Source organism: Danio rerio, chromosome 15, assembly GCF_052040795.2.
Source record: "Danio rerio strain M-AB ecotype USA chromosome 15, GRCz13ab, whole genome shotgun sequence".
Lineage (NCBI taxonomy): Eukaryota > Metazoa > Chordata > Actinopteri > Cypriniformes > Danionidae > Danio > Danio rerio.
Window position 1 is genome coordinate 9,959,091 of NC_141035.1, and position 72,089 is coordinate 10,031,179.

At 39.4% G+C, this 72,089-nt stretch overlaps 1 long non-coding RNA gene across 1 annotated transcript; it reads left to right on the plus strand.

The window, feature by feature from the left end:
* The first annotated feature begins 11,212 nt into the window (after nt 1-11,212).
* On the plus strand, nt 11,213-33,313 carry LOC147833590 (uncharacterized). Its single transcript, XR_015509050.1, has 3 exons — nt 11,213-11,532; nt 17,126-17,425; nt 32,122-33,313. It is a non-coding gene; the product is annotated as an uncharacterized LOC147833590 (long non-coding RNA).
* The last annotated feature ends 38,776 nt before the right edge of the window (nt 33,314-72,089 follow it).

A 72,089-nucleotide genomic window follows, 5' to 3' on the forward strand; every position in this document is an offset into this window, starting at 1 on the left:
TCCTGTTAATTTGTATTTAATTATACTTTTTTAGCCTGTTGTTTACTGTGACAGTGATGTTTCAAAGCAGCATAACACTGCTAGTTCACGACCTTAAGTTTTGAATATTCAGTGGAAAAATATATTTGTAAAACTTGTTTTCATAGTTGAAAAGTTAAATCACAATTTTTGCTGTGCAATGGTAAACCTTTATGTTGAAAGAGTGCAAATATATATATTTTTAATATATATTGCACTCTTACATTCTGTTTATCTTGAAAATACTTAAATAATATGTGCTATATGTTCTAAAATGGTCCTCTACTGTAAACTGACAAAACTGAGAAAAGTTTGTAAAAAAAAAGTCTTGGTTTTGCTTGGTTATTAAATATTCAAACTCATTCAGGCACAGCATCCTCTTTCACATCATCTCATAAACTTGATCTAATTAGTTAGTGCTGAATTATCGCATTGTATCGTGATATGGGTGTGAATCGTATCGTGTTGCATCGCAATATGTCACAAATGTATCGCTAATATATATCGGATCGTATTCTTTGTATCGAGATGCGTATCGGATCGGCATTATAGCTTAGATGCCCAACCCTAGTTCCCACGGCTCTCAGCCACGCCCCCTCGCCACAGTAGGCTTTGCTAAGCTAACTCTGTAAAAACCAAGGTCTCCCTTTGCATTGAACTTAGAACTTTTTACATTCAGAGATATTGTTTATGTTCACACAGCTACATTACACATCAACTAAAGTTTAAAATATGATATCGTAGTGGACCACCCTTTTAATATATTACTTCTTACCTCTAAAGCTTTAACTAATCAATTTCCTGTTTGTCTAACCAACCTCCTGTCTCGCTACAATCCAATCCAATTCTTTAAGATTTCAAAACTCAGGACTTCTGGTACTACCTAGAAAAGCAAAGTCGGAGTAAAAGGTCGAGCCTTCTCATTTATGGTAATGTCAGAGGTTCAGACACACTCTCGCAGTTCAAAATTAGATTAATGACCTATCTTTTTAGCAAAGCATACACATCACAAAGCAGTATGATGCATGAATGTGCCCCACGCAGGTTTTTGCATCTCGTTTATATACACTATGAACATCAGATATGCTGATAATTCTCTTTATTCTCTATTTTTACCTGGGGATACTCAACCCTAGGCCCCCAAAGATTATACAGTGCCACTGAACCAATCCAAGACCTGTGAAGAGATAATCCCAAGGTTTCCACATTCCCGGACCAGGCCATAGCAGCTGCTGTGGTGGTCATGGAGGAGTAAAGAGCCTGAGACTGCAGCTCTCCACAACACGTTTTAGAATATGAGAAATGTTTGTGCTAACTAAGACAGGTTTCTTCCGAGGTTTTTTTCACATTCACTTTTGCCCATTGGTGAAGTTTTTTTCCTCGCTGCTGTCGCCACTGGCTTGCGTAGTTCGGGACTTGTAGAGCTGCGCATCAATGGATTACTCTTCAGTGTTTGGACTCTCAGCAGTGAATATTAAAACACATTGAACTGAACTGAACTTAAACTCTGAAAACTGAACTGAGGCTGTTTCAATTCACTATAATCTTCTATGTAAAGCTGCTTTGACACAATCTAGATTGTAAAAGCGCTATAGAAATGAAGATGAATTGAATTTTAATGATATAAGGAAATGAATGGCGTTACCTATGAATTCACTTTTCAGGACAAATACGCTGTTGTTCTGTGGATGTCATTAAAACCTGCATAATGTGCCTGTTAAGGCTTAAGAACGAAGTGTTGTTACCCGCTCGCAGATTCACCTTTACAAGAAGCCAATTTGCTTCCAATGGAAAATAACATTGCTCCAGATGTCCGAAACGCCCCACGGCTAAGCTTTAGGCGTCCCATGCAGCTTCGACAAACTTAAGCAGGCTGATCAAACGTCAGTGCTGTGTGTATTGTTTATATGTGGAAAAGCCAACAAGGGTGAACTGAGCCCTGGAGGAGCTGGGATGACGGGTCAGGGATGAGGAACAAGCCACGTCATGTCCACTGGAAAGAGCACTTCGACCCCCTGCCACTCTCTGATCTTTATCTGACCTTCTGGGAGCAGCACTGTGCTTAAGGCTGGATTTGGAGCTTCAAACAATTTCCTACTGACAAAAAAGTCAATGGTTTAATGAATAAGCACTTTATTAAATCAGAATCGCTGGTGACTAACATAAAAAAAAAGTGTTCTGACATTTTCACAAAATAATCTTAACTCTTTATAGGGCATTGGCTGAACGCATTACTTGTGTTACTGAAGTTGTTACAAGACTTTTAACTTTTATGTCTTACAAAAGATATTGTAAACAATGTCAATTGCTATGTGTCCATCCAAAGATGCACATTTTATGCACAAAACTAAAATATTGCATAAATATCTGCAAATATAGCACTGTTTCTATCTAATGACTCATAGAAAACAAAATCATCATGCTGGAATTTATTCAATATCTGTGTTTCCTTCCATTGTTTATGCACATTTTTGTCTTATCTTTTTATAAGAAAAAATATTTATTATTTATTTTATTCATTTTTTTATGTGCATTTTAAACATTTATGTGCATCTTATGCATATTCCTCAACATAGGAAACTTTTGAAGCCACTATCTATACCTTATAAAGGGTTACAAGTCTAAAGACTACGCAAGCCACATGATTTTAAAGCGAAAAACAAATCAACACAATGGCGAATCAATGTTCACTGAAGCATAAATTTAGTTATAAAATACAGTAAATGATCTGCATCACCCAAATTTAGCTTAGAGTATAACTTTGATTTAATCTTGTTTAAAAACAGGCTAAATACATATTTTACAGGCCAATCTATCCAAACACAAGGAAAATAAATCATTCAAACATTTTTTTCACCACAAAGACAGGCCTGATATTACAACATTGCCTACTGGTAAGGATGAAAACAAGACGAAAGTGTTTGTAGTAAATCACACTTTTAAAGAGGTAGCCTTGTTTGAGTTCTATTAAACAAAATTGTATTTTTTTTACAATATAGACCATCGTCAGTTTATCTTCAGAATTGTGTTCAGCAGAAAAAGAAACCCATTTAGGGTTAAAACTAGGGATGGCCCGAACACCCGGGTCACGTGACTAAGGTGTTTCGAAACAAAAGACCGCATAACTTAAGCGATTCAAAACATCAGTCATTTCAGAAGAAATTCGAGACCTGGCAAATATGTGTTTAATTGACGGGGTCAGAAAAAAAAAAAATCTTATTTAGCCTTGTGGACCGTGCATGTTCTTAGAGTAACTGTGTTGCAAATGTCTTGAGTTCAAATCCCTAAATTCCGTCTTTTTTATTCATTTTATTAATGTGACCACAACAAGACATGTTTATTGACAAAGTGTTTATTCGGATGTCAGACCAATGTTAAAACAATACACTGCATCACCCTATTTTAAACTAATTATTTCTGCAAACTAGTCAGGAATTCTCACCGCTCCACTAAATAACCTCAATTCTACAACGTGGATTATAAATCCTCAATTTACGTAATTGTTTCTTTTTTAAAGCAGTTCCAAAGCAATTTATAAAAATGACCACTGGTTGTCACCGTAGAGATTTTTAGGGTTTTGAAGCGTTTCAAAGCTTCGACACATTTGCTTCAACTGTTTCAATATTTCATGAAGCCTCACTTTACCCACCACTAGTTGAAAACAGCTAAGGCTGTAATGAGTCTAGGAACAATAGAGTTGAGGATCCAAATACAGTTTTATTTGGGAAATTTCAGGCAGGAAAACATCAAAACAGGAACAGACAGATGCATTTAGGTAATCCAAAGCATAGTTGAAGTCAAGGGCGGTCAGGTCGAGTCACAAATGGTCAGGACAGGCAACAAAACGACATAAACAATGATACAAAGGTCAAAACTTGCAAGGCATGGAAAATGCTTAGAAATGCTCATGATCCAACTGATTAATAATTCATCATGAGCTTCCAGTTTTGTTTGTGTAATCAGGGGGGATCAGGAACTGGTGTGTGTATGTGGTGCATGATGTGAGTTGTAGTTCATTAAATTAGCAGATGTGAACTTCTACAGCGATCTGCACAGGCTAGATCACTGCTGATCATGATAGAGGTTGAGTAGTTTCCTTTCTGAATGAACTATCCCTATAGAAGTTAACTATACAAACAAGCAATTAACACTCAAATGTCACGACTGAAAATTTATGAAACTGTCGTTAACATTAAATACCCTGGAAAACCCATCCAACCTTGTACTTTGCCTGGTTGGCCTAAAGGTTGTAACCCACAAGAGCCCCAAACACACAAGCATTCACTGCGCTCTGCTGTCTGTCCACAGCTGGACGCGCTTCGCTGCATTGGAAAGCAGGAATTGGAGAGCGGATATGAAGAAGACATCCTGAGAGATGTTTGGGCTATTGCTTGGTACTTCTTTTCAAGTGCTTTGGAAACACGCGGCTGAGTCACAAGGAGTTACTCGGATTTCCCGATTTAGTAAACAAGAAAAAGCCAAGGGTAAAGAGAAGAAGAAAAGATATGAACATTAGATGAAGAGAGACAGATAAATGAGAGCAAATTAAGTCATATAAGGAATAAATAAAAAAAAATAAAACTTACATAAAAATAAAAAATAAAACTTCAGATCATGAAAATGTAAATAGTATTAAACAGGACAAACAGTATTCATTCGAACAATTTAAAGTAACATCGCAAATGTATTTATTGTCACTTTGTAACTATATGAATTATTCTTGTGTTAGTGCTTTAGTTTATTGGAGTTTTAAAACTAGTATTCTTTCCTTCAAAAAAGTAAATAAAAATAAAATATTGAGTAAATACTATGGAGCCCAGGAAGTCAAACGTAAGTGACTGTCTCCTCTGTTTATGAACCTAATTCACAAATTGTTCTTTTGGTTTTATTATTCATAATCTGTGCACACACTTTGCCGAATTGCACACCTAGCAAATTTCTGGATTCGCTATGTATAAATGTACAGAGCTCAGAAAGTCAGCAGTGGAGAGCAAAAAAAATAAATAAATAAAAATCCATGGCAATCTGTCTGTCCCCTTTGGTTTATAATAAATTATATTCACAAGTTCTTACATTCACATCTTTTTTATTTTTTAATTATGTAGTCTTAGTAGTCTTTTTTAATTATGTAGTCTTATTTATAAACTAATTGTGAGAGGATCACATGCTTATGATTGCAGCTCGTCCAGCATTGTCAAATTGACCCTTTGCTAAGCCCCGCCCTACTTAGTTAGTCTTGCTACGCTTGTCAAGCTTTCGTGCCTGGCACGTCTATTACAGTATGTATGCGCCGGTGTCAGACATTCCCAGGTATATAATTAGTCATTTTTGGCAACAGATGAGATATATGAGAAAGCCAGACAAAAAAGGACTGCAGTATGCGCTACAGGAGTACATTCACGACATAATAGGCAACCGGTTAGAGAATAATTTATTCAAAATTGAAGCTAGCTTAGTCTAGCCGCCTCATTTGCTGACCGTTCAACAGCTTAGTTCATGCTCAGCAGGAGAGGTGAAATTAAAAAATTAATCAAATAAAAACTAATTAAACCGTGATTTCTCTCTTTTTAGCCAAAAAGCCTGATAAACTATTATTGTGCAATGAAATATAGCATTACTAACCGACAAGAAAACACGCACAGACAGAGCCTCTACATAATTCATTCACAGAAAGAACAGCCAGAAAGGAGAAATTGATGGATTTGAGCCAAATATTAGCATCATCGACCGATAACAATGTACAGTACCAATAACTGTCAGTATGTTTGTGTGCTCTTTATACAGTTTCTATTCTAATTTGCAGTTAAGTGGAAGAAATACATAAATTGGAATGCAAATCAAAGTACAGAGAGCAGAAGTGAATAAATAGATTTTCCCTACCAGCAAATATTAATCCGACGCCAAATATAAAAGCCGACACTAACCCGCTATAGTCATCAACAATGACTAAATCTCTAAAAGACCAACGAAAACAGCGACTCTGACATGGACATGAGGGTTATAAATGACTGAAAAACAGCTGCGGGTGAAGTATATTGATCGCAAGTGCTCCGTTTGTGATCACATCCTGGTTTTGTTCTGTTGATATGTAATTTTAAATATTCGTAGCTTGAAACAGATCAAGGTATGACTGCTATTAGTATGACTACTGTGGCGAGGGCTTAAACGGAGCAGTGCTCAAAATATTGAGGGAAAAAATAAAAAGACACCTGGAAAACATAACATGCTTTGTATTTTGTAGGAAACACAGTTTAGATCTGTTTAGGGTAAGAGGTGTGTGTGTTATTGCCGTCTATCACTGAATATGTCAAGAGTATCGAAAACAAAACCAATTTATCTTCGCTCCTTTAGCGCCCCTCACACAGCTTGATCCACGCTGGCATTTCTCCCCTTGGCTTTTGAAAAGGGAAAAATTCCACCACCCCGTCCAAACTTTTAGGATACCGGGTATCAGATTTGCACAATCCATATGCACAACGCTTTAGCTTGTTTTCCTCCCTCGAAAGCTTGACAGGCCTCCTTAGCTAGGGTTGCTAAGCCACAATTGGTGTATGGCAGTTTTTGGGTGTGGCTTAGCGAAGGGTCAATTTATGATTCACCAATCAGACGATTCCTAAGCCACTATAATACCCTTTCATATAACAGCTATCTTCATTTTAAGGATTCCCCTCTTCCACTTCTACTCCTCCTCCTTTCCTAGATGGGTGGCATGATGGCCCTGTGCTTAGCACTGTTGCCTTACAGCAAGAACATCATTGGTTTTAGTCCTTATCAAGCCAGCCAACATTTCTGTGTGGAGTTTACACGTTCTCCCCATGTTCACTTGGGTTTCCCTTGGGTTCCTCGATTTCCTCCCAACGTTCAAAAACATGCAACTTAAGTTAATTGACTAATCCAAATCAGCACCATAGACATGTTCCTAATAAGTAGTTATCACTATATGTTCATTAGCTACTACAGCAGGGGAGTTCTCGAGATCTACCTGAGCTCAAACTCCCCTCTCGCCTTGCAAAACAGGAGGGAGCCCCGGGTTTGAGGATCTTATGAGCTTAGGGCTCTCTCCTGGGACAGCATGGCAAACAAGCTTTATAATCAATAATATGCTAAGTGTGAACTGTTGAAATAGAAATATATGAGAATGAATTGCAAGGTGTGCACGATAATTTTTAATTTGTGGTTATAGATTTAAAAATAATGTATGATATACAAATAAGATTATATCTTATTTTATATGGTTTAATAATCCATGGACACGGTCTTGGCCATGACTGTCCACAAACCAACAGCAGAGATCTTCGTTTTTTTAGCCTATGAGTTGATTCAAACAGTTGTTGCCAATTAGTTAAGCTAATTAGGACGCCTTAGAACAGCCTGGAATATTTGGAATGGTAAAGAACTTTGGATTTTCCCATATAACTTTAAGAGTTTGGAAAAGGAATAGTTTTAGACATTTCACGTTTTTAAACGTAAATAAAAGCTAAGAAATATTTTTTCTCCGCACATTTGTAAAACTTACTGGTTGAATAAAAGTTACATTAAGTAAGAATGGTTTCAAAATGACTAATTTTTCCAAACAAAATCACACAAAAGTGACCACATAAACCGTCCAAGCCATTTAATATTTGTGTTTAAAGGGTGAGCAAGTGATGATAGCAGATTTATTGTTAAAACACCCCGGATCAAAGTAAGGAAATGCGAGAAATTCCTTTTCTTCCATTGTCTTTTGTGCCAGAAGAGCTCTAAAAACAAACTATGCTTGACACAACACAAAAGAAGAGGAAGAGAGTGACTAAAGGAAGGTCTGTAAGACTGATGACAGTGCGTTTCTCTTATCACTCAGATCCTCTCCTCCTGCACTGTCAACAGCAAGTCAACAATACCCAGAGGAACGTGAGCAGCACGCCATAAAACTACAGCAGATTACCATATGAGGCAGCTGAGAGATTTATACCCAGCTGTTGTCATTTCCAAGTTTCAAATTTTCCAAAACATTAAAGACAGATACTGTCATCCATAGTGTCTGAAAACAACATGCATCTGTTATTTTACAGAGTTAGTACACTCCGAAATGAAAACCTGTGCTCATTCACCCTCATTTCTTTCATCTTCAGAACACAATAGAAGACATTTTTACACAAATCAGTTTTCTCCATTAAAAATCTGTTCACTCAAAGGGCAAATAAAAAAACATAGAGCAAGGAACTAACCTCATTGGTTCTATCAAATGTGCTCTTGTGACTCATGATGAGGATGAACTCATTGGTTTTCATTCGTCAAGCAAACATGCTTAAGCTGTGGCTGAATTTGCACTGCTGTAAACATTGTTTACCTCAAAGGACTTGGTTTGACTAATAAATTTAGATGTCTTTATTATTATAGTTTTTTTCTCTTCTTTGTCTTCTTCCTCATCTTCTTCTTCTTCTTTTTATTATTTTCTACTTCATACTTTGTGAATTGGAGTTCTGAGTCAATAGAATTTCAATGGCAGAACAGAAATTTTATAAAAAAAATATCTTAATACTTGTGCAGAAGATAAAGATACATTTTTGTAAACCTTTAGTATGTAGAATACTTTCACTATTAACTGACATAACTTACAGCTCATTATTACACTGCTGTCTGGAATACTTGATTCTGAATAGTCAATCGTGACATTCCAAGGTATGTTTTTCCCGAGATAACAACCTCTAAACGACACGGGCTCATCCGGGACTTCAGATCACCTTGACCATCAGGGAATACCTTCAAATCCACGTATCTGCTTGTCTATTATGTTGCAGCATGTTTGAGTGTTTGACACCATCTTGTGACTGAATAATGTGTAAATTAGTGTATACGTCAGCTGTTTTCATTTCTGTCGGTTGTTTGTTTAAGTAAAGAATTAATATAATATTACTATTCAGAACAATGTTTTGTGTCTAATTTGTGGCAAGTAGCCATGCAATAAGTGGGATGAAGTACATCCAGGATGGCTGTTTTCACAGAAATCAGGCTGTATTCTGCAATAACAACCTTCTTCTCATTAAGGGGTGTAGAATTAGCATGGATGTGTCCCCAACAATATCCACTGACTATTGAAATGTCCCCACTAGTGTTAGTTACTTTTGAAAGTAATGCATTACAATATTGAGTCACTCCCCCAAAAAGTAACTTGCTGTGTTACTTAATACTTTTTATTGTAAGTAATGCATTACATTACTTTTGTTTTACTTTTAATTATCTGGCTGAGGCTTGATGTCTTTCAAAACTTTTTTTTTCTTCTTTTTTTAAAATAGAGGAACTCTGCAATTAACAAGATACTGTATAACTTAAACTTACATTTACCTTTCAAAAACAGAAATAATATTTCAGGATAATGATCTCTGAGAACTTCCTGACCCCAGCGCTCTGCAAGCCTTCCTCTGCATACAGATTATTGAAAGTTTAAAGCGATATGTTTGCTGCTTTTGTACTATTTGTCTTTTGTAAAATGACTGTCCATTGAAACAATCCCCTTTTCCTTTTCTACGATTCAACTAAAAAGTAATTCACGTTACATTTTCAAAAAGTAACTGTAGATTATCCTTTAACAAAATGCGGCGAAAATTAAACTCGACGGTCGGTAATATTTTGCTTGCAGTGTTCATTTTACACTTGAAAAGCAGCATTTACAGCGGATCTTTCAGTCTATAATATTGTAGTGATATTAACGTAACCTAAGTAACTTAGAAATCATTTTGACTAGGGTCTGTCTTTAAACACTGAAAGAGTACTGCTGACGATACGAACTATAACTTTGCCATCTGAATGAACAAAGAAAGGGCACTGATCGCACACACTTACCGAATCTGCAGGGACAGGACAATCAATACATACTGGAGCTGCATCTTTTTTAAAAGGAGACAAGCAGCAAATCCAGATTTCACAATTTCCAGATGCAAAAAGCTCTCGAGTACAAAATGTTCCATACAAACATATTTCTGCCATTTGCCGCGTGCACTGATCCACACGTGAGTCCAGCTGCGCTCTCATAGCTGGAAAATGAAAACAAAACCTTTGTTGCAGCACATTATAAAAGCAACACTGACAACCCATATCCCCAAACAATTCTTATTCTTTTCCCACTTCTTTTGGCAACACAACATGTCGTCTTTCTGTTGTCTGAACACTGTTTCAGGTAAAAACAGTCTTTTAAGCTAGCATGCATATTAATGAAGTTGCACAGCAAACACAATAGAGTGCGCTGATTGGTTTGAACCAAGTCTTACTCATAAATGAATGCAGCATACTCAGAGACGTAATAAGGAACTCCCAGGTACAGACATCCAGTCTACACGCTGGAACACACGCTAAGATCTCATGGCCATGGTGCATCTTTAAAAATTTGTTTCAAACCGGAAGTACAAAATTGCTCGAAATAACGCAAAAACAACCAATTTTCACTTTTTTTGTGAAATATATGTGTCCTAATAGTGTTTTTAGCAGTGTGGGACACATATATGACTGTCAACAGCTCAAAAAATTGTTTTGGTGTTTCGTGACCCTAGCAAGATAGTTAGCAAGATAGTTGTTGCAGTGGTTCAGTTTAGGTACAGGAAGGCTTTAAGACATATAGAATATAATATATAATGCTAAACAAGACATTATTATGTGCTTTGCAAACTATGAATCCACCAATATGCAAGCTAATAAGCTAATAGTGACAATTCGTTTCATACTAAAGTGCTACCAAAAACACTAAAGTAAATGATGACAGAAAATTCATTTTAAGGTGAAATAATGCTTCAATTATCCTATCCATCAAAATGTGTCAAGTCTTCTGCAATATGAAGTTTTGGCGGCACATAAAGTCAACAAGATGCAACACGTCGAGGAATCCATAAATGATGTCATTGGGAAATGTTCGGAATTCATGCGAGCAGCAGATTGTGTTGCACGAAATCCAGATGACAGAATTAAAACTGCTGAGTGCTGACAGCAAACCGCACTAACACAGTTCACTTTAAAGTGCGTTTCTTTCATTTCAGACATTTATAATCTGCCAAATACGGGCAGTGATGGTTCAACCTAATGTTAGACATCTCTCAGCGCATTACTCAACCGCTCTGACAGCTACGTGCACAGCATGGTGTCCAAATGTTCAGCACGTACCCTTAAGGTTAACTGGGGAAGCGGAGAGGGTGTTTATGACACTCACACACACACACGCACACACACACACACACACACACACACACACACAATTCCACTCAAAATTGCTTCAAAATTTGTTCTAGACCACCATCGACTGTTTATGTTAACGCTTGCTGCAAAGACGGTTGGATGTACTACATGTAAGTTTATGTTTGTTAGTGTGCACCTGGGTCATTCCCGTTTGGGATTCAACTCAGATCTCCTTTGCGGCCTGTCCCGGCATGAATCAGGACAAATGGAAACTCTATAGCCTTCAGTGATGTCAGGATGATGTCATTGACTTTGAGGAATGATGCTGTCCATTAATCTACAGTGACTTCACACACCTGCACTGTAAAAACCGTGAGTAAACCAATTGCCTTAAAAGCAACACAAAATAAAATGTATAATTATGCACATAGTTTGTTTACGTATAGGTGCAGTAGGTGATCAGCCAAAATGCAAACCGCTTAGCATATTATCTTTGGACGGCAGGGAGGGACTGTGATTCAAAGCCACACCTCCTGAAATTGCGAACGTGTGGACCCCGCCACAACAGCAGACAACCCACTAGTTCATGTCATTGGCCAGTTATATAGTTAGTGTAGTAATTTATTACTAAGCCACACTTACATGCTATTGCAGAGCAAATATTCAGAGTAGCATGGTAAACAGTATAGGAAGTAGGAATGCAACGATTATAGATTTTGTTTGTACGATTATAGTCTGAAAAATAATCACGGTTTGACGGTTATTATGCATTTATTCATTTTAAACCCCACTAGTTTAGAAAATAAATATATAATAATATATAATAATAATGAAAACTCCTTTTATTTTACAGTGTTATTTATTGCTGCTCAGTAACTAATTAATAGAGCACAAAATAATATAAAAAACAAACAATAGTAAATTTCTCTCTTTGTGCTTAAAAATAAGTGAATGTTTTGGATACTTTAACAGACATAATTTTACACTGTAAATAAATGACAGAACAGTAAATAAATAAAAATAATAAAATAAAAAAAAAACAGTATTTGTCTAATGCAGGGCTTGAAATTGCTGGTGCTCCCAACTTCAAAAATTAAGGAGCGGCAGAAAGAAATTTAGGAGCAACCACTAAAAATTAATAAGCACCACTGCAACTTGTAACAGATTTATTGTATTTGAAAACAACATCAATTAGGACTAACAAATACCAGAAGCATCTATCTAACTAATGCTGAGAGGACGTATTGATATTTGTACAATAATTCCAAAATGAATGTCTAATAATTATAAAATATTAATGATGACGAAGATGACAATAATACTAACTATGAATAACATTTCTCATTATCATTCTGCCTTGAATGTGTGAGTTATCTGCTTTACAAAGTCCTACTGTTATTTTATGAAAAATAAATCTACGGTTTGCATAAAAATAAAGCATAAAGCATTAAGTGGTGCTCACTGCAGAGCCATTTGGGCAGAGCTTAGCTCCAGCGAGGGGGAGCATGAGCTCTCGCTCCTCCTTTCTTGCACTTCTTCTACGAGTGATGTCACTGGGGGTAGGGTTAGGGGTGGGGTTGGTGTACGCATTAAAACAGCTTATATGAGGAGGAGCGAGAGCTCATGCTCCCCCTCGCTGGAGCTCAGCTCTGCTCAAATGGCGCTGCAGTGAGCAATGTCTCTAAAGCATTGCAGTAAGAAATGTTTATTTTGCACTATTGTTTTATTTGCATGTCAATTTAATGAACAAAAACAATGGACAAAAGAAAGGAAGAAAAGTCTCACTTCTGCAACAAGTTTTGTTTTCGGTTTGGTCATTGTAAATGCTCAGTCTTGTTTTGCTCTGATTTTCATCTCTCTGTGTTTGTGAAAAAAAGCCGACGAGTCAGCCGGCCCATATAAGCAAGGCAGAGCGGGATTCTCGTGATGACCACTGGCGCAATACTGTTGTCAGGTTTTACAGGTTTTTGTTACCAAAACCAAAACACAGAGAGCCACCACTTTTTGTTGGAGACAAGCAGACATTAGCCCTTTTTCACATACACAGACCTTTCCCGGAAAATTACCGGCAGTTTTCTGGAAAGAGTTTATGTATGGACAGGCCCTTTTTAAAAAATTGCGATAAATTAGTTCGGGTAGTTTTCCAGAAAGAGATGCTAGAACATTACCGGTAATATGTTGGAATTCTGCGCTGTGTGAAAGCAGTAGCACACACACAAATTATGTACCATCAACCATCAACAAAAGCCCGACCTTCTTCTGTGTTTACAAGCTGTTTAGAAGTCATTTCTGGTTAGTGATGTCAGAATTGACTGGTATTTTGTAACGTCCTTGCCTATGTGAACATCGCTTTTTAGAATTTTATTTACTGGTATCACTGTGTGAAAGGGGCTATAATCACTGTTTGCACGGGTCCTGCTTGTCACCAAGGTAATTGATACACAGACATACACACGAATGTGTGTTCAATTTTTTGTACAGTTGGAGGTTCACTCCCATTGTTTGGTTACGATTGCATTAATGAATGAATCAGAAGTGACCGTCAAAGAGCTTGCACGAACCTCTTTCAGGGAGACACGGGTACGGTTCATGGGTGCACACCAAAGTTTCAAAAGACTTTGAAGTCAAACAAAGTTCTGAAGTACTTTGACGTCAAACGAACCCGGGTGTGGACCAAAAGTGCTAGTGTGAAAGCACCCAAAAAAAGTGGACACATCAGCCTCTGGTGGATTCACGAAAAAAATGTAGCTCCTAGGACGTATTTGGTGCTCTCCAGGAATGTATTTAGAGGTACGTTTTCAGAATGAGCCTGGGTTGCCATATAGGGGACTCACAAAAGCAACAACAATCTGACAGATCGACAAAACACTGAAAAATAAACAAAATACAGTAAAATTAAAAACTTGACAAAAATACTTATATTTGATTAATTACTTATATTACTTAATTACTTATATTAACTTATAGTTATCTAAATACATTCATGAAGTAATCCATGTCTTTTTGTATCATATATTTAATATCATAATTTAAAAAAACACAACACAGCTTTAATGAACAGAACACTAAAGGTTACAGACAGGAATATGTGGGGAGCAGAGAGAGGGGAAAAAAATCGGCAAAGGGCCTCAAGCTGGCAATCGAACTCGGGTCGCTGTGAACATCTCAGTATAATGCATTAACTCTCTAACCACTTGGCTACTGGCTCTTAAAATAAATGAAACATTTTAAAATCAAACCAAATCATTTAAAAAAAGTTCTTAATTAAATTATTAAGTATTTTATTATTACATATTCATAAGAAATTGTAGGACAATGCAGTCTGTATACATGCACACCTGTATCAGGCATTACTGACATTGACATCTCTCTCAATATCCTTCAGTTTCTGTTTGATGAAAGCAAGGTTTGTGTCACAAAGGTCTCAAACAGGTCCTGAGGCCCGAGTCCACACAATACTGATGACATAATACCAGGTGCAGCACACCTGCAGTACAGTTACTCTATTCTCAATTAGAGTGCTGTTCGAAGTTCCCCTTCCAAACCACTCTGATTGTACATTTATTCTTTCTCCATCCCCTCATTCATTCAAAGACACGTGAACATTGTGTACCTCGTGGCTCCTCCCCGTCCCACTTTCCTAATCTTCCCTTTTATCTTCTTTTCTCCTCTGGGCAATGACTAGTGTGTTTATGCCTGAGTTGTGTTGCTGTTATTAGACTTAATAGCGAGTGCGGATGTGTCATTGTGCTTACCCTATTATTTTCTCTATAAGGTTGTGTGCATTTGTGTGTGTGTGTGTGTTCTTCATGTTCTCCGTGTTTTAACAAACCCCTTGTTCTTTGTTATCTGCAATTCATTATACTTGTTCAAAAGCTTATTTAACAAGCACCAAGGCAGCATGTTAAGGCCTCTTTAAAGGAATAGTTGGCACAAGATTGAAAATTAGCCCAAAGTTACTTGACCTCAAACCATTCTTAACATGACATATGATGCATGATGAAGTACACATTTATAGCGGAAGCTCCAGAAAAAGACATGTCTTACGGTAATGTGGCATTTATTATCATTATACTGTTTATAACGAAAACATCTACTTTTCCTTTTCAATGTAGTTATTTAAAGTAAACAAACTGTATATAAAGTGTTGAGGTATGACACATGGCATAAGATTGCCGCCTTGTCGCATTTGTTTTAAAGATGAAATGCAGCCTTACGTACCTCTGGCTACATAATTCGCGATCTCCAGAAATGTATATAGGGGTACATTTTCAGAATGAGCCTATGTTGGCATTGTAAGAATAATATACTTTAAAAATGAAAAGACCTAGTATTTAATTTTCATCGTCTCTTCTGTTAAATAATCTGTGTAGAATGTGTATGACACTTGATGTAAGATCTATTCATAGTGAAAGTTTCTGGGGGTGTCTTTTTGGGGGACTTAACTAGATAACAACAATGTAAAGTGACAATACCCAGAGGACACTTGATGACACCAAAATGACATCAAGCAGATGTCAAAAATGCAATGATGTCAAAACCTTAGAGATTCATTAGACATCCACACACCAATGCCCTTTTGACCACCAAAATAAGCACACTTAAAAAAAAAAAAAGGTTAATTCTTCTAAAAGCTTCAATTACAAATGACAATTTGGGATTGTACCCCGCAGTGCACTATAAAAATATAAAATAGCCATAACACAAATGAATTTATGTTCTATAAACCTTGAAACCTTGACTTTGAACCACAAAACAGTCATACGTAAATTTTTTTGGACATTGAAATGTATTTATTAAATGAAAATAAATAAAGAAAGAAAAGTTTTCCATAAATGTATGGTTTGTTAGCATTGTATAAAATTCAACTGAAACCACTATCGGAATCATCTTTAAAACTATCTACAGTAAATGAGGTTCTTGGCAAATCATATTCCTAATAAAAATGTAGTTTATATATATTTACAGTAGAAAATTTACAATATATATTTATGGAAAGTGATTCAAATTCTGGCGAGGCAGTGGCGCAGTAGGTAGTGCTGTCGCCTCACAGCAAGAAGGTACCTTGTTCGAACCTCGGCTCAGTTGGCGTTTCTGTGTGGAGTTTGCATGTTCTCCCTGCCTTCGTGTGGGTTTCCTCCGGGTGCTCCGGTTTCCCCCACAGTCCAAAGACATGCGGTACAGGTGAATTGGGTAGGCTAAATTGTCCATAGTGTGTGAATGTGTGTGTGGATGTTTCCCAGAGAAACCGTCTGGAAGGGCATCCGCTGCGCAAAAACTTGCTGGATAAGTTGGCGGTTCATTCTGACCCTGGATTAATAAAGGGACTAAGCCGACAAGAAAATGAATGAATGAATGATTCAAATTCTAATATTGTTTGCCATGAAAATAAAAATCTATAATTCTGACCCATACATTGCATTTTTGGTTATTCCCAAAACTATATCGATGCGAAACAAGATTCTGTGGTCCAGGGTCACATGTTATCCCCTCAGTATGGAGTGCTTTTGAGTTTCTGGTCATTGTTGTCTTTTAAATTAAACTGAAAGACTAACTTCAGGCCTTGAAAACCAAGGCTGAGATTAGTTTTCTCACCCTGAGGGCTTTAGCGATGACAGATACACAATGGAAAGCAAAGGCCTATCATTAGCAACACGAGCTAGTTTGAGCTGCAGCCTGACCCTCCTTGCTTAAGCTAGGTGTGGATGCCCACACCCTCTAAACTGCGAACCCGACCCACTGCAGCATCTATTTTAGCGCTCATTCAAATGAAAGAGATGGCCTTGGTCACTCATTAGACTGCACTGTAATTATACAACTTCATTAACAGTGACTCAACACAAGCTAATGGAAGGAGGACAGCAGGACATTGGACTGACTTTGGGATGGAGCACACATGCTAATTCAGTTTTTCCTGTTTCACACATTTGGATATAGTATCTCCCATTGTGTCTTTTCTCACCAGACACAATAGCATCTAATAACCCCACGGAGAGCATGATGGACCCTCATGGCTACCCTAGAGGCACACCCACAGTATGATGCAAGGTAATGTGTAATGAATTACTCACTTTCTGACACACAAAGTGCCAACAGATGGCTTTCTGCTCTTCTTCATTAAATATTAAAAACTGTTGCTTGTTAAAAAGCAAAAAATGTTAACTTACTATTTACTCAGTGGTTCGAAACCTTTGTTCTTCTTCTGTTGAACACAAAAGTAGATGTTTTGAAGAATGTTTAAAACTGCTAACCACTGGCATCCACAGTAGGAAAAACATATTATGGAAGTCAATGGGGCGGTTCATTACGCTGTGGCGACCCCGGATTAATAAAGGGACTAAGCCGACAAGAAAATGAATGAATGAATAGAAGTCAATGGTTAGCGGTTTCAAACATTCTTCAAAATGTCTTCTTTCATGTTCATTATAAGAAAGAAAATCAAACAGGTTTGTGTAAAGTGTAAAGTTAAATATGTAGTTTTCAGTCTTGGGTGGACTTTATTTAGATAGGACCCTGAATCATATGCCTTGTTAATAGGATATACTATTACTATCTTCATCTGTTTGACTGCACATGTGCTGCAAATCCTCACAATGCAAACACATAAAAAATGTACTGCATTTTCAAGAGTTCACACTTAGCTGATGACTAATAATAAAGCTTGTTTGGCATGCTCTCCCGGGAGAGAACTCTGAGCTTGTAAGATCTTTGAGCCCTGGTCTCCCTCCTGTTGCAGGGTGAGAAGGGAGTTTGAGCTTAGGTAGACTCCCCCTCCTGCTTATTATAGCTAAGTGTCAGATATGGATGCTGACAAGGTGTACTCAGCTTGGCTAAAATATTTTGGATTAATTGTTTTGGGTGCTTGTTTTTGAACTGTGGGAGGAAACTGGAGGACCCGGGGAAAACTCACTGGGAGAATGAGCAAAACTCCGCACAGAAATGTTACCTGGTTTGGAAGGGAATTAAACCAGGGGCATTCTTGCTGTGAGGCAACAACGCTAATCACCGGCCACCGTGTCGCTCATTTGAAAATAGTGAAAGTAGGGTTGTGTGGGGGGGGTTTCTTCAAGATGAAGATATTGAGATGAGAAAACTCTAGTTATTTATAGTGAGTTAAGGATCGTCTGATAGGATAATTAGTCATTAGCTGAAGTTGGAATAGCTGTGAACAATCATTAGCATGTGATCCACTCGAAATTGGTTTATAAATAAACTTCACTTCTCACAACACAAACAAATTAATAAAAAAATGCATTGCTTTTTTCACAACGCAAACAATTTACGAAAACATGCTGTGTTAACACTTGTAAAAGGAATGGAACACAACAGAAATGTTTCAAGGGGACCCAAAAAACATAATGGACACTGCTGTGCCGTGACTAGGTCTGCGTCCGAAATTGCATTCTTTCATACTATATAGTACGCTAAAAACGAGCGAGCCAAGTAATATGTCCGAATTTATAGAATTCGAGAAGTATCTGGATGACCTACTACTTCTGGTAAGATTCTGAAGTGTGCATTAGGAGTGAGCGGATCAATCCTAATATCGATAGGATCGATACCAACGTTGGTATTGATATCGGATCAATAGTAACCTTCTGAGATTGATACTTTAAATTTCATCTTTGTTAAAGTACATTGCTCCTGTTTCATAAACGAGTGGACATGTCTCTAAATACTCCTCTCACTTTATATCTCGCATGAACAGTTGCTCCTCCTTGCTCTTCTGTTATATTAGTTATCATTTTATCATGTATCACCGACTCGGTCCCAGTCATTCCCCTCGCTGGCCAGCAGAGGCCACCATCACCGGACTTCTGAACATTACGTCATCCACTTACACTGACTGCCAGCACACCTGCTCCACATCCAGCTAATGACCCATGCTCACACATTTAAGCAGCACACACACCTCAGTTCAGTGCGCAGTATTGTTCTGCCACGGCTAACATCTCTGAGCGTTATTTCCTTGCCTGATCTCCCGTGTATTATCCTGGACTGTTTCTGACTGAGTTGCCTTCTGCCTGCCCCGAACCTTGCTTGTACTTAGACTCTGAACCACGCCGCCTGCCCTTGACCCACGCCTGATATCTGGACTCTGAACCACGCCGCCTGCCACTGATCCATGCCTGTTCTATAACTTTGTAACTACCTGCCGCCAGCCCTTAGACCCATACTGAATGCTGTTGATGTGAGTTCGTACGTAAGTGCGTATTGTATGATTGTGATTGAACTGTCTAATAAATATACTGCAAATGGATCCCTCCGTGTCAGGCTCCTCATTACATCATGTGACTCAGCACTGCCAAGAACTTTAGGTTTTTCTGAGATAACAGAAAGAGGAGCGCTGTTGGGAGTTAGTATATTGTAGTAAACGATTATATTGCAAGCTGCTATGCTTGTAGAAAGTCTATTTGATCCCATCATGCCCTGTGAAAGAATTCATGAATAGGAATGAAGCGACGTAATTCACGTGGGTAGATCGCGTGATCATGACAAAATGGCGGATGACATAAGTTCAAGTTTCATTCGTACTGCTCACATTCATACTGTATAGAATGTATTTTTGTTAACGGCCGAGTACGTTTATTTCATTTGCCGATATACAGAATGGCTCTTACAGGATGCAGGGTCTACTTTGTTTGCCACGAACCATGAAAATAAGTGCTTTTAAGAATTTATCGTCAAATTTATGAAAAAAATATAAGGTAAGAGTAAATTTAATGTTAATTTAATGTGAATTTAGTCAAATTATGTCTGACTTTACAATGGTATTGTAAGCATAATGTTACCAAAAGTTAATGCAGTTACTGATATGGCAAAAACAACCATGATATGACATTTTTTTGTGCAATGTGAATAAATGTATCACTGAAATTATACATTTAGCATCAGGTGCATTTGGCTGTGAGTTTGTGATGTATTTTTCATTGAATTTATATGTAGTTTACTAAGTTGATAGTAAAATAACACTGCTCCTCTTTGTTTAATTTTAATACAGAGAATATCCTTATCAATTAAAAACTACTCAAAATAAAAATATTGCCCCCGCTCTGAGACTGAGAGGTGAATCACATTAGTTAGCTTAGATTTTTTTACTAGTTTGTGCCTTTTTTAAACATTTGAGTTTGACCGAGATTTTTCGTCTATTTTTTAATCTGTTTTGCCATTTTGAAACATTGATGTGATACATTTAATACATTTAATGTCTTTATTAGGAAATAAAATCTGTCTTTAAGTCTACATTCAGAGTAAAATACTTAAGTTCTTTTAAAATTGGATACTTTAATACTTTCCACAAGTCTTATTGGAATTGGTGACTTGTAACTTGTAATGGAGTCATTTTTACAGTAAGGTATCTGCACTTTTACTTACTGTAAGTATGGTTTTCAGGTACTCTACACACCTCTGTTAAAAATGTACTAGTAACTAAAGTCTTATAGCAGTAACTCTTCTTTTTTAAACAATGTGACAATAAGCAAACAAAAAAATCCTGCTTAAAATGAAGGTTCCAAAATGTTGTTTTTTTCTTGTTTGTTTCTTTGTTGTCATAGTGATCAGTGAACAATTCTTGAAAGAACCACTTATTTATTAGTGTAAAGTACATTTTAACCCTTTAATTATAATATACAAGTACAGTCATTTTTGCAGATTTACAGAATTTTTAAAGAAAAATATCAGTTTTCTATTTTCTTGCCTACAAATTTAGCATAAACAAAATTGACCCAGGCCTGTTTATGTTGGATAGAACTGGTATCGTGTTGGTACTGAGCTGGTCTGTCTGGCTGACAAAGTAAACTGATGTCTGGTTGACAAACTAAACAAAGCACTTCCACTTCCCATAGTGAGAGCAGCAATACAGCAACCCAATCCACTGTGTTTCCAAATACCGCTACTTTCATACTATAAATGCAAAAAGTAGTGTGCCAGGTTTTTTGCCCAGATCAATAGTATTCTTAAAAGAGTAGCTGAAAATACCTAGATAACCAGCCTGATCTCACGAGAAAACGTAAGTATTTTACGTTTTGCCTGTTTAGTGGCTAATTCGTACGAATTCGTACGAGTTCAGTCGTACGAAATGGTACGATTTTAAAAAGGAGGCGTGGCACCTGACCCCACCCCTAACCCCAACCGTCATTGGGGGATAAGCAAATCGTACTAAATTGTAAGAATTAGATCGTACGAATTCATACGAATTAGCCACTAAATGAAAAAGTTACGAATTGCCGTGAGATTGTGTTGAGATAACTTGTTACTTCAGACAAGGTACTGTATGTGCGTTCAATTAAAACTTTACCCTCTTTGGGAGCAGATTTATGAATGGCAGTAGGCTGAAGAAATGCAGCTGACGTTTGTAGGTCATGTGAAATTCATTACATGGCATAAGTATGTATATTGATACTATCTACAACATACCTTTTTAATGGTTGCAAAGTTTAAATTCAAATGTAGTGCCTACTGTATAAATCATTTCTGACACAGTGATGCAGTTTGCTGGATTTTCCAGTTTTCAAGAGTATAAAGATATATAAAGCACAGCATGATGAGGTCCATTTAAAACCCCGTCACTTACCCAACTTAAATTGATCGTTCACCCAAATATTTTAATTTACTCACTGTTTTTCCTCATCATTAAGTGGTTTCAAACCTTTATTAGCTTCTTTACTCTGTTGAACACAAAAGACAATATTTTAAACAAAGCTGTAAACCTGTAAACATGTAAATGATTGACTAGGATAAACAAATACTATAATTTTTTTCCCCCCAGCATTTTTCAAAGCACACTTCTTTTGTGTTCAACAAAATAAAGAAAGTTCAAAAGGCTTAGAAGTAAAGGGCACAGATAGAATCTTTCAGTTTTGGTGAACTATTATTTTTTAATGTCTGTGTGACTTTTATTTGCAGACTTTTATTTTACTATGATAATGTATTTACAACTGAAACAGAATTTTGAGAAGGAGGTGGGGCTTTGTTTTTATGCTCCTCCTTTTATCTTTGACTTGCAGCAAACTAACGGTGGAGGGGTGTGGCTATGCATTTGTCAAACTGACATCAGAGAAGTATACTGCCATTCCAGAGCAGAATCTTCGGCAACACTTTATAATAACTACACACTATGAATCATTTACTAAGCATTAGCATCTAGGGAATTCATTATTTGTTAAGCTTTAACTCTACAATAATAAACGTTAGTAAGCAGTTTATAACTGCAGCTACAAATGCTGTATTCTTGACTTATAAGCACCTAAATAATGTGCTTAATAATTGTATTTTTATACTTAGTTACTTTATTTATTAGTGAAAAATAAATCATTATCACATTATTTACAAACCATTTGTATTTAAGAGTAGTTGAGGGTTTTTAGGATCATTCAGAATGAGTTAGTAAATGGTTAATAAACTATTGAAATCAACATTTATATATATTATTATTCAGGCATATACTAATAATTAACTAATATGTTTATAAATGCTTTATAAACTCAACTTCACACAGTTTTTTGACCTGATCTAAAGTGAGGACTATTCATGCTTTATAAATCCCTTATAAATTACAATTAAAGGCTCAGAATCAAATGAACTATAATCTTTGCAATCTTTTCTAAAAAGTAAAATAACTGTAAAGTTTAAACATTGCCACATAACAGGAGTGTCAAAATACGACATCAAACTGGATAAAACAACAACAATCTAGTAATTTAACAATATAATAGGATGCAATGTTTAAACTGCACAGTAATTTTATTTTAGATAAGGTTGCAAAGATTTATTTTTCATTTAAAGTACAGTTTCATTTGTGTATCTGTAAATGAATAGGAATGAATAATGTAATTTTTCCTGTTTAGAATTTTACTGAGCTTTTATTTGTCATTTATAAGGGATTTATAAAGCATAAATAGTCCTCACTTTAGATTAGCTCACAAAACTGGATGATGGTGAGTTTATAAAGCATTTATTAACATACATAGCAGCCATTAATATATGGCTAAAAAAAATAAGACATATAAATTGATAAATAGACATATTGATTTCAATAGTTTATCAATCATTTACTAACTCATTCTGAATGATCCTAAAAACCCTCAATTACTCTTAAATACAAATGGTTTGTAAATAATGTGATACTTAATTTAGTAATGAATTATAAATCCTTAACAAAGTATGAAAGTACAATTATTAAGCATATTTTAAACATGTTTTTAAGTCAAGAATAAAGCATTTGCAGTTGCAGTTATAAACTGCTGTCACCGACTCATTCCCCTCGCTGGCCAGCAGAGGCCACCATCTCCGGACTTTTAGCATTACATCATCCATCTACACTGATTCCGCATACACCTGATCTGAATCAGGCTAACGACCCACGTACCTTTTATAAGCCGCACTCAAACACTCAGTCAGTGCGAAGTCTTGTTCAGCCCCGGCCAGCATTACTGAGCGTTATTCCCAGCCTGATCTCTTGTGTACGACTCCAGCCTGTCTCTTACTTTGCTTCGCCTTCTGCCTGCCCACGACCCACGCCTGATATACGGACTCTGATACTCGCTGCCTGCCCTCGACCCAAGCCTGATACACGGACTCTGATTCTCGCTCATTACCCTCCACTCATGCCTGGTAACTCACTCTGTGTCTGTTCATCATCATTCTTGATACCCTTACTACTACTGTGGATGTGTGTGTGTGCACTCAGGTGAATATTGTGTGTTTGAGTGAAGTTGTGATTAATAAATACTGCATAATGGATCCTTCCGTGTCAGTCTCCTCGTTACAACTGCTTACTAATGCTTATTAATGTAGAGTTAAAGAGCCCATATTATGGGTTTTTGAAAATTCCCCTCCATGTAGCTTGTAACACAGCTCTAAGTGAAGTGAAGTATCCAGCTAAGGCTTAAATCTGTTAGTGTACAGTGTTTAAAACTGTTGATTCATCTATAAAAGAGTCGACTCATAGTGCTTCAAACGAGTCGCCTTGATACCGATTCATTAGGTGTTTCGCCATGACGTACGAACGAAACCATGTTATTCACGTGCACGCGCAAACCCGGGAGATTTCAAACCTGAGGCCCCGCCCTCTGACGCAGAAACCCAGACACACACACACACCCACAAACACACACACACACACACACACACACAAACATGCCGGTCGATTGAAGTCACACTGCAGATGGATATATTGAGTCTCTACCCAAAGATGAAACCTCAGCATTATAGCCAAGCAGTTGGAAACTACTGGAAACTACATGCTACAAAGAATACTTCATCAGCGTTTGTTAAAGGAAGGATCAGTAAAGAGTAACTTACTGCTGGACATGTCAGGATGGGTTTCTTCCTCCATTTCTCAAGTGTAAGTATGTGCGATAAAAGTTGCCTCGTTGACTCTAGCTTGCAAATGTATTTAGTTGTGATTTGTTACTTGTAACCGCGTGTACTGTCTCAGGTTAACTGGCTATATTCTCTTATCGCTTGCAAAGTCACGTTAAAAACGCGACGCGTGCTGCTTTGTTAACGGAGCTCCGTGGACGAGGAGTAGTGTGTGTGTCTCTGTGTGCGTGCGCTGTCGTCCGGAGGTGTGTGTGTTTGTGTGTGTGTGTGTGTGTGTGCGCGCGTTGTCGTCCGGAGCAGGGTTAAGTGCGTGTGTGTGTGTGTGTGTAATATGTGTGTGTGTGTCTGTGAAAAGAGCAGAGTGAGAAGCTAGGAGATCTCCTTAACTGTTTTTGGAGTTTTTGCTCAATAAAATAGTCAGTCGTCTGAATTTTCAAGTCCATAGTCTGTATTTACATTGACCCACTGGCAGCTAAAATCCACGCCTACACTATCGAGCGTGCATGGACTGTGATTACTTTTATATTGCTGATTAGCTGTTTTGCATTTCACTCTCTGACTGTAGGCAGTCGACCAATCGCAACAGGCTGTCATTGGTCCAATCAGCGCAGACTAGCTTCGCGCTAAGGAGGGGTTTGGGAACAAATGAATCACTGGACAATTCATACAGGAGTCGCTGGGATAATTAGGTAAAAATAAATGCAGATTATGAGACCATGAAAGTGTTTTTTTGACCTTGCATGCATATTAAACTGTTGTTGGAGACCCTTACAACCAAGATATGACCCTATTTCATGTATAATATGGGCTCTTTAATGCTTAACATATAATAAATTCACTATTTTCTAATGCCTTATAAATGCTTTATAGTGTGTATTTATTATAAAGTGTTTACCTAATCTTTATCTGCTTGACTGCACATTTTCTGCAAATCCTCACAACTCGGATAAATAAAAAAGTGTTGCATTTTCACACAACGCAAACAAATTAATAAAACGTGCTCCATTTTCTCACAACGCAAACAATTTATGAAAGCATGTTGCGTTTTCTCACAATGCAAACAATTTATGAAAGCATGTTGCGTTTTCTCACAATGCAAACAATTTACGAAAATGCGCTGCTTTTTCTCACATCGTAAACAATTTATAAAAGCATGTTGCGTTTTCTCACAACGCAAACAATTTACGAAAATGCACTGCTTTTTCCCACAATGCAAACAAGTTAATAGAACCCGCTGCATTTTCTCACAATACAAACAATTTACGAAAATTTGATGCATTTTATCACAACGCAAATAAATTCAAAAACATACTGCATTTTCTCACAATGAAAGCAATTTCTGAAAACGCACTGCATTTTCTCACAACACTTGCAATGGAAATGTTTCAAGGGGATCCAAAAACGTGACAGACACGTGACAGACACGTGACAGGATTTTAACATCCTGATTTCTGTATTTTTAGTATTTATTTGCCTAAAAAACCATAACCTAAATAGCCATCTAGAACTAAATGTCCATCACGTTTTAGAGAAACACTTTCAGCATCCACCCGGATGACGCATGCTGTCGGATGACGCAGCCATGTTGTACCAGACAGCACACCACACACCAGCTGATGGGTGGAGAGGAGACAGAGTGATGAAGCCAATTTTGAAATGGGGATGGTTAGGAGGCCATAATGGACAGAGGCAAGTGGGCAAATTAGGCCAGAATGCCAGGGTAAACACAATCTCACGGCAATTTGTAAGTTTTTGATTTTGATTCTAATTCGGATGAATTCATACGATCTAATTCGTACAATTTAGTACGATTTGCTCATCCACCAATGACGGTTGGGTTTAGGGGTGGGGTTAGGTGCCACGCCTCCTTTTTAAAATCGTACATTTTTGTATGATTGAACTCGTACGAATTCGTATGAGTTAGCCACTAAACTGGCAAAACGTAAAATACTTACGTTTTCTCGTGAGATCAGGCTATCTTTTTCATAGGACATTCTAGGATTTTTAATGACCACAGAGAGCCAGGACCTTGGTTTAATGTCTAATCTGAAAGTCGTCACTCACTGAGCACTATAGAGTCCCCAGCAATATACTGGGGCGTTAGGACCCACAAAGACCACAGGTTGAGCACCCCCTGCTGGCCTCTCTGACTACACTTCCGGCAGCTTTCCCATGTGGTCTCCCATCCAGGTACTAACCCAGTGCAGCCCTGCTTCGCTTCAGTGGGTGACCATGTGAAAGTTGCAAGCTATTAGCTAACATTAAAGGGATAGTTCACCCTAAGGAAAAATTCTGACATACCCTCCTCTTGTTCCAAACCTGTTTGACGTTCTTTCTTCTGTTGAACATTTTATTTCTGTTGAATATCAGTAAAAACATTGCATTTGTTTTTCCTAATATGGATGTTAATGGCTACAAGCAGAACAAAACTCAAACTGCTTTGGAAGAATGTAATAAATGTTTTTTTTTATTATTGTGCGTGAACTTTCCCTTTACGTCTAATGTTAGCCAACATTAGTTCTTCAAGAGTTTTCCTGTTTGCTAGAACTGAACTGAACATGTTGCATTCAGCACAAGAAGTCCTGTGTTGTTTATCATGCATATCCTCCACACTTAAATAGAGGTTCCATTAATTCTGACATCATGTGATATATGTTGTCTTTCCAGCATGTCTGAACCACAGCAGATTGAGTCTTACCAGTGGAATGTCTAAATGCATACATCTCAGATGGCGCTTATCCCCCAGGTCATAGAGGATTACATTAATTGGGAATAAAACAGACTCCTAGTTTAATTTCGAAGAAACTGAAGCACCTTGGATTTTTTTTTTTGTTTGAAATATTGAAAAGATGGACCACCAACGATGTCATAAATTTTACATTCCTGGCTGAGGTGAGCCTAGTTTTTAACCAGTGAAATTAGGCATTGAATTGAAGCAGCTGTCTGAAAAGTTGCTGAAAGCTACTATTGTTGGTGTTGTTTTGTTTACATGACATACTATCACATGCAAAGTTAAGCATGTTAATTCAATTTAATTAATGTTTATTCAGGGTGTCTGCATGATCTTAAAAAAGTATTAAAAGTTGATGAATTGTTTATGCCCTTAAAAGGTTTTTAAAAGTCTTAATTGTGTTTTTATGAGGTCCTAAATTTTGTTCAAGCGTTTTCCAAAGTGTTTGACTCCAAAAAAGCATAAATATATTTATTTTCCTTCTAATATTAACAATGGTGTGCTTAATCCATGCGATTGGTTCCGGCCAGGGTGAGTTCAGCCAAGCTCCTTTGTCCGGGTGATGTCACGTAATTTGCGACAAACATGGGAAGGTGAAGTGATGCTCTCCTTATGTAGCAAAACAATAGAGCAAAACAGACTGCAAAATGGGAAAATTTAAGCGTGTGTACCCCTGGTTGGGGAAAGACAAGTTTTAATAGTGTCGCTGAAAACAACCACATAATTTATTCTTTTAAGTTTTGTTTCTTCCTAGTTTATCTGAGTTCTGTTGCATGATTGTGCTCCATTGATTTATTTAAAGACAACAGTTTATTTAGTCAAAGGTTTGATACTGATTAGAACTTAAAGTGGCAATGAGGTCTTAAAATATTCTGAGGTCTTTTAAAAGTTTTAAAAAGGTATTGAAATTACGTTTAGGATTCCTGCATATACTTTTACGATGTAGATCAGGGGCTCCAGGACACTGGCCCTCCAGGACCAAGTGTGGACACCCCTGATGTAGATTGTGTCAAAGCAGGTTAACATAGAACACAGGTGTCAAACTCAGTTCCAAAAAGGCCGCAGCTCTGCACAGTTTAGTTCCAACTAGGGTTGTAACAATATACCGGTATGACGGTCTACCACGATTTGAACGTGCACGATTATCATACCATGAACAATTGCATATCAACGGTTTTAACCCTTAAAGACCGAGACAGCCGCCCGCGGCTAAAAATAAGTATTGCTCTTAAATGTTTTATAACTTTTGATATAATGTTATAATGTTTAACCAGTGCTGTATCACATAACATTCGCGGACTTTCAGAGGCTCCGGAATCAGTGCGGTTACGTCATCAAAATTTGACAACGCTGATTTGACAAAGAAACGCTTGTCACTGTGTCTCTCCAGACAAACCAGACATGATACATTGATGCATTGTCCCTCCTCCGTGCCCAGATTGGTTCAAACTCGCTATATCACAACCAATAAGCATAGGTTTCGCTTTTGTTTGTGGACCAACAATGAGCTTTTTGAACAACACGGAATGAGAGATAGGCATACATTGATGCGCGGCTAAATAAAACGCAAAAAAAAAAAAGTTTTGCATGAAATAATTCTCATACTAAGTACTTTTGCATGCACAGCAGCACAGAAACATGACAAAACAGTGACACAGCAAAGACGAACTGCTGCTCTTGCTGTTTTCAAAAGACGCAAATGAAGGTGCAGCTGTTTGTCTGCATTGCAGACAACCATATCCAAATCCATATCCACAGACAACCATATCCATGCTTGCACATAAACCTAAGGATGTTCCATATTGAATCTAGTTTCGTTATGTAACTATTTATAGTATAGTAAATATCTATATCTATTTTTTTATTGAGGATTTGCACCATGTTTGTTTGGACTTTGACACATTATTTATTATTTTCTTATTTTTTTATTTGTTCATTGTACAAGTGGACACATTCTCTCACTCTCTCACTCATTCTCTCACCACTAGACTGAAAAAAACAACGCTTTAAATACATGTTTACAGCCATAAACTTGGTATTGCACTTTTGGTCTCCCATTTATCCTGCTTATAAGGAAGGACAGTTTAAGTTTATTTTTGTCTAATCTTAAAAGACCTTGCTTGTTTATTCCTTCTAATTTAATTTATTAAAATGGGAAATTTTTCAGTTTATTTTTATAAAAGACTTCTATAGTTCTATTAAAATGGTTCTTTCAAAAGTTTGTTGAAATAAAACCTTTGTTCAGTCAGAAAACGTGTTCTTATTCTTTTCAGGGTCTTTGCTATGAGAATTACTATTTAATACCGTATACCGCGAAACCGTCAAACCGTGGTATTGTTTTAGACGATTATCATACCGTAAAAAATTCATACCGTTACAACCCTAGTTCCAACCCTAATTAAACACACCTGATCAAACTAATTGAGTCCTTCAGGCTTGTTTGAAACCTACAGGTAAGTGTGTTGGAGCAGGGTTGGAACTAAACTGTGCAGGGCTTCGGCCCTCCAGAAATTGAGTTTGACACCCTAACATAGAAGTTCCAGAAAATTGAAACTGTGTCAGTCTAATTTTCAGAGTTAAAGTTTAGTTTAGTTCAGTTCAGTGTGGTTTAATTTTCACAGCTGAAAGTCTAAACAATGAAAAACAAATCCATTGATGTGCACAGTGTTGCCAACTTAGCAATTCTGTTGCTAGATTTAGCAACTTTTCATACTACCCTAGCAACTTTTTTTTTCAAAAAGCACCTAGCAACAAATTTAGCAATTTTTAACATGCATTTGTCTGCTTTTAGCAATTTTTAAACAGTGACTCAAAAGGCTGCAGGCTTCACTCAGTAGAGTAAATTGCTAGCTCAGATTGTTTTTCATAACTGTTAATTTACCATTATTTATTTGTTAACGGATAAGTGTTGGTAATTTAGATAGCAATAAATTCCAATAGTGCTATAATTGTTAAAAAGATTAAGAACACAAGCTGTGATTGTTTAAAAGAATGTAGCTGTTCATTATCAGTGTTATATTTAATAATAAAAAAATTCTTATCAAAATGTGTATTACTTTTACAAATAGTCAACTCTATTTTACATCCAAATCTAAATGGACATATTTCAATTAATGTTTTTGCTGAGATGGCCAGTCAATTAGAGAAAACACTGATAATTTTGTATACTACATAAAGATGTAGTTTTGATTAGTATTTTTGTGATTAAGCAATGACATCATCACGCAAAGTAATATGTTAATAAGAACCTATTTAATGTGCTGAATGTAATGTTTTAATATAATCTAATACACGGCGCCCCAGATAGTAGGAACATTGCGGGCTTAAGGTACGGTCCCACTAGAGTTTGAGCATGCAAAATTCTGTCGTGCGGCGCTGCGAAAAGGGGCGGGATTAAACAAGATTATTAGACATTAAAAAAAGCAAGCGATTGCTCCATGTTTTAAATTTCTGTCCAGAGAGGTCATGTTTTGATCCTTGATTGGCCTTCGCAGGTCAAAGTTCACAAAGCTTAAACTTTGCACCGCAGCAACCTGCGATACTTGAAGAATGACCCTGCATTTCTGGTCTGACGCATTTGCGTGCGTATGAATGGAAGTCTATTGGAGGAAAAGCATAGTGTGACCGCAGCTTTCTGCTTGTAAGATAGTAAGTGATGATGTCACTGATATGCAAATTACTGTGTGACGTCATCTGGAAACATTTAGCTACTTTTCAGGCAGGCTTTAGCTACTTCTCATTGGAAATAGTTGGCAACACTGGATGCGCAGCTCCCAGTCTCAAAACCAAGCAAGCCAGTGGCGATAGCGGCGAGGAAAAAAACTTTACCAAGTACTCTCCAAGTACCACCATAAGCAGTATTGAAATAGACAAGTGTAGCAGGCCCAGTAAAGCAGCTCCAGCTCTGCACAGTTCAAAAACATGGCAGATTAATTCGTATTATTAAGAATATTATTGTCAGCCACTTTAAATATTATAACAATAACACTGTACTGTTCTTAAATGTAAAAAACAAACAAACAAAAAACTTAAAATGTCAACATTTAAATTTAAATGTGCTTTTAAAAGTTTAAAATGGTAGGTTACTGTTTTAAAAAATATATATAAATAATATAAATACTATATATATATATATATATATATATATATATATATATATATATATATATATATATATATATATATATATATATATATATATATATATATATGAACTCCTGTACTTAAATGTAAAGTATTAACACATAGTAGCCAATTCATCAACACCTGGAAATGTTGCCTGGACCTCTGAAATATAGGCTATATGTCATCATAATCATATATAAATAAATTTTGATAAATTTTGAAATACATGTAGCATGTACATATGACATATTTGATTCCTTGGCGTACTACTTGAAGAAGCCACAGTTTGACAACCACTGCTTTAGAGCATAGGTCTCAAACTCAATTCCTGGAGGGCTGCAGCTCTGCACAGTTTTGCTCTGACCCTGATCATACACAGCTGATCCAACAAATGAAGGTGTTCATGACTCTTTTGAACATGATTATTTGGATTTTTTTGTATTATTACAGCAATCAGTGTTTGATTAGGATTGGAGCAAAACTGTGCAGAGCTGTGGCTCTCCAGGAATTGAGTTTGAAATCTATGCTTTAGAGTGTTCGGATTTCAAAAGCATTAGTGTTTTATGTGTATGCTAATGCAGAGAGACATTGTCTTTAGTCTAGTTTTAAACACAGTGTGTCTGCTTCATGAATTGTGCTAGGAAGGCTATTACAGAGTTTAGCTGCCAGACATTAGAAAGATCTACCACCTACAGTTTATAATTATAATATCCTGGGAATATTCATTCATTCATTCATTTTCTTTTCGGCCAAGTCCCTTTATTAATCCGGGGTCGCCACAGTGGAATGAACCGCCAACTTTCCAGCACGTTTTTACGCAGAGGATGCCCTTTCAGCCGCACTCCATATCTGGGAAACATCCACACACACACACTCATTCACACTCATACACTACGGACAATTTAGCCTACCCAATTCACCTGTACCGCATGCTTTTGGACTGTGGGGGAAACTGGGGCACCCGGAGAAAACCCACACGAACGCAAGGTGAACATGCAAACTCCACAGAGAAACACCAACTGACCCAGCCGAGGTTTAAACCAGCGACCTTTTTGCTGTGAGGTAACAGGACTACCTACTGTGACACTGCGTCACCTGGGAATAATCAATCGCCTTGTAATTAATTGAGCGTAGTGGACGTGAGAGGCTGTCATGATAAACTAAACATGTTTTTTTTTTGTAGTTTTCTCTACATTTGGTTTGCTGATTCAGCCACCTCCATTCATAGAAACACACCCTTAAGGTGTGCGCAGGAGCCTATCCCAGCAATCATCTTCTTTTTAAACAATCCCTTCTTCCTCTTTGCCAGTTTAAGCAATCAACAATTGATCATATGTACACAATGTTCTCTTTTCCATGATGTGCCTTGGTGAATTTGATCCCCCTCCACCTGCTGAGCAACACAATCAATATCAGCACTGGAAAACTCAGTCCTGTGCCAAACTGCCTTTTTTCCATCATTGAGATCAAAGTGGGAGGTCATGGAAGTTTGTTTGCAGAGGGAGCAATAAATTTTCCTTGAAAACAAGGCAATAAAAACATGTTCCTGTGTCATCACGTGCCATGCATTTGCTCTCTTTTGTTGTTGCTCTGCGTGTGTGTTTCGGGATAATCTGTTTGTCTTTGGACTTAAGTGATTTGGAAATGAAGCAGATCGTTTCAGTCAAATGAGACACTCTTTCTTCTCCCCCCAACCTAAACTCAGCCATGTGTGCTCAAGTTCTAGCGCTGTTCATTTGTTTTATAATAAAAACTAGTTTTTTTTTTTTTTCCTAGTGGATTATTATGATAATTTGAACAATACAAGAATTTGATGAATGGTGATGGTGATGAATGACCCATTTTGTTTATTTTCATTGAAATAAGTTCTAATCATATGTGACATGTCCATTTTGCTTTTGCTTTTAGTTAGATGGTATGGATGTATAGGAAACCATAATCAGGATGTAAGGAACCAGCGGGCACCTTACTATTAAAACACAATCAGAAAACACAAAAATTGCAAGTTGATTTGATGCAACTTGACTACCTTAAAGTCGAAATGACATCAAATTGACATCTAACACTAGCGTAGAATGGATGTTAAGTTCTTGACATTGAATTGATTAGCTTTTTTGATGTGTTTTTTGACGTCATACTTGATGCAAATTTGATGTTTTTTTTTTACATCAAGATCTCTGTTGTGGAGGAAAAGAAAATATCCCAAGCCGATATTTGATCACCGAACACCACACAATTGTCCCGTTTCCACTGAGTGGTACAGTATGGTACAGTACAGGTCCCCTTTATCAGGCTTGCGTTTCTGTAACGGCGGGGGATGACACACATAACAGGGGTAAGATCCATAATGCAGGTTTAATCGTGGTCAGGGAAGCAGTGGTCAATACAGGTGCAAACAGGTATGTACAGGCAGTCCAGAATCGTAGTCAGTAAACAGGCTATTGGTCGTAAGGCAGGCGGCTAAACAGGAGAACAAGGATAAACAAGGCTGGGTCGAAACACGGAAAACAAGACAGGGAAAACGCATTGTAGTGTTATCAACAAACTAACTAGACTCGGCAAACTGAAAGGGTGAATGTGTGGCATATGTAGTGAATGCAATCAGTCTCTGATAGTCCTCAGGTGTTGCTAGTGTAATCAGTCTAGATAAGTGAGCATGGGTGTCTGGGCGAAGTGCATGTCTGAATATGTAGTCCAGGAAAAGGCGGAAATGTAGTCCATGGTTATTGTGTGGGAACCAGCGATCGTTCTCCAGAGATCGCTGGTTCCCACACAATAACCATAGACTACATTTCCGCCTTTTCCTGACAGTTTTCCTTATTGTGACAGTTTCCACTGCCAAAAGGGTACCAATGCATGATGTATGACAGAAAGTTTCAGTCGACATCATACTTACTCGAGGAAATGTCAAATTGTTGTCGTTCACATATCAAAACAGATGCTTTACACACAAATACTTGTGTATAAATGTTCATTACTAACCTTTCTATGAACATGATTTGATTTTAACTGCTGATCAATGCGAAATTGTCTACTGTAACGTTTGCGATTATATAAAATAAATAAATAAATGCAACATTTATGAGCACATACCGCCCCTTACAGTCTCTACACACAGCATACATTAAGTCCTTATTTGGGTTCAAAACTAACACGCAACATATAGCCCCGTCAGTGCAAACCTGTCATCTGTATCTTTACATTTCGCCAGCACATGTAACCTCTTCTTAGAAAGTTATTCCTTTATTCCGAGTTTATAATACTCCAAAAGGTGATGATGATAGTTAATCATGGCAGTTTGTTCATGTTTTAGGTTGCTGAAACAATCATTTGCTCCTTTGTCTTTTTGCGCTTTACTTTCGTATTTGTCCATTTCTGAAAGGATCGAGTGTCAGAAGCACTTTATCAATCACGCGCACATTATTATCATCAGCTCAAGAAGTTTGTTATTTCAAATATAGACGCGCAGCAAGTGCAAGCAAGAAAGCAAAACCACTCGCCACTTAGATGGCATTGTAAACAACTACGAGGCAAATGGTAAGTTCTGCTCTTCTTCTTGGCTTTGTGGCTGTTTATCAAGATGACGACAAGGTTTGTTTAACCATGGCTTGTTGTTATATGTATATATTATTACAGTGTAATGTCTCAGCTGTGTATTTAAAAATAGTGCTTCCTTTGTTTTCATTATCCTGCTTGTGTGCAAGCTAGTTATCTGAACATGCAGCTCAACTCCTTGTTCAAGCTCTTGTTCTCTCCAAACTGGATTACTGCAACTCTCTACTAGCTGGGCTTCCAGCTAACTCTGTCAAGCCGCTTCAACTGCTCCAGAACGCAGCAGCACGAGTGGTCTTCAATGAACCTAAACGAGCACATGTCACTCCGCTGCTAGTCCGTTTGCACTGGCTGCCAGTTGCTGCTCGCATCAAATTCAAAGCTCTGATGTTTGCCTACAAAGTGACTTCTGGCCTTGCTCCTTCTTATCTGCTCTCACTTCTGCAGATCCATGTGCCCTCCAGAAACTTGCGTTCTGTGAATGAACGTCGCCTCGTGGTTCCATCCCAAAGAGGGAAGAAATCACTTTCGCGAACGCTCACGCTCAATCTGTCCAGTTGGTGGAATGAACTCCCTAACTGCATCAGAGCAGCAGAGTCACTCGTTACTTTCAAGAAACGACTAAAAACTCAACTATTTACTCTCCACTTACTTCCTAATCTGCAATTGCCTCTCACTAACTGTACCAAAAAAAAAAAAAAAAAAAAAAAACCTAATACTACTAATACTTTCCTTCTTAGACCTTACAGACCTGAAACTGTTTTGGACAAGATAGGCAGGGAAAACTCATTCCCTGGTGCTTTAATCTTCCATTTTTTGATCCACTTTCCTAACTTTATTTCCTTACCACTAAAGGTGATGTGTAGTGGATAAGTGGATAAGCTCCTAATGTTTTAGATCGTGTTTACTGTAAACATGACCAATATATGCACAATGTTATTGACTTTTAGATGTCAAAAGCAAAACACATTAAATGTAATGCATTTAGAATACAAGGGAAGGCTTTGTGGAAAGGCATTCTGCTGGGTTCAAAAGCAGCACCCAGAGATATTCATTCATTAATTTTCCTTTGGCTTAGTCTTTAAATTCAGAGGTCGCCACAGTGGAATGAACCACCAACTATTCTGGCATATGTTTTACGCAGCAGATGCTCTTCCAGCTGAAACCCAGTACATGAGAAACATATACACATTCATTTACACATGCAATCATACACGACGGCCCATTTTTTTTTCTTCAATTCACCTATAGGTGAGTGTGGAGGAAACCGGAGCACCCTGAAGAAACCCACACCATTACGGGAAGAACATGCAAACTCCACACAGAAATGCCAACTGGCCCAGCCAAGACTTAAACCAGTGACATTTTTGCTGTGGACTGACAGTGCTAACCAATAAGCCACCATGCTGCTGATTCAGCAAAATAAATATATTCATAAAACAAGGCCGTGTCTATAGTTGAATTATGTTTTTCTCTCTCTTTAAAACCAAGTCTGAAATTTTATGTTACTTCAGTTTAAAAAAATATATATATGTGGATTTGTTTGATGTAAACATATTTAAACGATGTGCAAGACGGACCTGGAACATCTGCTGTGCCTTCATTTTCAGTTCATAAACTTGTTGCCCAAGGCAGAAGAGGAGTACTACAACATGTGTTGAAATTTTTAACAGCCCAAGAACAAAGAGCTTACTCACCTGTTCCTCTGGCTCCTCCAACCCAAAACAAAACAACATGGGTGGCTGCCAACACTTCAAGCACAGATATGTTTTGTCCTGAATTTTTTCCCCACACTGTAAGCATATGGAAACACCTTCGCCCAGCAGTCTTCTGACAAGAGCACAATGACGAAGCATTAACAAGAAAACTGGAACCACATTGGAGCATTAAAAGCTTACTTCTCCATTTTAAGCCATGGGTGACCTGAGACCTCAGTGTAGTTTTTGAGCTGTCCCAAATGTCACCTTTAACCCTTAAAGTCCACACTTAAGAACATATGACATAATGCTGCAAATAAACATGCTTTGAAACAAAGAATGACAAATGGGACACCCAACATCTTTTATACTTCACAGATACATGCAAATGACCGAAGGGCACTATAAATCCTCTTCAAATGTGTCATTCGGGATACAACCTTTGATTGTTCAAGCTTTAAACTAGGCCCTGTTGGCAACTGTAAGTATGTTACAACAGATGATTTGCAAGATTTGCTTAACTGTATACCTATTGTACATATACACAATGTGTTTCAAGCATAGTGATCAAATATTGCACCAGGTAAATACAGGTACTCCGTCATAGGAATTAGCAACCAAGACCAGAAACAATTTCTCCCAGACTATTTCCCAGCTAGCAAAATTCATGTGGCTCAAATCAGGCCCACACCAGACACTTATATCCGGCCCACATACCGCATGGAATGATGGCACTTGGGCGGTCCGCTCCTGTTTGCCAGATTTGGGCCACAATTAAGCGATAGCGATATCACATATCAGCCAAAATTCAACCAAAAGAGGCAGAACTGACCCTATTCTGGGCCACAGTTTGCTTTTATTCTGGCCCAGATCCGGCCCACACTGGACACTTACATCTGGACCACATACTGAATGGCATGTAGGGCGCTAGGGCGGTCCACTCCTGTTTGTCAAACCTGGAACACAAATAAGCCAAGGCAATACAACATATCAGCCAGAATTCAACCAAATGAGCCAGAATTGACCCTATTCTGGGCCAAACTTATCTTATATTCTGGCCCAGATCTGGCCTACACCTTGCACATGCTGGGTGTGGCAAAGTACAAAAATCCCAGCATGCATTGCAATATGAATACCTTATATAGCTTATTGATGCTCCAGTTTTCATTATTTGCTGTTGATTCAGCTGTTAATGTTGACGTTGTTGGTTTTGTTACTTCCTAAAAGCGAGTTCTTAAAAGTTACAGCAGCCCAAAAGAAAATTTATATTAAGGGGTTCAGTGTTATGAACCCAACTAAAGCAAACACTTTTCTCCATAATGGTGACTTTAGTCTATGTGGTTTACATATGTTTTAGGATAACCGGGCCACATTTGTCATAAATTCTCTGGGCTGCTTTAGGCTCACAGCCACATTAGCCAGAGCTAACTGTACCAAATATTTGCCAAAAGTGGCCCACATTTGTTTTAGGATAACTAGTCCACATTTGCCATGTCGTCTCTGGGCCACTATAGGCTCAAATTCACATTAGCCATAGCTTACAATGCCGAATATTTGCCAAAAGTGGGCTAAATATGTTTTAAAATAACTGGGCCAAATTTGCCATATTTTTTTCTGGGCCACATTAGGCTCACAGCCGCAAAAGCCAGAGCTTACTGTGCCAAATATTTGCTAAAAGTGGCCCACATGTGTCAAGATAACTGGGCCACATTTGCACTTACACATGTGAGCCACTTTAGGTTTAGACCCAGATTACCCTTAAATGACTATGCCACATTTTTGCCAAATGGGCCACATTAGGCTCACATTCAGATTACATTTTGCCATAAGGGCCAAATCTTTGCCTTAAATGGCTCATATATGAAGTTGAATCTTTGGCCCCCCTTTGCCATTGTACAGGTGGGCCACTTCATTCTCACATTCATTATGTCTGAAGGAATACATCAGTGCTGTATAACCGCCTAAAGTGGCCCACATTTGTATGCTATCTGGGTTACTTGTGTTTGCACCATCAATAGGAATTCTTAAGTGATGTAAACTGCCTTCAACAAAATCTATAGTTGATGGTGGAAGGCCCCATAATGGTCTGAAGGTGTGTTTTCACTGTGTGTCTTGTGTTTTATGATAGTAAAGATGGAGCATAAAGATATAAGAAATGGAATTTATTGAACAGGAAAAAGAGAGACTAAGGCCCCGTTTACACTAGTGCGTTTTAGTTTTAAAACTGCATTTTAGAATGAAAACGATCAGCGTCCACACTAGCGTTTTACCCAGCGTTTCTAAACAGCTCTCCGTCCACACCAAAATGCTGAAAACGCACATCACGTGACCACACACACACTCTCGGGCAAGCGCTGCAGCCCAACTACCAAGATGAGAGCTGTGCTGGTCGGACTTCTCATCAAGCATCTCCCACTGGATCTAATCTCACTATATTTATTAAAAGGGATATTTCATTCATCTTGTTGTCTTTATCTAATGACATATTCCCTGACTTTGGTCATTGGAATCTATTACTTGTTCTCAGGTAACGTGTTTTGGCTGAGCGCAAAGATAAGTTAATGATTAATCCATGTACATTCCTGTATATTGACTGATCGCTTGCCTTTATTTCCTATAATGTATAAACTTATTGTATGTTATACTTTTATAATGGCCATTATCGATTATTAAAACTGATATTCAGCAAAAGAGAGGGTATGTTTCGTATTTTCACTGAAATTGAAAGGAGGCAGTTGTTATAGGCTCCGTTTTGTTATAAATATCCACACAGTAAAGTTGACGCACGACACCTCAACATTTCTGCTGTCTGTTAAGTTGCTAATATTAAAATAAAAATAGGCAGTTCCTTAAATCATGTTTACATTTTATTGTTGAGAAAGTGAAACAACGTAGCCAGGGTGTGAATGAAGTTATAAAATACACTGTTCCCTTTGAAGATTTACCCGTGTCCTCGGTATAGTCTGTTTTCCATATCAAACTGAGAAGAAGAGACTGCAGCCTTGATCAAACTTGCGAAGTCTGAACTTACAAGGAGAGGATGCAGGACTGAACTGTGTGTGTTAGGCTACTTAATATTGAGGAAAAGCCCCAATCAGAGAGGCGAATGTCTGCAGCCCCGCCTCCGTTTTCAGATCATTTTCCATCAGATCATTTCTCCATTTTCCATCATCCACACTGAGACGGAGCAGCAGCGTTTTAGAATGAAAACGACCTCTCCAGCGTTTTCGAAACGCTCCGTTTTCGGAGCTCGAGAACTCCGGCGTAGTGTGGACGGTTGGCGTAACCGTAGCAAAACTTATGCGTTTTCAAACTAAAACGCATTAGTGTAAACGGGGCCTAAATCATCTATGACCGCTTGCTACATATCTTCTAGCCCAGGCATGGGCAACTTTGGTTTTAGAGGGCCATTATCCTGCAAAGTTTAACTCAGGGGTGTCCACACTCAGGCCTGGAGGGTGACTGTCCTGCAGAGTTTAGCTCAGGGGTGTTCACAGTCCATCCTGGAGGGTCACTGTCCTGCAGAGTTTAAGGGCCTCCACACTTTGACCTTGAGGGCCACTGTCCAGCAGAGTGATGAATTCAGATTTCTGCCTTCCAATCCATGCCGGCATGGATCAACATTTATCCTCTTCTATTTCTAAATGTAAGCATGTTCAGTGTCCTTGTTCCTCTCTTTATCTGTCTATTTTAACTTTATTTTTCAGGAGCCACAAAACCAGGTCATGGGTCATGGAGACCTTTTGGGGGGAACTAGTGAGCCTGATGACTGGAAACAACTGTTTCTATTGTTATTTAAATTAGTTAATACAGTCTAAAGTGTCTAAAGTGATTTTTTATGGTTAATTATTTTAAAGTGATTTTCTTTTTATGCAAAATAGACTTTGTGTGTAGTAAGAATATGGCAGCCTGAATGCTGTTTATACTAGTTTTGAACTAGTTTGATAAGACGGTTGAGAGTACGAGGAAACAAACTTTGGTTTTAAAAACAGATTGTCTCTTGCCTGTGTATATGCATCCGATGGGTCAGTTCTACAGGTCTGAGACCAGCTCCTAATTGTCTATGGGCGACCTGAACCAAGCCTCTTGTCGCCATTCCCATCTGGACTCAGATATTACCCCGCATTGACGTACATATTTAGAATTGTCTATCTTTGCCATGACCAATAATGACAGTTTACTGGAATCACACCCTTTCCGGTCTTGTGTAGAGAGTATAATTGTTGTTGATTTTGTGATTGTAAGCCGAGTGGTAGTGATGGGAAGTTCGGATCATTTTACTGACTCGGATCTTTGAGTCTTGTTCATCAAGATGAACAAATCTTTTTTCGAGTCATTTCACTCATTTGGTTCAATTTGCCAAAAAATTATTAAAATGTTACAAATTGCTTCCAAACACATCTACAACTAGCCCAAAAGGTTGATCACGTGACAAATGAGTCATAAATAGAATACTATAAGAAGGAGAAAATAATCATTCAATGTTTACCTGCTCTTTTGTCTATGAAGGTAATGTTTTCTCTTTGCTCCGCTCACCTCTTCATGTCTTCAAATGTCAGGGGTTCATTCACGTTACACTGACAGTCACATATAATCTTAATCAATGCACAGTCTAAGCCGATAGGAGCCATGATCGTTCGTTCATCCCTTGACAGAATGACTCAAACCCGAGGACTCGAGAGGTGAACGGATCAATTCTTTTTCCGGCTCTAAACGCGTATGATTGGCTCGTGAGGAACGAATGACTCAGACCCGATAGAGGACTCGAGAGGTGAATGGTTCAATTCTTTTTTCGGCTCTAAACGCGTATGATTGGCTTCTGCCAATGTGATGAAGACTTGAAATTAACGATACTACCTGCACAAATGTGCGCACGCGCGGATGAACGAATCACTCCATGAGAGGACTCGTAGTTCCCGAGTCATATTGAAGATTCGTTCAAAATGTACAAATCGTTCATGAACGACCCATCACTACCGAGTGGCCTAGGATTGAGTGTTGAAGCTGGCTTCTGCTGATGAAACTGCAAACTATCTTCAGTAAACTTTATTTATTTGAATCTCTCACTCCGGCTCTTCTCCATCTGATCATTCTTTTGGTTCAAATTGTAAATTACCCTTACAAGAGTTTAACTCTGGAGTCTCCAAACTCCTGGAAGGGCACTGTCCTGTAAAGTTCAGCTCACGGTCATACACATTGGGTCCTGGAAGGCCACTGTCCTGCAAAATTGAACTAAGGGGTGTCCACACTATCTAGCAGATTTTAGCTCCAGCTCACCTAAAAACACCTACCTGGAATCTTCTAATATGACTAGTAAACCTTAATTAGCCATTTTAGATGTGTCTAGAGTTGGAAATAAACCCTTAAAACAGTGGCCCTCCAAGACTTTGCACCAAACATAATCAAACTCACCTATTCTTTACTTTCTAGTGAACTTGAAGGCATTTAAAAGCTTGTTAATGTGTGTTTGATTAGGGTTGGATCAAAACTCTGCAGGACAGTGGCTCTTCAGGACAGGAGATGTCTATCCCTCATCTAGACTAAAGCCCTGTCCATATAAACATGGGCATTTTTCTAAAACTCAGGTTTTTTCTGTGTGGTTAGGCCATTCATCCACATGAAAAAGTATCAGATGAGCAAAACTTTCTAAAAACTCTGGCCAGGGTGATGACTTTTAGAAACTTCAGTTACATGTGGGTTGTGCTGCCACTAAAACAGTTTTTGCCACATGACATAAGTGTGCATGCTGTGTTCTCCTTTCAATTGGCCAACATGGCTGGGTTCACACAGTTGTATTGTGCTTGATTAGACATTGTTTTGGAATAGCCAGAGATAATTTAGTTTCATAAATGGGATACCAGTTGTTGTGGTGCGAACACACCAAAAAATAAAACAGACAACAAAAACAAAAGGGTTCTTCTGAAAAAAGTTCTAGGAACAGTAAAAGAGTTCCTTCAGTCAGAAATCCGGTAACTTTATAATAACTACGCACTATAAATCATTTATTAAGCATTAGCAAATAGTGAATTCATTATCCGTTAAGCATTAACTCTACATTAATAAACGTTAGTAAGCAGTTTATAACTGCAGCTACAATTGCTCTATTCTTGACTTATAACCATATTTATAATGTGCTTAATAATTGTATTTTCATACTTAGAAAATTATTTATTTATCATTATTAAATTAAGTATCGCATTATTTACAAACAATTTGTATTTAAGAATAGTTGAGGGTTTTTAGGATCATTCAGAATGAGTTAGTAAATGATAAAAAACTGTTGAAATCAACATTTATATGTCTTATTATTCAGGCATATATTAATAGTTAACTAATATGTTAATAAATGCTTTATTAACTCAAATTCATGCAGTTTTTTGACCTAATCTAAAGTGAGGACTATTCATGCTTTATAAATCCCTTATAAATGACAATTAAAGGCTCAGAATCAAATGAACTATAATCTTTGCAATCTTTTCTAAAATGTAAAATTACAGTAAATTTTAAACATTGCTGAATAACAGGAGTGTCAAAATACAACAAAATTGGATAAAACAACATTATAATAATTAAACAATGTAATGAAATGCAATGTTTAAACTCTACAGTGATTTTATTTTAGATCAGGTTGCAAAGATTTATTTTTTATTTGAAGTACAGTTTCATTTGTGTATCTTTTATTGAATAGGAATGAATAATGTTGTTTTTCCTGTTTAGAATTTAACTGAGTCTTTATTTGTCATTTATAAAGGATTTATAAAGCACGAATAGTCCTCACTTTAGATTAGGTCACAAAACCAGGTGAAGTTGACTTAATAAAGCATTTATTAACATACATAGTAACCATTAATATATGCCTGAATAATAGGACATATAAACGTTAATTTCAATGGTTTATTAATCATTTACTAACTCATTCTGAATGATCCTAGAAACCCTCAACTACTCTTAAATACAACTGGTTTGTAAATAATGCGCTACTTAATTTAGTAATGAAAAATAAATAATTTACTAAGTATGAAAATACAATTATTAAGCACATTATAAATATGGTTATAAGTCAAGAATAAAGCATTCGTAGCTGCAGTTATAAACTGCTTACTAACGTTTATTAATGTAGAGTTAATGCTTAACGGATAATGAATTCACTATTTGCTAATGCTTAATAAATGATTTATAGTGTTTAGTTTTTATAAAGTGTTACCAAAAATCCTAATTTTATTGGACTTTAGAATATACAGAGTTGCAGACCCTGGAAATCTAACCTATGGCCTTGGCATCTAGTATGCGTGGTCTTTTTGATTAAGGTGATCCATGTTAGGTACCTGCTCATTCAAAGTCTTGCTTTTAAACCAAGAAAAAAAGCTTGATTGGCAATACAACCTGTAAAACCTTTTCCATTTCACTTACCACCTTTTGTTGGCGAGTAGCATAAGCCCACAAGATAGACCATTACCAAACCACCGCACTAACCAAAGGATATCTCAGTCTGTCCATGTTATAAACTCCAGCAATCATTCAATCCAGCACACTAAGGAGCATGGAGGAAGCCAAGCGGTTGGCTCCCCTCCCACAACCACCGGCACTGCACGTTTCCCACACAGCACCGCCAGAACCTTTGACCTTAGAGCCCCAAAAAGGTTAGGCTAAACAGGACCACCCTGGCAGGCTTACGGGGGCGCCCCTGGGGAGATTCACCCCTCCTCCAGCCTCAGCAAGAGACTTGATCATCCGCACTGTGCTTAGGGCTGAATAGACCTATTTCAGGGGGTGGACTCTGTTGTGGGAGCAGTAGATGTGAGCAATGGTTTGGGGTTGACACAATGTCTGCTTGCTTTCACTGGGTAATTGATCTCACTGGCTTCATGAAGTGCTGTTGGAAGAACAGCCTGACTCTAAATGCTGACATCTGTCCTTATTTCCCTTATAGAGGGGCCCGTATACATGGCTATGGACAGATCAAGTTCAGTGTTTCAGAGTAGAGTGAACTAGTGGAACGAGTGGAAGCAGCTTAGTATTTTGGTAGTTTTTAGTGTGGCACAAACTACAGTTACCATGGTAGATTTATGTAAGTTGTAACTACAAAAGGACACAATAATAAACATTAGACTATATAACTTGAGGATTTATGTTTTCGTTCCTAACTGAACGTTTATACTGTGCATTTTGGAGTGAGATGTGTAAATCTCAGCTGTCCACCGCCAAATCTCTCTTTATCACCTGCAATGTAATGCTCTCAGGGGCTTCTCACCACAAGACAAGAGGCCTAATAAAGCTGCCGGATTTCACCCCATGCTTTTTGCCTGTTAATCTCAATCACCTGGGACTTCCACTTCAGCTGAAAGCAATAACTTCTGGGCCAATGTAGTTACAGGTGTACAAATTGGTTCCCATGGTAGGCTTACTGTTTATAAAAGGAAATTTACACATTCTTTAAGAGAGACAATGTTTAAACTATTGGGAATCTTGAGAGTCGCTTGCCGTAGTGATGTAGTAGGTTATAAAACACACAGGATCCCTGTTCTTAAACAGCAATGTATAAACAAAAAATATATAAATATAAAACAAATATTTACATAATTGTAACTAATATTACAATGTAGGCTAAATAAACCAACCCCCACAATAGTTTCGGTTTACTTTCTTACTAAAAAAAGCTAGTTTTCCCATTAATAACTCTTTTTGACCCTTGAAAATATCTTTGGAGGGATTTATTTTTACATGCACAAACAAGAGCAGCCTAATCAACAGAACACTGTCTAATTTTACCTGGAGTGCTTCTCTGAGAGGAATACATTCATTTATATAAAATCCACAACAACATTAGTTTCAATTATCAACAAAACAAATAACCATGTCATTTTTCTATTCGCTCTATAAGCCCAATGATGGCATTAAGGACAGCTTTATGCTTTTTTATTTTTCCTAGGGCTCTAGAATGTCATTGAATCTTACTTTTCAATTCAGTAAAACATAATTGCAAAATGGAAAAGGAATAAACCACCATTAACAGAGCTTCCATTTTGTCAAGTTTACCTGTTTTCAGCTTAATTGTCCAACATGTTTACAGCAATGTCACAGTCTTTAAAAAAAGAACACTGTAGTTACCTACTGTATTAAGGCATTTTTCGAGACCTTTTTCAGGATTCAAACCTAAGCGATTTTTCACTGGCATCGAGCAGAATCGGATGCAAAATCACTCATTAACGTTAGATAGCGCTACACAACTTTAAGCTTCTGACACCAGCTTGTAACACAGAAGTAGACAGAAAGTTGACACGCTTGTAGTTAAAGTTACTGACAATTTGAACAGGCATGGATGGTTCAAGTAGCAGCTCCAGCTCTAGCAATGAAGAAACGATTATTGTTCACCAGCGCAATAAGCAGCTCCAAGTTCAGATCGCCTCTGGGCGACTTCTTCAATGTGCGTTTGCATTGACAGTTTTGCGCTTGAGCGCCTCCAAGTGCTGTTTACTGTAACTTCAGCAGCTCTGTGCACGTGAACAAAAGTGCCAATCTGATTGGTGGAGAAGGTGTTATATATTAAAGCATCTTTGACATGACTGGACTTTGCTCTGCAGCGCCCCCACACTTTGATGCTCATGACAAACATAGCGTGTGTAGTTGACTCTTTTTTTTAAAGTGAAGTTTATTCATAAACTAATTTCAAGAGGATTACGTGCTTATGATTGACACGGCTGGCCCCGAGTCAAGCTAATGTACGAACTACCAATCAGGCTATTCTTAACCCAGTATAAATAACCAAACATCTTACCTTAAGTCATCTTCGTTTTGAAGAATCCCCCATTCCACCCCTTCTCCTCCTCTTTTCTACAGGGCAGCACGGCGGCCCAGTGGCTAGCACTGCGGCCTCACAGCAAAAAATGCCTCCGATATGGAGTTCATGTTCTCCCCGTGCTTGCGTGGGTTTTCCCTGGGTCCTCCGGTTTCCTCCCACACTCCCAAAAACATGAGACTAAGTAAATTGACTAAACCAAATTAGCACCAAATTCAATTCTGTCAGCAACACATCACCTTAGCAATCCTTACACAGCAGGGGGGTTATCGAGATTTACCAGAGTCAAACTCCCTGCTCGCCCTGCAACGAGAGGGAGTTCCGGGCTCGAGGATCTTTTGAGCTCGGGGCTCCCCCCCGGGACAGCATGCCAAACTAGCTTATTACCAATCATCAGCTAAGTGTGAACTCTTGAAAGTGGGGTGTAAATCACCGCCATGCTTAAATGAATGATATTTTTACATTTAAATGTAATAATCAATGATCACATTACACAATACTGAAACCGGATATCAAAATAACACATTGTCAATATTTTTGGAGACCCTCCAAAATTTCACAAATCATGTTTTCAGGGGAGCCAAGCTCCCCCTTACTCCCTCAGAGTTCGCACCCTGATTAAGATCATTCAAGAACAATTATCGATTATCAATTATCCGTTCAATCGAGGTTGTTTTTTTCAGTCGTTTTGTGGATCATTTACCTCCACACAGTTCTATTAATCACAGCTTCTTTGAGTTCACGCATGCTCATGTTGGTATCAGATTTGAAAGTATCGAGCCAACAAATTCTTAGGCAGCCTTTCCTCCTATTTCCACTGACCATTCCCAGCATGACTGACTTCTTGAGTGAATTGCCACGCATGACATGGCCAAAATATGATAATTTCTGTTCGGTAACCTTGGCTTCCAGTGAGGTCGTGATGCACCCTAGGACTTATTTGTTGGTGTTTCTCGCTGTCCATAGGATGCCGGCAACAGTCTTAGCACCACAATTTGAAGACGTCGATCCTTCTTCTGTCTTCTTGATCATCCAGGTCTCGCAGTCAAAGGTTGCTATGGGGAAGATGGTCACAATAGCCCTTTTCACACAGTGTTACCAGTAAATATGCAGAAATTTTCTGAAACAACTTTACTGGTAAATTTAAAAAAGGACTGTTCACACAGGCAAGTATGTTACGGAATTACTAAACATACAAGCTGTGCTTGTATTTTTAAACTTTTGACCACATTACAAACTCTGTGGATGCATAAGTATTGTGAACAACTTCAATAAAAACATAGAGAAATGCTTTCGCATGTTTTGATAAACATAATATGTGTGTGTGTTGGCACTCACCGGCTGCTTTACATGCACACGCAGCAACTGAAGGAAGCAGAGCTTAAAGGTAAACAAACAACGGCTTATTATAAGCATTTTATCGATAATTATTTACACAGTTGGCATTAAGAAGGAACATAGAAACGTTATCTGACTAACATCTAGCAGCTAAATGTGTCTGGAAAAATATTCAAAGGCTTTTATCTTCGTAAACCGCGCGCATGTGAATGCGTCTGAATGCTCTGATTGGCTGGAGTAGACTTCTCATGTCAGCACGTTCTAGACATGAACATGCTCTTTCCGGCAATCTTCCGTCTACATTCACACAGCACAGCATTCTGTCAAATCACTAGCCTTGCTGTAGTTGCAGTGCTGATATCCTTAGATACTGAGAACTGGTTCAGTTTATACCTTTTTATGTACTGCAGGACCTAAATTTTTCTATATCAAAACTGTATTTGCATGTCAAACTCTTATTGAATCAAGCATTGTGCTAGCAACACTGCTTCAGGGTTCAGGAATGCAAGAACTGGTTAAAATGTATGTACCTTCAATTCGATGCAAGATATTTTAGATCAGGGGTGCTCAGCTTTGTTCCTGGAGATGTTCCTTCTTGCAGATTTCAGTTGCAACCCATATCAAACACATCCACCTGTAATTATCAAGTGCTGTTCAGGTCCTAATTAATTGGTTTAGGTTTGTTTGATCAGGGTTAGAGCTGCTTTAGATAATATGATGTGCCATTTTTAGAATTTCTTGAAGCAAATCTCCCCAAACTTGTTTAAATAGGCATGTGAGCAACAGAGACAGTTCTATGATTGTTGTCTCATCAGATGGTTAGATCCCTGGGAGAGCTGACAGCAGGATGCAGGAATGTGCCGGCAGGTAGCGGAGGGGCCCAGGAAACAGTGGGACATAGACATCCGTGCTATTGAACAATGGAAGCCGTGTGTGGGTGCGGTAAAAAAAGCCCCTGGGAGAGAGGAGGGAAGATCAGGTTACACAGCCCCACTTACCTGCTCAGTTCAACACGCTCTTCAAAGAGAGAAGGAGAGACAGCAGGTTCAATGTGTACCATTCATAGAAACCAAAAAGGGGTTGGTGTGCATGCTTTTGTTTTGGGATGTGTATGTGTGTGCCTATGGCGAAAAGCTGTGGATCAATTGACATAAGAGAGAAGGGGGGAAGTCCACTCTATAGTGTGACACACTGGTGGCGTTTACACTAATATGTCACGTTTTGTTACGGTTATGCCTGGTATCCACACTACTCCAACATGTTCAAAACTTGAAAAATCCCAGTTTTATTTCTTAAATGCTGATGGTCTGTTTCAGAATAGACTAAGGGTGTAGACACACTATACTATCCGAACCGTGCCCAGGCCTGTTTCCCGGATCGTTTGAGTAGTGTGAGTGCTCTGAATCAGGCTCAAGCACGGTTCTCTTGGCTGGCCCTGGCCCAGTTAGAAGGGGTGTGCCAGGGCACGGTTCACAAAACTGAAAGCTAGACGTGACTTTTAAGGGAATGTTTAAGATGGATTAATTAATTATTTGTACTGTTCGATGAACACAAACTGTCGTAGTTTATTATTATTTTTATATTACTATTAAACAAATAATTGTTAGGTTTATGATTGTACCATTTTTGTTTGTGTACATGAAATTTCCATAATATAATCGCATAATTATTAAACAAATTGTGCTCAGGTATTATTAAAATTAATTTGTCATGAAAATATATATACAAGAAAACTTATTTTTAAAATTTTGTAAGTTTAAATGTAAGATATTCAACATCAAACCAAAACATTTGGATACATATGCTTTAAAAAAAACAACTGTTTAATCCAGGCTTGTTCAAACTCGGTCCCGGAGGGCCGATGCACAGCAAAGTCCAGCCCCAACCCCAATCAGACACACCTGGGCTAGCTAATCAAGCTCTAACTAGGCTTTCTAGAAACATCTTTGCAGGTGTGTTGAGGCAAGCTGGAGCCAAAATCCCTCTAGGACCGAGCCTGGACACCCCCGGAAAAAGCACAAGGACTTTCTGATTGTTTATGAGCGTCAAAAGTGGCTGATCTCTTCGGCAAAATATTTGACTGCTTGTCACCACATATCATACAACTAAACGATATAACTAAAATCTCCACTGTGTTGAGCAAAAGCGCTTACTGGACATCGCATCATCAATGACATAAGCGTGCCCAGGCCTGACTGTAATGTGAGTGCGGGCCGTCAGGGAAGATGGGAGGAGAGACAAGCATGCTTTGGCCCGGTTTAAGGCAACTGTCCATAGTGTAAGCAATCAATAAGCACTTTCTGACTGGTTTTCTGAACTATTACATAGCATTCTCTGATCTGTCAAGGACCTCTCATGTGACCCTTTCACAACAGAAGACTGCAAGTATGAATACTGGCAAAATATGTCCATGCACAGTGAGCGTAAAGGGTCACATATCAAACATTTTAGGCTGTATATTGTGACCACAGCTTGCTTTTCTGAAATGCAACAGAAACATTCTAGACGAGGAGTGCTTTCACTCTAAACACTGGTTTAAAAATGAAAAAGACCAGCGTGATCAGCTTTACCCAAGCATAGTATTTACTAAGTAAAGGTGGACAAACACCATTAATCAATGTGCCCCCAGTTATATAGTGAACTGATAAACTGTATTAAATAGTGTAGTGTGCTTTATATTTTTCTACAGTAGACTGTTGTGTATTATATTATAATACATATAGCCTATCGGCACCATGTTGGCTCAGTGGTGAGAACTGTCACCTCAAAACAAGAAGGTTATTGGTTCAAATACTGGCTGGGCCAGTTGGCATTTCTGTGTGGAGTTTGCATGTTCTCCCAATGTTTGCGTGGGTTATGGAATAAACTAAATTGGTTGTAGTGTATGAGTGTGAATGAGTGTGTATGGGTATTTGCCAATTCTGGGTTGCAGCTGAAAGGGCATCCGCTGCATAAAACATATGCTGTAATAGTTGGTAGTGGTGACCTCTAAAATTAGAGACTAAGCTGAAGGAAAATTATTAACACTATAGTTGTAGAAAACTACAGTATTGGGCAATTTGTTTACTTTAGTTGCTTTGTTACTATAGCAACAATAGAATTTATATAACAGATTTATTCATGGATATATACATTAGATGTCGCCTACCCTGTTGTTGTCTATTGGAAGGAATGCGTTAATAGAACCGCCATTTTAGTACAGGGTAGCGCTATTAAATAAATGCGGGACCAAGCTGCAGCGGAGAACTGTGGCCATCCAGAGCCAGAAAAATACACATATACACATATATCTATGATCTGGAGTTTTCCCGGAGGTCAGTATGCAATTTTTTTAATTACGAAACTTATAATTTTACATCACTTTTCTACATGTGCTCCACGGTGGAGCACAGGAGAAATCAGAACAGCAAATTGCGAAGGAGATCCATCCGACTATGATTTCAACCGGTGAGTAAATGACAGAGGTGTCCCAACACAAATGAATTTGACTTAACACTTTTTATGTGGATTGAATTTATGTGACACAAATTTATGTGGATTGAACATTAAAAAAATTAAGTTGTCCCAATGAAATCTTAAGAATTGTGTGGATTCAGCTCATTTTAATTAAGTAGTTTGAGCAAGTAATAAAAATTGTGTGCATGTGTATGTGTTTAAGCTCAAACACATCCAAACACATTAACATTTACATTATAAAAGCAAATAGATTAAATGCGTTGTCTACTATCTCTGAAAGTGATGCATCAAATAAACCTCATTCAAGACTTGACACTTAGCTGATGATTGATTATAATGCTTGTTTGGCATGCTGTCTCGGCTCATAAGCTCATAAGATCCTCGAGCTCGAGGCTCCCTCCCGTTTGAGCTCAGGGAAGTTTGAGTTCAGGTAGATCTCAAGAACTCTCCTGCTGTAGCAGCGAATGAACAGATATCGATTGCTCTTAAGAGATGACTACTTACTAGGAGCATGTCTATGGTGCCGATTTGGATTAGTCAATTAACTTAAATTGCATGTTTTTGAACGGTGGGAGAAAACCGGGGAACCTGGGGAAAACCCATGTGAGCACAGGGAGAATGTATAAACTCCACACAGAAACGTTAGCTGGGTTGGTAAGGACTAGAACCAGTGACGTTCTTGCTGTGAGGCAACAGTGCTAACCACTGGGCCACCAATCTAGCAAAGGAGGTGGAGTAGGGGTGGAAGGGGGACGATTCTCTAAAATGAAGATGGCTGTTATGTGGAACTGTGGGTATTTTTAGTGGCTTAGGAATCATCTGATTGGTGAATCATGAATTGAATAATGCGGTACCAGCTGCGAGCAATCATAAGCATGTGATCCTCTCGAAATTAGTTTATAAATAAACTTCACTACAAGGTGTACGCTCAACCTAAGCAAATGGCACTTCTCCTCAATAAGCCTTTTTAACAGGTTATCTTATGCTCTGAAGTATAAAACATATAATCACCAATAAAGATATCCTCTTTTTATATCATGGAGTTCACATAAAGACGTTTTTTTTTTTCCAAAGCAACTAACAATGCCTGCAGTGTACATTGTGTTAGGACAGGAGAAAAGGAGGACCTCAAGTCAGGTCTTGAACTCCAGTTGCCCAAAGCATTGTTTGTCAGATTGCATATCCATGGGGATGTGACTGACTAATTTTGACAAATTGAAACATTTCCTCAGAATCAGACCTATAACCTTTGTATTATATTAAGTATTCCCTACTGTTTGAGCTATACCAGTGACAAGACAACTGTTCTGTCACAATTTATGAAGAGCTGACAGCTCTTAAAAGAAAAGAAAAAAGTAGTCTCTATCATCAAACAATGGGAATTTTTGCTTCTATTATTTGCATTTATTCAGGGAAACACTATTATGCTTACAAGCAGAACAGTAGGTGCATTTCTATGCATTTTCATTTGCACAAATTGAAAATATGCCTAATTGAAATGTCATAATTTTTCAAAGGTTTTTTTAAAAGACAGCTAAAAAATATTGAAAACAATTTGTAATGAAAATGTGTCTTGTATGTGGTAATAAATAGCCCTTTTATTTTTACATTTGATGACAAACTCATAATCATCACCCAGCGTTCTTCACAATTATGAGGGGGTCTCTTCACACCATCACCATTGTGCAGCATCTACTCGAATGATGCGACAGCAGCCACAGCACAACAGTGTCAGTGTACTTACCACATTATATTAGAGTAAATTCGGTGGACGGGGATGATTGGGAGGTTATGATGGGTAATGGTTGATTGAGGGAATTTGGCCAGGCTACACCCCTACTCTTTACAAGAAGTGCCATGGTAGGGCACTTATATGATTACACAAGGGATTTGTAAAATTAATAAAGGGACTAAGCCGAAAATAAAATAAATGAAATGTAATGTAATGAAAACGTGTCTTGCATGTGTTAACAAATAGCCTTTTTATTTTTACATTTGATGACAAACTCATAATCATTTGGAACCGCTTAAGGCTGAGTATATGATGAATTTTTGGGTTGAAGTTGAACTATCTTTTAATAAGAGTTAACTGTCCCTCAAAATGTCTCCGCACGTCCCTGGTTATCAGAGATCACATTCAAGATAGTCTAGTTCTCTGATTAATTGTACGTATACAAAAGCAAAGTGTGAAACTGGTTCCAGTCTGGTCAAAGGGCAACTTTAGCTTGACGCAGAAAGTTAAGAGGCTTGGGGTTCAGGAGGGTTTACTGTACAGGAGGTCAGCGGGTCTCTAATGGTGTGTGCGGCAACAGATGTCCAACTGAAATCTGAGAGCTTCAGCGATCTGCCAAAAACAACGCTGACCTCAGATCTGAAAAGCTTGCTTGGTTATTATTGTTGTTGATGATCTTTTAGTGGTTGCAAAGTGGCCCTAAAGGACTCTACTGGACTAAAAGACCTAAAGGATTGTCCTGTAATAACACTTCTGAAGTGCTAGCTGGCAGAAGCTTATGTTCCTCTGTATGGAGTTTCTCCACTGATGTTAGGTTTTTTTAAATGCTACCTTAATATACGAGTAGCTGAAAGCGCCACAAAACCCCCGTTTCAGCAAAACCTCTAGTTTGGAAAAAGTCAGGAAAGTGGGCGTGTCCAGCTCTGTTTAGGGGGGAGTGTCGGAGAAGGGAAAGAGGGAAGATGCATTACAATTTGCATAAAAATGGGAGTGTTGGTTTGGGCACGCGCTGATTTTTATAGAGGCAAAACAAACACACATGCAGGGGAGAAAGACAGTGACTGTTTACTTGGACATCAGCAATCAAATTATTAAATAGTGGACTTTAACTGCAGTTTTTCTCTTTCATTCAGAAATTTCAATCATGCCCCTCGTGACAAACGAGATATTTGATTTGAGGAATTGCTGGAAGCGAGTATTTTTAAAGCATGTTTGTTACCACAGCGCAACAGTGTCAGTGTGCTCACCACATTATGTTAGAGTAAATTCGGTGGACGGGGATGATTGGGAGGTTATGATGGGGAATGGTTGATAGAGGAAATTTGGCCAGATTACACCCCTACTCTTTACAAGAAGTGCCATGGTAGGGCACTTATAAGATTATATAAGGGATTTGTAAGATTAATAAAGGGACTAAGCCGAAAAGAAAATGAACGAACGATTGAATGAATGAATGAATGAATGAATGTATATATTTTTAGTTCGTGCCCACCTTAAACAGCTGGGGGTGGATGATGCTATACGGTTTTAATTAATAATCCTCTGATGTTGTAAACGTCTGTCATTTATTTGCTGCATTTTTAATATGTCTTATTTTAAAGATCATTTCTTGAGCATTTCTCCTCTGTGATTATATCGTTCATAAAGGCTGTTCTTTTTTTACCTTCGATGAGGGACAATGTATTAAAAATTCCAAAGAAATCCTTAAAAAGGAAACAAGCCCGATGACAGAAGTTCTTATCCATGTCGTAACAAATGCCCTTAAATAATGCAGCCTGTAGTTTACAGCAAGCATCAAGTGTTCATTGAGATGTGTTTGAGACTGTGCTGTCTTTCATATCTTTCGTCTGTCTTTTCGGGTGTTTTTTTTCTTGTAATGCACGAAATGATGACATGAATATCTGCTGGGTAGTTGCACTGGTTTACCAACACTTGTTTGGGTCTGTAGTTTTATAAGCATCTTCATCTGTGGGGTATTGTTTTAAATGATGAAACAGGTTTGTGGTGTTGCCTGCTTTTGATGACATGAGTCGTCTGCGCAGTTTGCAGTGCACGTTGCTCTTTTGTGTCGGGTCGTAAAAAACGACTACTCCAGACTACTGATGTTTAGTGATGTTTCTTGTCAACAATGTCTGTGACTGACCTTTTTTACCAAATTTTTTTTCTTACCCCTTCAAGAGCAGCTAACACTGTGTGGCTGTACACTTGTACTGCATGCGGCGTTTGGATGGGCAGGCTGTGTAATGCCTGCACAGCATTACACAGTGTGTAAACATTATTGAACAATTATCGAACTGTCATTATCATTTTATTGAAATATATATATGTATATATATATATATATATATATATATATATAGTGAAAATTAAAGCCCTATGCCATGGGATTTTTACTGTACTGGGGAATTAGGACTCCTGCTAGCCTCACTAACACCACTTCTAACAGCAACCTAGTTTTTTTCCATGTGGTTTCTTTTCAGGTACTGACTAGGCTAAGCCCTACTTAGCTTCAGTGAGTAACCCTGACATGATATGTGTAAGATGTCTATTTGATGTCATTTTAAAATCAAGTCAACTGAAATAAAATTGATTAGCAATTTTTATGTGTATTTTTGTCGTTTTGACATTAAAGTGCCCGTTAAGATGTAAATGTACATCCGTACAAAATTTTAAACTGTAAAAAATCTTGGTTGCCTTAGATTTTTAAGCTGAATCAAATTAACCTTAAGTCCATTAAACTTATTTGATGTTAAACTGACCTAAAAAAGCTTGGGTAACATTAAATTAAATTAAAATATGAATAACTTAGTTACAATAAACTAAAAAAATATACTTTTATGGCTAATTGATCCTTTTTTTACAGTGTACAGTAGCATGCAGACATTTTACACATCAAGTTAGGAGCTTTTAAAATAGTATGAGTAAGACTGATGATTGCCTCAGCATGCATCACTAATAATAGTAGCAACTCTGCTGTGAAGCAAGGAACTATCTCGGTCTCCCACACACAGAGCAAGTGCTGAAGTGCAACGTTTATGCTCACACTAGTTTTGTGACACCTCTTTCCCACTATGACACCTTTACACTTCTCGTTCACACGCTCATCTTCTTTACGTTTATGAGCTTTGCCTGAGGTCAAATCTGAACCTGTTCAACTTGGTGGGCCTAAATCTGACAGCTCATCTGAAAGCTAAAGATTTTTCATGAACTATTTTGCATTGGAACTGCCCGCATAAGTCTTTGTTCATCTCTGTTTTAACGAATGAACCTTTAAAGGGACAGTTCACCCAAAAATGAAGAAAGATTTTGAAGAAAGCAGAAAACCTGTGAAGACTGACTTCCTATCCTAACAATACTACTGTTAGTCATTGGTTACAGGTTTCCCACTTCCTTTAGATTATCTTCTTTTGTGTTCAACAGAAGAAAGGGGCTCTTAAAGGTTTGGAACAAGTGAAGAGAACTGAACAGAATTTTAACTTTTGGGTAAACTCTCTCATTAACAGCACAATAAAACATGACCTCAGCGAGTTAAGTTACAAAGCACTTTCTATCTATGGCAGCAGAGATTATATGCAACCTCTTATCACTGGAACCCAAACAATACAATCGAAACCACACTACACTGCAAGCCCTTCCTGCAATCAGGGTGATGGAAGTCCAAGGCCTCCACTTCCACAACCGGCCATAAAGAACGGTGCTTCTGCTCTTTGAAGCCAAATGGTTGTCAAGCAGTTTAGGAGAAAAGTCAAGGCTATCAGCTGATGAAGAGCCTTCTGTCGAAACTAATCCCAAATCCCACGCTTTCGCCATCCTCTACCACCTTCCACTTTCCACAACAGCCAGTGCTTCAAAGTAGTGCGGTTAAATGATACTGGGACACGGATATTTATCATGAGGCCTGACAGATTGCCTTTATGGCATGTATCTGTTTCAGTAGACAAGATTTATGAATCTTGTCCTCTCCCCTGCCTAATCTTAGACACTGCAAAGAGTCTGAGGAAAAGGGGGTTTCCATCAACAGGGACTAGATCCCTAAATGATGTCACTCCTCAGTTGGCAGCCGATGGGGCCTATGAGTCAGGGGGTCATAAAGAAACATCTGCTCAATTCTGTACAGTGCTGTCCCATCTGGAAACATCTCAGCTTTTAGTAGAAGACAAGCTGTGGAGAAAAGTAAGACATCAGGTCACGGATGTGAGAGGAAAGTTTAAAGTCTGCATGAACCAAAAGATGTGACTGTTTTTGTTTTTTAATGGAATATTAAATTAGAAAACAGTGGGCGTGGCTTGTTTTTTCAACTGCGAGCTGATTGGAGGTAGTAAAGTAGGCATTTTATTCAGAGAGAGATCGAAAAAAAGGTTTCGGGAGAGTTATTGCAACCTAAACAGACACCTCCTCACTATTTCTGTTTGTTATCAAAACTGGCAGTTGGAGAGGTGTGGTTAAGTATGTTAACCACGCCCAATACCTCAGACAGACGTAATCTGAGGCTGCGTCTGAAATTGCAAAATGAGAGCTGAGCAGTGTGTCTGAATTCATAGAATTAAAAAAAACTGTATGCAAGAAGAACCCGGATGACTTACTACTTCCGGCGAGATTCTGAAGTGCACATTCGATGCATGCTACGCTATCCCATGATGCCCCACGAGAGAATTCATGAATAGGAGCGAAGTGACGCAACAGACGTGGGTAGATGACGTGATCATGACAAAATGGCGGATGTAGTAAATTCGAGTTCCATTTATACCACTTACATTCATACTGTATAAAACGTACTTTTCTAATGATCGAGTAGTACATTTATGTAGTAGGTGATTTCGGACAGAGAGATTAACTGAAAACAAACAGGGAGTGCATTTTCAGACGTTGTATTTAGATTACGAGATCAATTAAATCATATAGTTAGTTTTGATTTCATATGAACTTTTAAAGAGCACATACATGTAATGTGTGTATTTATATAGTGTATTTATCGTGTATGGCCATACACCCAAAGCATTTCACAATCATAAGAGTTCTCTTCACACCACCACCAGTGTACAGCATCCACTTGGATGATGCGACAACAGCAACAGGATGACAGCACCAGTGCGCTCACCACACACTAGCTAGGTAGAGTGGAGAGACTGTGATAGAACCAATTTAGTGGATGGGGATGATTGGGAGGTCATGATAGCTAAGGGTCGATGGAGAGATTATATCACATCACATAACATTTACCAGAGAGAAAACCTTATTGTAGATTTAGCAATAACAATGCCAAAATTTTTAAAAGATGGTAAGTTGTTGATTTTTGTCTGCCATTTTCTGTCTGAATCGCATCCATGAACAAGCAGGCAGGTAGGTCAGGTTGGTAGGACAATGTTCAGAATCTAATTGTAATGTTTGGACCAAATGGTAAGATTCAGTGTGCAATAACCTTAACCCAGAATAAGACCTGTACCAGAGCAGGTTAACTGAGTAGTGTAGGTCAGCATGGCAACAAAAACCCAAAACCAACCTAGCCTTTGAGAATGACAACAATTATTAACCGCAAACTTATCTGCATAAAAACCTGAACCGGCTTTATGAAACAAACCCAAGATGTCTAGATGAGACACTGTAGCATGTTTTGTTGCATTTTTGGCCAAATGGTTGCATTTTTAAAAAGTTTATACATGTTTTTTTTAAGTTAAAAAACTTACATTTTGACTCGTTATTTACAATTGCAATCATATGGTGCTATTAGGTTGCTAGCAGCAACCTCTGTTTATGTATATACATGTTTAAAACAACATGATGGTGAGTAAACTTATTGGAATAGGTTTTTTTCTGTTTAAATTACAACAGTGCAATAGTCAAAAATAGAGTAGTCATCAAATAGACAGGAATAAAAAAGTGCCCATGTGAACCTAGCGGACACCTTGAGGTGAAAACGACATCAATAAATGCATTAAAAAACACAAAATTTCATGTTAATTGGCAAAATCAAAATGATATCTATCATTGTAGTCAAAATACACCAACAATTATTGAATGAATGATGGAGATGCTTGTCCATGCCTTCATCTCTTCATGTTTGGATTGTTGTAATGTTCTGTTCACTTGTCTCAACAAATCCTCTATTGAGCGATTGCAAGTTGTGCAGAATGTAGCTGCAAGGCTTTTAACTAACACCAGTAGTAGGTCACACATTACTGTGCTTAAGGCACTTCACTGGCTTCTTATTAGTTTTAGAGTAAATTTTAAGATTCTAGTCATTAAATATATATAGAACTCTGCATGGTCAAGCACCCCTGTATATTCAGGATATTTTACGCAGTCACTCATGTAGCCGGTCTCTGAGGTCTTCTGGTAAAGACCTGTTAGCCATTCCCAGAACTCGTCTTAACACTAAAGATGACTGTGCTTTCTGTGTGGTGGCCCCTCGGCTTTTTAACTCTCTCCCTATAGCACTAAGAACTCTGAGATCAGTTGAACTTTTTAAAAATCATTTAAAGACGCACCTTTTTGGTCAAGCTTTTAATTAACAGTATTAGTATATAATGATGACAGTACCTCCATCTGTAAACATCACCATAGTTTTTATATATCTGCACTTTATAACTTATACCTGTATCCTGCATTTGCTGCTATTGCACTGCTTGTTAGACTTAAACTGCATTTCATTGCATTGTACTTGTACAATGTACTTAGTACTTGTAGTGCTTCTGTATTTGAATTTTTAATTAGTTTTAATGTTTTTAACATGTGTTAATTTTTTTTTTTTTATTGTCGTGTTCTTTTAGTTGTTTTCTCATTGTAAAGCATTTTGTGACTCAATAGCCCCTTTCACACAGTGATACCGGTAAATATATGGAAAATTTCCGGAACGACTTTACCGGTACATTCAAAAAAGGCTGTTCACACAGGCGAGGACGTTACAGAATTTTTCCGGAAAAGAGCATTCACACATCCATTCCAAAATACTGGTAAATTCTGACATCATTAACCAGAAATGAGCTCGAAACGGCTACACTTGTATTTGTAAACATTTGACTACATCACAACCTCTGTGGATGGATCAGTATTGTGAACAACTTCGATGAAAACTTATAGAGAAACACTTTCACATGTCGAGATGTTCATGATGTGTATGTGTGGTCATGGGCTGTTTCATGGGCACACGCAAAGCTTGAAGGTAAACAAACAACGGCTTATCGTAAGGATCTTATCGATGATTAATTACACAGTTGGCATTAAGATGAACATATAAATGTTATCTGACTAATTTCTAGGAGCTAAATGTGTCTGGAAAAATATTCAAAGGCTTTAATTCTCATAAACCGTGCGGACGTGAATGCGTCTGATTGTTCTGATTGGCTAAAGCAGACGTCTCACGTCAGCACGTTCTAGACGTGAATACGCTCTTTCCAGCAATCTTCCTTTTGCGTTCACACAGCACAGCATTTCGGCAAATTACCTGATATGTTACAACTTCTCTTTCTGGAAAATAGCCAGAACAAATTTACCGGAATTTTCAAAAAGGGCCTGTTCACACATACACACCTTTCCGGAAAGTTGCCAGTAAATTTCCGTAAAGGTGTGTACTGTATGTGTGAAAGGGGCTAATGTCTGGTAAAGGTGCTATATAAATAAATCTTTACTTACTTACTTAACTTTCCTGTAGTTGAGTTTTACATATTTTTGATGCCAACGTTAGCTATCAATTTGAATTTACATGCATTGGTGGACTGGGACAAAAATTCAGCCCTGGCACTGTAGCCACACCAGCCCACATTACCACACCAACACAGCATCACCCACATACATACACATTCACTACTTATATTGGTGTATAAATGGTGAAATAATATAATCAGTACCATATTTAATAGATATTTAAACATTTAATGTATGTGACTGGAACAAAAACAACCCATTTCCAAAAAATGTATACATACATTCATTTTCTTTTCGGCTTAGTCCCTTTATTAATCTGGGATCACCACAGCGAAATGAACCGTCAACTAATCCAGCATATGTTTTGGGAAACACCCATACACACACATTCACACAATTTTAGCTTACCCAATTCCCTTATAGCGCATGTCTTCAGACTTGTGGGGGTAAGCATGCGGAGAAAACCCACGCCAACACATGGGGAACATGCAAATTCCACACAGAAACACCAACTGACTCAGCCGAGGCTCAAACCAACGACCTTCTTGCTGTGAGTCGACAGCGCTACCCACTGTGCCTTGCGTTGACCCCTTTTTTTGCCTTCTCTGAGCTTTTCGGCTCCACCTTTCCCTTTTTTTATGGTCCCCATCTCTGACAATTAGCTTGTGTTGTACTTACTGTTTGTTTGGCATTCTTGCCCGATTTTGATTATGTCCACGTAACCTCTGATTTGGTCGGATTGGGTCGGCCCATCTCGAAATTAGCCGCCTGTTGCAGATTGGGTCAAATGCTTAACATTTAATATTACTATTATCATCATCATCCTCATAATCACATCTTGGAAGAGATAAAAGTTGCCTGCATGTAATAATGATACATAAAACGAAAAAAAAACTGACCGGCCCACATTTTAAAAAAATGGTCCGGCCCTTCTGGCATTTGCCAGAACTGCCAGATGGCCAATCCACCCCTGATTATAAGGATAAAAGAAATTCCAGTGTAAATTTGTAATTAAGAAATATAATTATTAATTAATTCATTAATTAATTTAGTTAAATAAAACCTTTCTTCTATTATAACACCTTTTGTGTCGTTACTTTGGTGGTGAAAACTGCATCAATGTGTGAATATCAGTTTATTGCTGTTTCGTCTGTGGCACTCTTCATTATGTGATAACACACACTGTTTTCCAACTTGAATCTCTTGTAGCTAAAGTTAGTTTAATTAGAATAGGTCTGTACAAAACCTAAATAAGGTCTAACAATGCTTCTACACAGATGCGAGTATATTAGCTGCTTGTGTTCGGTTAAAAGTGTGTTCTTTTTATGAGACAGAGAGACTTTTAAAGAAACAGTGCAGGTGAAGGGCCATTTGTATGGATGTCTGAGTGTCTAAATTTGGGGTCTAGTGTGAGGGATTTGTGGTATTTGTGACTGCTGACTTGCTATATCTAGAACCTTGTTTGTTTGTCCATGTGTCTATATTTGTTTGTGGAGTCTATACTTCTGTTCCGGCTTCATTTGTGCCTATTTGAGGGTCAACTGCAAGTCCATTCAATTCTTCCTGTTTATGTTTGCTCATGTGGGTATGGTCAGTTACACTGTTACAAAAATTACTTAGGCAGTTAAGTTGGGTATAATGATATCAGACCGAGTGGCTGGTACAAATAAAAAGGTAAGTCAGTCTCTTTCAAATGTGTTGATACTGTATGCTTTATTTACTAGATGAATGAAGCTAATAGCAAAGTAAGTAAATTAAGAATTTAATAAGATTAATTATAAACATTTCACAATCTTAGTATTACAATAACTTGTTCAATAATCTTACATAATATGATTTTCATTTTCATGGAAGCTCATTTTGCCTACAACATAACACAATTGTAAAAAGTTACTTACATTTCACACCCTTTTTATTTGTGAAAGACTGAAAAAACTAGACTGCCCTTTGCTGAGGAGCATGCTGTGAGGACCGCGAACTGGACCAAAGTTTGCTTTAGTGATGAAAGCAAGTTTAGCTGGAATTTGGCCTCGGATGAAGCTTCATGATGCAGTAAATATAAATTGATAAAATAATTAAATGGCCAGAACAGAGACCTGATTGAAAACTAAACTATGTAATAGACTGTATTCTAAGTCTTTCAAAGCAAGCAATAATCTTAATTAATATACAGTTGAAGTCAGAATTATTGCCCCCCCTTTGATTTTTTTTCTTTTTTTTTTTTTTAATATTTCCCAAATGTTGTTTAACAGAGCAAGGAAATTTTCACAATATGTCTAATAATTTTTTTTCCTCTGGAGAAAGTCTTATTTGTTTTATTTCGGCTAGAATAAAAGAAGTTTTACATTTTTTAAAGACCATTTCAAGGTCAAAATTATTAGCCCCTTTAAACTTTATTTTTCGATAACTTGCCTAATTACCCTAACCTGCCTAGTTAACCTAATTAACCTAGTTAAGCCCTTAAATTTCACTTTAAGCTGTATAGAAGTGTCTTGAAAAATATCAAGTCAAATATTATTTACTGTCATCATGGCAAAAATAAATAAATCAGTTATTAGAAATGAGTTATTAAAGCTATTATGTTTAGAAATGTGTAGAAAAAATCTTTTTTTCGTCAAACAGAAATTGGGGAAACAAAGTAACAGGGGGGCTAATAATTCTGACTTGAACTGTACAGTACAGTTTCTTTTTTTAAATGGAAGCTCATTCCGCCTTCTACAACATAAAAAAAATAAAAAATTACAAACTTGTGGTGTCATGGTGGCGCAGTGGGTTGCACAATCTCGTCCAGAAGGTTGCTGGTTCAAGCCTCGGCTGGGTCAGTTGATGTGTTAGGCGTGGGTTTTTTCCGGGTGCTCCAGTTTCTCTCACAGTCCAAAGACATGCAATATAGGTTAATTAAATAAGCTAAATTGGCTGTAATGTATGTGTAAATGAGAGTGTATGGATGTTTCCAAGTGACGGGTTGCAGCTGGAAGGGCATCCGCTGTGTAAAAGTTGGTGGTTCATTCCGCTGTGGTGACCCCTGATTAATAAAGAAACTAAGCCGAAAAGAAATTGAATATATTTTCAAATCGTTTTTTAAGAAAGATATTTCTGTGTGGAGATTGCATGTTCTCCTTGTGTTCATGTGGGTTTCCTTTGGCTGCTCTGGTTTCCCGCACAGACATGTGCTATAGGTGAAAAAGGCAAGCAAAGTTGTCTAGTGTATGTGTGTGAATAACAGTGTATGGGTGTTTACTAGTAATGGGTTGTAGCTGGATGGGCATCCGTTGCATAAATCCTATGCTGGATAAGTTGGTGGTTCATCCCACCGTGCCAGCCCCTGAATAATAAAGGGACTAAGCCAAAAAGAAAATTAGGTTATAATCTCAGAATTCTGTGATTTATTTCAGAATTGTAAAATATAACATGTTATTTTTATTTTGTCACAAAAAAAAAAAAACAAGCTTCCAAACACCCAGACCTTTTGGTTAAAATAATTGATGTGGCGTGTGTCCAAACGCTTGTGCTTCAGTAAGTATGTCATGTAGGCCTTTAGTATGTCTGTGTAGGTTTATAATAACATTCATGACTTTGAGTAGATTATGCAATGACAAAGGGACACTTTGCCATTGTCTCCCCATGTTAAACATAAGCCCTTCTTCTTCTCTTTAATCAATGGACTCCATTCACAGCCACAGTGGTTTCTGTGTCGTCATCACGTTTGTATTTTCAAATACCATTCTTGAAACAATCACCATTAGTCTATAACAGATTTGAAGCCAGCGAATGGATAAGGGGTCAAGACACCTGTATATCACACAGTCACTGTAGAGTGTAAGAGCTGATATGTGGTCAGTTAGGAAGAGGAAAGTGACCAAAGTAAATGTTTTTATCACACAACAACAACAACAAAATGAAGGGAAAAAATTACAGAAATATATACTGCTGTTCCTGATGATACAATGAGGCCCAGAAGAGATTGTTTAGCTGCATTAACGCCGATACACACGGAGATGTCACACTTATCATTGATGTTTAACACCTCGACTAAACAATGGATGCCAATGTGAGCATTAAAACAAATATGTACGAAGACTTGCGTGGAAATCTTACTAAAACATTGCGTACGCACAAAGCTGTAAATGTGCGTACGCAGAAAAAAATTCAGATGTATGAAACATTGCGTACGCTGAATCTCACGCATATTCTTTTGTACATCCGAATGAACGTGAAACTGAGCGCAACATGCATGAGCACAAAACCCCTCCCTGCCTCCTCCCCCGTATGAATATGCTAATGACTATGCTAATGGCAAAACTCAACGAAAAAGCAATGGCAAAATCAAGCAAAAAAAAGAAACTTTGAACAGAATGTGAAATGGAGGTGCTGCTTTCGGAGGTAGACCGGAGAAAAGCGGTGTTATTTGCAAGTTTGTTCTCCGGAATTAACAACAAAAGAAAAAAAATAGAGTGGGAGAGTTTAGCTGATGCGGTCAACACAGTTGGGTCTGAACATTGCATTAAAAAAAGAAATAGTGTGGTTTATATCTGTAAAATGTTGCAGTACCCTTAGCAGTCTCAGTGACGCACCTCGTAAGGCACATGTAATCATGTATTGATACGTTCGAGCATAAACTCGGCTTGAATCCAGCGTCTGATGAACTCTTTCTTCTTTTTTTCCCTGCTACATATCAGATTTTGCCAACTATTTATCACGAGAAAGACAAGTAGGAATCATCAATAAGTTTGTGCATCATATTTTATTTGCACATTTATTGAATGGAAATGTTTCTGATTCACGCATGCAAATTCATCTTCAGTGTCTTTATAGCAATGTGCGTGCGGTAGATTGCTCAGATTACATTGGGAAAACAGGCGACTGCTGCAAATTGTGCTTTAATGTTTAGCTGGTCAACTGTATGGTATGGAAACCTTACATACCTACTAGATGAACCCGTCTCATACAGCTGCCATTGCAAGGCTCAGACACTTTGTAGAGAGGAATTTAACACAACTGCCTCTAGGAGTCGCCAATGGAAATAAAACAGACACGCACAAAAAATGTGCGTACGCCAGCCAGAAAGCTGCCGTGAAGCTGCGCACATTCCCACGTTCATTGGTAATTCAGATGACTGATCTACAGCCTACAGCTGATCAATCTGACAGATTCTGGAGTGCATTACAGCTCTAAATATAAATATAAACGGTAAATGATCTTAAATAAAACAAATACATGTATAGAGATGGTATATAAGTATATAACTTTACTCACATGGGAAACGGAGGCCACGTGAATGGTTTGTGAGCACAATTAAGTGCCCTCAGCATGCCATGCCATCTAATAATTGTAGGAAACAAGTCCAAAAGGCAGTTGACTGTGTAAAGCCACATAAAACGACACAGAAATACGATAAATATGCCGAGTTCAGTGGCTAATCTGCAGGATTCAGCTGAGGTGACGTGACAGCGACCAGCGAGACCTAACTGTCACTCAAGTGGCCACGCCCTTAATTATGCTAACTTAATATAACTTAATATAAAGGAAACGGATGAGTTATAAAAAAATTCACCCCCCTCACAGTTGTCATGAAGGGTAATATTACCTGTATTAACCAAAATCTTTTTTTGTACCAGGCTGTAAACACCTTTTTTTCTGCTGTAAAGTTGGCCATTCTAACAGTGGGCTCAATTGAAATTTGCTCTGTTTTGGAGCCAGGAGCGGCCAGGACTAGCGGAATTTCGGATGAATTGCAGTTTTAGTTACTTCCGTATTGGCTTCCTGAGGGAGAGCGGGAGGTTGCCGCTTGGTTGATACATGAGGCCCCAGGCGTAAAAGTGTCATGAAAAAAAATACTGGCTATATAAATACACTTTCACCAATTCCAGCAGGCACACAATTTCAAATGACGTTGACCGTTAGTTCTATTTTGGTTGCAATTGTCTGGTAGAGCTGAAGATCTTTGCCCGCGTGGTTTGGGTGGGTTTGGGCTTAGTTTCTATCATTTTAGACGGGGTTCGTCCAGGCTTGCACAGTAAATGAACAGTCATGTGATGCATTTGGATTAGCGCGATTAAAGCAATCTATTAGTTTGTTACAAAATTAAAATCCATTCCTGCAAAGGTGAAACAAATGCTGGAGAAGTCAAAAAGAGTGAATTTTGACTGCGGTGAGGCCAGCCGCCAGTTCCAAAGGAGCGGTCATTCTAGCCACCAAGGTATTTCGTCAGTAGCCCATACATTGCGAATTACGTTAGAGCGCTAAACAGCAATGTACAGCAAGCTGACAGGGAAGATGACGAGGTCACTCGCTGCATTGAAACCGCTGGCATGGAAAATGAAATAGATTTTCTTGGCTGGTGGAAGATGAACAAACTATCCTACCCAAACCTTGCAAAATTTGCCAGAACATTATGCATCCTGCCCAGTAGCAGCAGCAGAGAAAGAGTGTTCAGTGCTGCTAAAGCCAGCTACAGAGGATTTAATAATGTTCCTCCACAAAAACACGTAGCCTAATCTTCAAATATACTAAATAACTAAATATTAATTAAACCATAAAATCATAATATAGACAGAGTATACAGACTAATGTTGGCATTATTATTTTAATATTCAGCTTCACCGTCGCCTTAATGCCAGATTGTGAAGAGAAGTGGCGAAACAAATCCCAAAGAGTATTTATCGTAATTTCATTGTCAAATACCCGCCATAATTTATCATTTATTTTAATTAAATTTGTTAAGAAAGACTTATTTTTATTGATGTGTTGGCCAATTTAAAGGCTAAGTGTGTCGACCTAAGCGTTTTTAGAGTGCCGAAATGTTACGATTTTACAGTGGACTTATTTCTTTGTTCCAACCTCCAAGTGGCCTATTGTCACCGACTAGGTCCCAGTCATTCCCCTCGCTGGCCAGCAGAGGTCATCATCAGCGGACTATTGATATTACGTCATCCATTCAGACACTGATTGCTACACACCTGCCAAACATTACACTGATCAGATACACACACATATAAGCAGCTCACACACACACTCCAGTGCGAAGTCTTGTTCCCCTTCGGTTGGGGAACTTCAGTGCCATGAATGGGAGGATTCGGATCAGAAGCCGCTTATCTGGAGAGTATTGAACGGGCCAAATGAATGAAATTAATTGGCAGCGTAACCTTGCGCAGGTGTGCGACATCTGCAATTATCTCAGCATATAAGCACACCTGAAGCCAGCAGACGCCTTCCTTTTCGCTTCAGATCCTTTCTGAGTGAGTCGATGAGGGTTCCTCTTGCTGATCAGCACTTCAGAGCGAACGAGTGTGTCTCCCGGTCCAGAGTGGGTCTTCGCGGTGGCAGACGGTCGAGCTGGGTTACTCCCTTGCCTGCGGTTCTTTGGGTCCGGTCCTCCAGAGCGGTGCGTATAGTTGCAACTTTCCTAAAAGAGCAACACAGTCGTGCAGCACGTCCTTTTCAGGATGGCGCTCCGACTGTGCGTTTCTGGATGCGGGGGTTTCCTGTCTCCGGATGATGGACACGATCACTGCATTGCATGTTTGGGGGTCCAGCATGTTAATGCGGTGCTCGCGGGCGGTTCATGTCGTCATTGCGATGCCATGACCGTTGCACAGCTAAGATCGCGGCTAACTTTCGCAAGAGAGCGAGCCACCCCAGTTGCCTCCTGTTCTAAAAAAGCAGCGGGCGCTCGGGCAGATCTGAGGGTTTCAGCGGGAGCTAATCCGCCGCCCACGGGCTCGCGGACCTCTCGCTCCTCACGGCGCTCCATCCAAGCTTCGGGTGGTGAGAGTGATCCGTCTAACCAGATGGTAGCTCTCACACTCGCTGACACCGGAGATCAGATGTCCTCCGCGGCATCGGAGGGTGGGCTTTCACTGTCCGACGAAGATCCGGACCCGCTCGCCCCCTCCGGGCAGGTGAGCGCTGTCAAATCGGATCCTGAAGCGGACATGTTAGCCGTGCTTTCCCGGGCTGCTTCGGCCGTGGGGTTGGAGATGGTTTATCCCCCAGCTCCGCGGCCGGACCGACTAGATGGGTGCTACGTAGAGGACCAGAAGGCGAAGCCTTCGAAGCCTCTCGTCCCCTTCTTCCCGGAAGTGCACAGTAGGCTCACGCAGTCCTGGAGGGCACCTTTCTCTGCCCGTGCTGCGAGTGCCTCCGCCCTCACCGCCCTTGACGGCGGAGCTGCCAGGGGGTATGAGGCGATCCCGTCAGTGGAGCGCGCTATCGCGGTCAATCTTTGTCCGCGCGGCGCCTCTACGTGGCGGGGTTTGCCCCGCCTCCCGTCCAAAGCCTGTAGGTTGTCTGCCTCCCTCGGAGCCAGAGCTTATAAGGCTGCGGGCCAGGCTGCTTCTGCTTTGCACGCGATGGCCACCTACCAGCGCTACCAAGCGCAGGCGCTGGCCGAGCTGCACGAGGGCGGGTCCAACCCAAGCTTATTACATGAGCTGCGCACCGCGACCGACTATGCTCTTCGGACTACTAAGTCCGCCGCGTGTGCGCTGGGGAGGACGATGTCCACACTTGTGGTTCAGGAACGCCACCTCTGGCTAAACCTGGCCGATATGCGCGACGTTGACAAAGTTCGCTTTCTTGACTCGCCCATATCCCAGGCTGGCCTGTTCGGCGACACCGTCGGTGAATTCACCCAGGAATTCAAGGCGGTGAAAGAGCAGTCGGATGCGATGGGCAATGTCATCTATCGGCGTGGCCGTAAGCCCGCTCCGCCCGCCGAGCCATCCACCTCCGCTGTTCCTCGCCGAGGGCGCCCGCCAACGAGTGCTGCCCCGCCCCCGCCTGCGCCTCCGGCCAAGCGGGCGCGGCGTTCACCTCGAAAGCAGGCAGCCCCTCCTGCCCAGGGCGCCGTTAAGTCCGGTAAACGGACCGCGAAGCGTCCCTGAGACAGGCCATCCAGAGAAGAGGAAACTTGCTCTTTCCCCGCTGGAGGGCGGGGCCCCGATAACAACGGTACTTTTCAGTGCCACCAAAACATCAGTAAAAGAGCACTTTTTCCCTTCCCCGGATGTGACTGCACGAGTTCTGCCAGTCCGGGACGCGCTGCCTTCCGGCTCGCAGACTCTACGTGCTTCGCCAGTGGCTCACGAGCGCTGGGGGGACGGTCTCCCTTCCCTCAGCCCTCCAGCCCCCTCTCCGGAGTCAGGGTGCGGAGCCAGAGCGAATCGCTCTCCTCCAGCTCTTCCGCGGGACCCTCGTGCTTCCTGGATCAGCACACCCACTCCGCGCTGCCCCACCGCTGGTACGTCAGCGATTGTAGCGATGACTCCATTAGCGAGGGCTCTGCCTGCCTGGTTAGCGCGGGCCAGCCCCTCGCGGTGGCTCATACGCACAATCAGACTCGGTTACGCGATTCAGTTCGCGAAACGGCCCTCCAAGTTTACGGGCGTGTATTTCTCCAGGGTCAACCCCCTGTCCGCCCCTGTCTTGCGAGAGGAGATTGCTGCCCTCCTGGCGAAGGGTGCAATCGAGCTGGTTCCTCCAGCCGAGATGGAGAGTGGGTTTTACAGCCCATACTTCATCGTACCCAAAAAGAGCGGTGGGTCACGGCCAATCCTAGATCTGCGCGTTTTGAACCGCTGTCTGCACAAGCTGCCGTTCAGAATGCTCACGCAGAGGCGCATTCTCCAATGCGTTCGTCCTCGGGATTGGTTTGCAGCCATAGACCTGAAGGACGCGTATTTCCATGTCTCCATTCTTCCACGCCACCGCCAATTTCTGCGGTTTGCGTTCGAGGGTCGAGCGTGGCAGTACAAGGTCCTCCCCTTTGGGCTCTCTCTGTCTCCGTGGGTCTTCACCAAACTCGCGGAGGGTGCCCTAGCGCCCCTTCGGCTCGCGGGCATTCGCATACTCAGTTATCTCGACGACTGGCTGATTTTAGCCCACTCGCGGGAGCAATTGATTATGCACAGGGACGAGGTGCTTCGGCATCTCCGCCTACTGGGGCTTCAGGTCAACCGAGAAAAGAGCAAACTCGCCCCCGTGCAGAGGATTTCTTTTCTCGGGATGGAGCTGGACTCGATCACCATGGTAGCGCACCTCTCCGAGGAACGCGCTCGCCTGTTGCTGAACTGTCTGAGGGAGCTCGACAGCAAACTAGTGGTCCCACTGAAGTTCTTTCAGAGGCTCCTGGGGCATATGGCATCCGCAGCCGCCGTCACGCCGCTCGGGTTGCTCCATATGAGACCACTTCAGCACTGGCTTCACGATCGGGTCCCCAGACGCGCATGGCACGCGGGCACACACCGGGTCTCGGTTACTGCGCTGTGTCGCCGCGCCCTCAGCCCTTGGAACGACCCCTCGTTCCTACAGGCCGGTGTGCCTCTAGGACAGGCGTCCAGCCATGTTGTTGTTTCAACAGACGCTTCCAACATGGGTTGGGGGGCCGTGTGTCGCGGGCATGCGGCTGCGGGCCTCTGGAAGGGTGCCCAGCTGCATTGGCATATCAATCGCCTAGAGCTGTTGGCAGTGTTCCTCGCTCTCCACCGCTTTTTACCGGTGCTGGAGCGGCAACACGTGCTGGTCAGGACGGACAGTACGGCGGCGGCGGCGTATATCAACCGCATGGGGGGTATGCGCTCTCGCCGCATGTCTCAGCTCGCCCGCCGTCTGCTCCTCTGGAGTCACCCGCGGCTGAAATCGCTGCGCGCCATTCACGTCCCAGGCACGCTCAATCGTGCAGCCGATGCGCTCTCACGACAGCTGTTACGCCCTGGAGAATGGAGACTCCACCCCGAGTCTGTTCAGCTGATATGGGCGCGATTCGGGGAGGCCCAGATCGATCTGTTTGCTTCCCCCGAGAACGCTCACTGCCAGTTGTTTTTTTCCCTGACCGAGGGCTCTCTCGGCACGGATGCACTGGCCCACAGCTGGCCTCGGGGCATGCGCAAGTATGCGTTTCCCCCAGTGAGCCTGCTCGCGCAGTTTCTGTGCAAGGTCAGGGAGGACGAGGAACAGGTTCTGCTAGTTGCGCCCCTTTGGCCCAACCGGACCTGGATATCAGAGCTCTCACTCCTCGCGACGGCCCTCCCCTGGCGGATCCCTTTGAGAGAGGACCTACTCTCTCAGGGACAGGGCACCATCTGGCACCCTCGCCCCGATCTTTGGAACCTCCACGTGTGGTCCCTAGACGCGAGGAAGACTTAGGTAACCTACCGACTGCGGTGGTTAATACCATCACTCAGGCTAGAGCCCCCTCCACGAGGCGCGCCTACGCCCTGAAGTGGAGTCTATTCACTGAATGGTGCGTCTCTCGCAGAGAAGACCCCCGAAATTGCCAGATTAGTGTTGTGCTCTCTTTCCTTCAAGAGAAGTTGGACAGCAGGCTGTCGCCCTCCACTCTCAAGGTTTACGTGGCCGCCATCTCCGCTTATCATAGCGCGGTAGCTGGCGGCACCGTGGGAAAGCATAACCTGGTCATCCAGTTCCTTAGGGGTGCTAGGCGAATTAATCCATCTCGCCCCCCTCTCATGCCCTCTTGGGATCTCGCCCTCGTTCTCACGAGTCTGCGATCCGATCCCTTTGAGCCACTCGAATCAG